At 44.6% G+C, this 72,089-nt stretch overlaps 1 protein-coding gene across 1 annotated transcript; it reads left to right on the top strand.

Annotated features, from left to right (window-relative positions):
• Positions 1–39,624: 39,624 nt before the first annotated feature.
• LOC140720529 (zinc-binding protein A33-like) lies at positions 39,625–54,598 on the top strand. The gene is made up of 6 exons (XM_073035372.1): positions 39,625–39,663; positions 40,728–40,823; positions 41,234–41,467; positions 43,281–43,303; positions 43,391–43,509; positions 53,075–54,598. The coding sequence occupies exons 1-6, from the start codon at positions 39,625–39,627 to the stop codon at positions 53,626–53,628; spliced, it is 1,065 nt and encodes a 354-aa protein (XP_072891473.1). The 3' UTR covers positions 53,629–54,598.
• Positions 54,599–72,089: the final 17,491 nt, after the last annotated feature.

Here is a 72,089-nt window from a genome sequence, read left to right as displayed (position 1 = left end):
ATTTCATCTTTACCATTCTTATCGCTCCTTTAGTTGCCTTTTGTTGGATTTTAAAAGCATGCCAATAATCGAACACCCCACTCAGATTTGCTACTTTATTTGTCATTTCCTTAGGTTTCACACTGTCCTTAACTTCCGTTGTCAGCCACGAATGCCTACCCCTACCATGTGAGAACTTCTTCTGTGGGACATGTCTATCCTATGCGTTGTACAATATTACCAGATACTTCAGACACCTCTGCTCCACCGTCATCCCCTCCAGTATCCTCCTCTAATTCACCTGGGCGAGTTTCTCTCTCATGCCCCAGTAGTTCCCTTTATTTCATTGAGAGACAGATAAATGTGACTGAGGCTTCGTCCTCTCAAATTGCAGTATGAATTGAATTATATTATGATTACTACCTCCTAATGGTTCCTTTACATTAAGCTCCCGAATAAGAACAGGGTTATTACACAGCGCCCGATCGAAGATAGCCCTTCACCGAGTATGCCCAAATACAAGCTGTCCTAAAAAGCCGTCTCGTAAGCATTCAACAATTTCCCTCTCTTGTGATCCGACACCAACCTGATTTTCCCAATCCCCCTGCATATTGATGCCCCACGATACAATTGTGACATTACCCCTAATACATGGCTTTTCCAGCTCAATTATGTGAGTTCACTTAAAGTCACTCCCATAGCTTAATAAAGTGTTTACGTTAAAACTATCAACGCCCAAAGTTTGGAAAGAAGTCTGTATTTGATTTATTTCGACCTTATTTGCTATACACTAAAATAGTATGTGTGTAACCGTTTCATAATTACAAAACATACACGTCGCAGAATGATGTTTTCCAACAAGACATAAAGCGTAATTATGCAGAGGATAGGCAATTCCGCGTCCGTTCCTTGTTTTAACCCCTTCTTCTATTGTCTCAATAGGGTTATCTATTCTGCAAAGGTCTTTGCCATTAAGTCCATTATCTTACAAGTTACAAAATCTTACTGATTTGTTAAGTGGAATGTTTATACCCACAGCTGATTTTTAACAGCTTTTGTTGCTAAACAGTCAACCCCATCATTTCCCTCAACAGCGCGATATGCAGGGCCCATAAGGTGCAGACATATAAACCAAACTTTCAATATGAAATAGTGTTTGATGAGTTTCCAGCAGTAAATCTGACCTACTGCTAGAATGACCTGTTTTAAGTCTCATCAAATCCATAAAGAAATCTGAGCCAATTACAAGTTTGTAAGGACAGATTTTCTCCACCCACTGTAAACCTAAAATGATGGCAAACAATTCTGCTTCAGATACCGAATAATGTCTGGTAAGTTATTTCTTTGCTGTTACCTGCAACTGAGGCAGAAAAATGAGCCACAACAGCATTTCCTATTAAGTTACTTTTTGATCCATGTGTAAAAATGGATAACATATGATAATAATTTCCATTAATATACTGCTGAACAAACAGACTCTCAGGCAGCACAGATGTGTGTTGTCGAATATGGGATTGCACTCGAATCAGCGTATGCCAGCCGGTTTAGATTTACACAAGAATTCCGGGTTGCGTGCGAGTGTTTAATATCGAGTCAGCCGTTTTGTGCACTGTTTGAAAATGATTCTTTCGGATTAGCTAATGTGCATGTGGAGTTTTCAGCGGGTTGGTCTGCAAAATGATTATGGAGTACGCTCCTGTTTAGGGATGCGCGCAGATATGGGGGTGCTCACGGAATTAGTGTTACAGCCAGATTCAGGTACGTCGGCCAGTCTGGAGATGCAAATTAGGTTTCGGTTGCGTAAAGACAGCCATTTTCTGAACTATTTGAACTGATTTTGACTATTCGGTAACCCATTATGCATGTGGGGATGCGCACTGATTTGTGGATTGCGTAGATTTAGGGCAATCTCGGCAAATAGGGGGATGCCCACTGATTTGGTGTTGCTCGTTAATTTAGGAGTGACAGGTTTTTTCGGATTTCGGGGTCTCTCAGAGTTGTGGTGTCTGCGGATTTGGATTTGTGACGTATCTCAAGGTCGTTTCATTTATAGATACTTCCGTTTTCAATGCACTGAATATCTTGCTCAGGAATAATCTAATGTGCACGTCCAGGTGTCAGAGTGTTTGGGACGGACGGATTTGAAGTTGCATGAGAATTTGGGGGAGCACGAGGGGTGGGGAAGTCTATGGATTTGGGTGAACACACTGATTTGCGGGTTGCTTGCGGATTTGGAGGAGTGCTCAGATTTGGAGGTGAACATGGATTTGGGGTGTACATGCGTTTGAGAATGCGTCGGCCAATATGGGATGCACAGATGTACAGAGGGTTAATGGTATGTAGGCCCATATACGGGTTACACACCGATTTCCGGACGTGCGCAGATCAGATGTAGGGGTGTGTTGTCGAATATTGTGGTTCACTTGGATTGGGCGTGCATTCAGAATTGGGTGTGAATGAGCGGGTTGATAGTTTAATTAGAAAAGCTGTTAAAGATTCAACTCTAGATAAAGACCTTCCACTTTGCAAATCAGAACCTGCTTCTGGGTTTGAAGGGTTAAGAATTAGGGGCTTATGGTAAATCTAATGGGACACTGGGCACAAAGGGAGACACATTTGCAGAATATTTCAGGGTGAAGGTAACCAGGTAGATAGAAATCAAATCCAGATTTCATTGCAATCGCTGGGGGCGGATATCTTTCATTTCAGTTGTGGGAATGAGTTTAATTTGATTCTCTCTATTGGGTTTCACTTGGTACAATTTGGAGGATTTTGGGGGGTAATTTAGTTTTCATTAGAACAAAGAAGTAGCGAGAGTTTTATTTCCCAATTCCCTACACCAAATTCCAGTCCAATTAGTGGCGGGAATGCGCATTAAGTTAGAGTGTCAACCACCATGTATCCAAAGCCCGCCCTATTTATATTCACGTTAGCCAATCATTGGAGAAGGCGGAAGGAGAAGGAGAAGGAGAAGGCGGAAACTGGTGCGTATGACATTGGATTATACAACCAGCATCAGACTAGAATTCCCGCTGTCTTGTTGGAAAGTCGGTCTGTGAGGTTGGTGGGCGGGAATAGGGATAGATGGACATATGCACAGACTAATGAGTGGCTGGCATTCCAGAGTAGTTTGTTGACTGACAGCTGGCCAGTCCAGGACAGTGGTTTGCCCCTCCCCAGAAACACACTACCCTAATAACCCAGATCCTCCGGTCGACGGGACAGTCGGCCCCGGAATAATAACTGAGAGATCAGGCGGTGAATGTGAGGAGCTGACGTCCCGATTGGAGACACTGCGGCCGCCTCCGGCTTGTGATCAGGACGCGGCTTTATTAATGAAATGAGGCACCGAGGGGACAGAATATTTCACCGCCCTAATTATCTGTTCCCTGAATTTTGACTGAGTCACAGCGTAAATAAATGTGTTTGTGCAGCAGCTGAAATCACTCAGCAAAATCGCGACGTAGTGAAAGATCAATTCAGAATCATTGAAATCGGATCCTTTTCCTGAGACTTGATAATATATGAAATTTACAACCATTGTCATCCACAGGAGGATGAAGCTGCCGGAGATGGTGAAGAGTAAAACCACAGACCTTCTCCTGCTCTGCATCTCCGGGTCACTGCGGTTCTCCCCCTTGCTCTGACCCTTCAGCCCCTTACGGACCCGACTGGCCACTAAAATGTGACTGACTGTCAGAGCGTTGAGCAGCAGGATCACAGCGAAAGGGAGGAACGGAGTTAAAACCGTATCGAGCCAGTCGTATCCAACCCACCAGGGATCAGTGAAATAACTGTCCTTCAGTTTACAGAGCCACGGTACATTGTCGATTATTACCGTGGGTTCCCATGTGAAGTATCGGGGAACGTTTCTCAGACAGGACAGTACGCCGGTTGTTGTTAGAACCACAGTCGCAGTTTTATCCGTGCAATATTTTGTTTTCAGCTTCTGGCAGCAAATGGCGACAAACCGATCAAAGGTGAAAGTGACGGTGAACCAGACAGAACAGTGTGTGGCTGTGTAGCTCAGTATCTCGGTAACACTGTACACAGGGGTGATGCCCAGAAAACTCCACGGGAAATAATACATAAAAATGACGCTGATGACAATGGTCAGTAGATCCGCCGCTGCCATGGCAACCAGGTAGCGAGTGGTGCAGGTAGAGAGGCCGCACTTTCCCCGGGACAGGATCACAATCGCAACTAAATTCACTGTGTGTTGGGTGAGTGGGGGGGGGGGGGAAGAGGAGGAAGAGGGGGAGGGAGACGGGGAGAGGGGAGGGGAGGGGGAGGGCGATGGGGTGGGGGAGGGGGATCGGGTAGAGAGAGTGAGGGAGAGAGAGATAACAGACAGAGGGCATTACTGAAACAATTCCTCAAGGGATCGGGTTTCAGCAAAAGGTCTGGAGCTCTACAGTCTATGAACAGCTGCTAATTTAATGGGTCACTGTCTCTAACCTGCCTTCTTCAGTGTGGGGATAAGACAATGTGTGGACAATCGTCGACGATAAAAGCGATCTGCATGAACAACAAAGATCGGTGCTGATCCCTATTCCAGTCACTAACGTGACCGGTTTCACTGATTTAACCGTGACTGACCAGGCCCCTGGAAACTCAGCATCTGATGGGGCCGAGAAATGATACGGAGGGAAGCAACACACAAAAAGTACTGGAGGGACTCAGCAGCTCAGGCAGCACCCATGGAATTGAACAAACTTCGGTTTTGGGCCGAGACTTCTCTACAGGACGAAGCGGTGCAATTTACGACGCGTCTCAGAGGGAATGCAGGAACAACTCAGTAACCTGAGGCTGAGCGGCTCCGTTAATGGATTAATCCTACAGCGCAGCTCAATTCGATAACTCTCGTCAGCAGATCCGCGGACACTGGTTCAGATGATCAGACCCAATTATTAACGCGTACAACAAGCTGGAGGAGCTCAGCAAGTCGGACAGCATCCGTGGAAACGCGTCTCGGCCCGAAACGTTGACTGCTCGTTTCCACGGATGCTGTCCGACCTGCTGAGTTCATCCAGCTTGCTGTACGTGTTGCTTTGACCCCAGCTGTGTACTTTGTGTTTACAGACCCAGTTATTGACCGACAGGCAGTGAGATCCGACAGTGACAGATTCCACAAGGAGACATGAAACACAGGACCAGGGTTTCTCTCTGGTCAATAACTCAGAAACAGTGACCTTTACAACGTAAACCGATCCCAGTCCCAGCTTGCGGGAGAGCTGCCTGTCCCCACACTGGGACAACTCCGGACAAGGTGTCATTGAAGGCAAGAACAACGTTCGAGTCAATCCCATGAGTTGGATGAGAGACAGGAGTTTAGCTCCGCTTGTCATTAAATATGAAAAGTCAGAGTGTTGAACTGACAGGATCAATATCTCTGACGGATATTTCTACAATGATCATCAAGTTAGAAGCCTGTCAAATGATCATAAACAGATTCACATGGTTAGCACACAGAAATACCGAACATGAATTGCTCTGCTCACTCACCAGGAACTCCAATGGCGGCAATGAACACGTACAATATTTTCTCCACATTACTGTACCTATCGAACATTGCAGGCATTTTCTCTGTCCAGTGACCTGTACCCACTGTGCTACAGGCGATCTCTCGGAATGAAATGTTAAGGCAGCACATGCCTGCGGTTTTTAATACCATTTAGCGACTCCACAGGGACACATTTCAACAATTTAAAAATAACTGTTTTAAAATTATTTACAAAACAATTATGTCAGGCAGGTGCAATCCCCGTGGTGACAGATTGCGATTAAATAATTAACTAGTGCAATGTTTGGACTGTTTGTGTGAATTAGTTTGTCCCAACAAAGGTGACTGAACCTTCAGTGGTTTCTTATCAATTCAATGTGCTCCCACTGTAAATATGTACATCAATGGAGCCAACTGAGACACACGACATATTGAAGTAAATTATGCTCTTGTAGCTTGTAAAATTGTATTGAATCACCTACTGTTACCATTCCCCTCGAGAGTATAAACACTTGGATTAGTTTGTGTTTGGGGGACTCTAACGAGGGGGTCGCCAAGAAAAGATCTGCTTGTGATGGTGAATAAACACTTTCACATCCACAAAACACGCCAACATCTTCACTGACATAGTCACAGTCAGAACATTTCGGTGCTCGTCCGGGACCCACCCTTAACCCTAATACATGGCCATAAAGTCTAGTAGGGGGTTGAGTGTGTTTCAATCATATCACCACGTATGTGATAAAGAACACGGCGGAGCGCTGGAGAGGCGGATAAGAAAGTGCAGTTCCGTGTAGCGTGTTTCTGTGTCTCTGTGTGGATCGACCCATTGTCTCTGCCTGTCCCTGCCTGACTGTACACTTATCCACAGATCTCGAGTTCAATTTATCCCCTCGGTTCAGTTCCTTCCCATCTGTCCCCGCAAACTGCACATGCTCTCAAATTCTCATTTCAAACACTTCACACAGTGGCTGCCTGAACCATAAAATTCAAGAGCAGAGGTCAAAATTCAGATTGCATTCATGATTAATCTGCGTACAAATTCAAAAACATTGAGATTCGTCAGAGCTCCAAATCAGCAGACACACTTGCACATTGGATCATCTCAGAGCAAAATCATTTCAAATAGTTCACAAAATGGCTGCCTCCGCCTTAGAAAATAGCAAAAACAAACTTCAACACTCAAAAATGCATTTATTGTTAAATTATCTATAAATATAACAAGTTTGATAGTCGTCACACCTCCAAATCTTCAGAACTCTGAAATGCATACACACCCCAAATGTGTGCTCCAAAAACCACCAAACCCCCAAATTCCGTATGCATCCTGAAATCCGCCGACATTCCCAAATCTCTGCACACACTCAAATTTGCACCGAAAAACAAATACGTGTGCGCCCCAAATCCTTGTGCAACTGAGTTAATGTGTGCCCTCAATCCGCATGCATCCCAATATTAGCTGGCAAACACCCATTCCTGTCCACATTCCCAAATCCCTGTTCATCCACCATATTCTCCAAAGCATTCCTAAATCAGTACATATTCTAAAATCCGTCTGCACCCCCGAATCCGCTGCGCACCCGAACCCACTGATTTTCCAACATGCACATTAGATTATCCCAGCGCAAGAATCATTTCAAACAGTTCACAAAAGGGTGGCTTACATTATAAAAAAAGCAAGTACAGAGATCAAAGTTCATATCGCGTTTATCTTTAAAAGAAACAACCTTGTGATTCGACACATCTCCAAATCCAACAGCTCCTCAAAGTCAGCGTTCACCCCCGAATCCGCCAACACACCCAACTCTTCATATACAGTATCTGCAAATCTGTTTACACCCATAAATCTCTGCTGACCGGCAAACTCTCATTCAACTCTCAAATCAGTGTGCACCCCCAAAGCAACTGAGACCCGGATCTGGCTCTGTTGTTCATTGTCATCTGTATGTCGTGTGCATTTCTTCAGGTCTGTCAACAAAGAACCAGAAACACAGAGTGGGTCTGTTCAGAGTCATGCTTACTGCGAGCTGTAATGAGAAGCATCTCCACTCTCCATGGCGAGAGATCGCTTCTGCTTTGCAGCTTACGAAGTTTGCTGTTCAATACAAATTGTCAGTCTGTGCTTTGGCTGTCATCTGTTCTGCCAGTGGCTGCTCCAGTGCATATCAACCTCCTCTCAGTTACACAGTGAACAATGATCAATTACATGGTGCCTGTCAAGTACACACTCAGCATATAGCAAACAACTGTGGGATCTGACAGGTTCCATTCTATTACATGACAAAGGTTCGAATATATTTCCACATTTCCGCCTTTGAGTCAGCACAATCGTCTTTTCCGAGTCCACATCAAAGGGTTCCCATTTACAATACCCTTTCCTTAGTCCTACACAAAAATACAAGATGGTGGCTGCCAATATTATAATACCGGTGGTCTTTCCATAATACAGGGCAGCAGTCCACCATCCCAGACGGCCGACAGCTTCCTGGGGGTTGTAATGATGGAAATGGTCTCCTTCTTCCTTCAGCTTCTCGGTGCCCTCACGGATGTGATCTGTTATGTGAATTATATTCTCCTGATTCATCATGTGCGTACGTGGCCCCTTTCCCCATGAAAACAAAGTCCAAGCCATTCGGATTTGAAATGCCACTTTACGAACCGTCACCGATTTCGCCAACAATTTAGATATTGCTTGTAGGGTTTGTTCGAGAGTCTAAGTAATTTCATTTGCTAACTTTTCCAATGCAGCTGCCATGTTAATGAGCTCCGGAGCTGCCTTGCTGATTTCCTTGGCAAGTGTCACCTTCCCTGTGAGGTTAAGAATGCATTGAGTTCAGGAGCCGAGAGGTAACGGTACAGCTATATAGGACCCTGGGCAGACTCCACTTGGAGCGCTTTGCTCACCTCACCACAGGAATGATGTGGAAACTATAGAAAGGGTGCAGAGGAGATCCACAAGGATGTTGTCTTGGTTAAGGAGCATGGTTTAGAGAATAGGTTGAGTGAACTTGGCCTTTTCTCCTTAGAGCGACAGAGGATGAGAGGTAACCTGATAGATGTGCATAATGTGATGAGAGACATTGATCGTGTGGATAGTCAGAGGCTTTTCCCCAGGGTTGAAATGGCTAACAGGAGAGGCCATAGTTATAAGGTGCTTGGAATTAGGTACGGAGGAGATGTCAGGGGTAAGTTTTTTTTAGGTAGTGACTGGTGAGTAAGTGGAATAAGCTGCCAGCGATGCTGGTGGAGACGGATACAATAGGGTCTTTTAAGAGACTGATGGATAGGTGCATGGAGCTAGGGGTAACCGGGATTAATTTATAAAGTACATGTTCGGCATAGCATTATGGGCCGAAGGGCCTACAATGTGCTGTAGGTTTTCTATATTTCTACGTTTCTATGAAGACAACACTAAGTCTTTTTAACCTTGGTTAACATTGTTGTGTTGGGACATATCATTCACTGCAACACACGTTTTCAAATTTGTATCTTCATCCAGACAAAGTGACATTCTGACTGTACTGATAAGGGAATGAAAGGGATCTATGTTTCCAAGTCCGATCAGCCCAGTGCTAGATACCAAACATATCCTGGACTGAGGACCTGGACCAGTTAAAGTAACAGTTCATCTGTATTTCATTGAAGATCACAGTTAAACGGGACACATCCATTTCTACATGTGCCAGGACACCCATACAGACTCAGCAGCTTGAATGTTTGTGGCGACCACATCCGTCCGGGAAAGGACAAGAGCTAATCCAACCGACACCATTCGGTCTCTCAGTGGTTTTATCTTTTTCCCGTCGTCAGGCACCTTCTTGCAGTGAGAGGCGTGAATCCACGACGGCCTTTCTCTCACCATGATTAGTGACCAGCAATACCGGAAATGGTACTTCAAACCGAGGCTCCAAACACATCTCCCTTTTAAATGTCCGCACCACCACGTAGGCACCGGTTCACTGTGGTAGCATTTGACGGTCTCTACAGTTTGCTGGGCCTCTCTTACCTGTTGATGATATTTAGTGATTTTTAAAGACAATACCATAATTGAACATGCTCTCATCCAAGTGGTGTACACGCACTTGTTTAATTCCTGATGGAGCATCAGACGGCAGTCCCGTTGTGATTTCATGTGGGGACAGCCCAATGGTTCCATTGGCAGTGGCTTCTGTAGTCATCAGAACCAAATGCAGCTCCTATTTCCACTTTAGTCTCATTTCCTCACAAATCTTCCTAAGTGTATTCTTAATGATTCCGTTCATATTTTCGACTCGTACCGCCGACTGTGGATGGGAGCTACAATGGAAATTTTGACCCGCTTGTTAGGCTTTGCATACATCTTCAATGACTTTACCAGTGAAATGAGTACCGTTGTCACTGGATAGTTTCCAGGGGATCCCAGATCGCGGGTTACTTCCTTTAAAAAAACATTTTGTCACTGCAGCTGCATCATTTTTATTTCCACAAACAAATGCTTCAGCCCATCGTGAGAACACATAAATAATGTCTAATACATTCTTTCACCCAAAGTGGGAGATGTCATCAGGATCAACTGAGTAGGTCGCTCGCCTCTGACACCACAAGGGTGGGCCTAACAATACCTGCACAATCTAAAATCCATTGTCTACAATATCAGATATCATTCTTAGAAAGTGTTTCAGTTCTCTGCGAGTCGTTCGCATCCGTCTTTAACAGAAGTCTTAATCGATGACCTTCTGTCCTGGGTACATCCTAGGTAAATAACTTCTGGTTGTAGAAACTAATTTCTGCTTTGATACTTTTTGAACTTTCATAACTGGCTTATGTACCTAGCTTATGGAGCCCTGATCACAAGTTTCCTTTCGGGGGTTTCAACAGGGGGTCATCTACGTACTGTTTAATGTGGTGCCAACCAGAAAACTCTCTACCTTTTTTTTCCGTTTGCAATTTACATGACAAAACATTGATTTCATCAAAACTATTTTCCAAGAAATCACAAATTCAGAATATGTCAAAAGTTTTGACATCTTTTCTGTTCTATAAAAGAACGGTATCTTGTTAGTTGAGCAACTTTTAGGATTGCTCTCAAATTATTCCAATTTAAACAAAATTGTTAATTTCAAATTCCCAAACGTAACGGTACACCAATGAGTAATTTTCTCCTGGAATGTAGACATCTCATATCCGAATACAGATGCACGGATTTCCATCTGCTAAACCAGGATTGCACATTTCCAGTGTGGAATGCGTGTGGTTTTAATATCAATTACATGGAAAACAAATAGGGAAACACAAAGAAACACACACGCGCGCGCGCGTGCGCACAGAGAGAGAGAGAGACAAGACAGCACAAAAATCCATGTTTGTATCATTCTTTCATTTCTTCATTCATGTCATTTCATGTATTATCAGAAAATGTATGCAGTACACAATCCTGTGATTCTTCTTCAGATAGTCGCGAAACCAAGATAAGGAAGAACAGCAACATGATCAACAACTCCTCTTCCGCACCAAATGCACAAAAACAAATAAAAACGGAACAGAAACGTTGTCCCCTGCAGCTGTTTTGCGCCACAAAAATAATTGCAAAACTTAAAATAACCAGCCCATTTTCACACGTTATAAAGAAACAGGGACGGGGACGGGGGGAGGGGGCGGGGTGGTTACTGCTGCGTGAGGCCCTGACACAATAATACATTTTTAACACAAAAGCGAATTCAAGTCAGAATAAAATATTTCTCTTGATCACCTTATTTTTGGTCTTTCGATGCCCAAGATTCATTCGAACTCTCTCTTATTATCGATTGAGCAAACACAGAACAACTTCTCCTCTCCCACGCTCACACCGCTCACACACAGAAACACACACACACACGCACACACGCACACACACACAAACACACACACACCACACACACACACACACACACACACACACACACACACACACACACACACACACACAAACACACACAGAGTTCAGCTGTTCAGCAGTGCGCTTATGACTTACAAGGAGAAAGGCATCTCCACACGCTATTCTGGGTGTCAGCTCCTCTACTTAGCGACTGCAACGCTTTTATTCAAGGCCTCGCAATGGAGAGACCTTACCTGTTACACAATGAACATGCCTCCTGCCACATCCTCACTTAGCATATAGCAAAGCACACTGGTATAATTCAGGGTCCATTTGTGACATTACAAGATTTAATACATAAAAAATCTCAAAGTTTCGAATATATATCAACGGTACTCAACTTCCACACTTATGAATGTCAATTCAATCCATTTACAATAACCGTATCTTGTATTTCCCAATGTGTTGCATTGAACATAGCCATTTTTAGGGTGGTTCGAGACTTTCCTGCATTCCGAAGAAATTTTACGCGTTGTAATCCTACTTTAGTTTCTACAAGGGGTCCAGCTCCAACCATGTGGTGAACGCACATACAATTTGGACTCCCCCTAGGGATAACTCTGGATGCAAGTCGTGGCTTTTCATCAGCATCATGGGCATTGCTTTTTAGATAACGCTGTTGACCTTCCAGGGGGCAATGGGCCATTGTTACATCCTGACAAGTCCCAACCCACTTGGGTTGTGGGCAATCAATGGCAAAATAAACTTCCCGTCCGGAATTGCGTCATTTCTTTGGGGATTCATAACAGTGGGAACGGTACAGTTGGAACAGTTGGAAGTACGATATTCCAACCGCGTGTTCGACTACCTAGTCATTAGGCGGCGCTGTTGAGCTCGGTGGCACCTCATCCTGATCAGCACCCCGTCTCCCTTCATTCTGCCACTGCAAACCTTGTTCTGTGATAGGGTCGTTTTAGAACCCTGTTTCTCCTTACCCTCCTCTGTACCTTTCTCCCTCAATCCCTTTTCCCTCATTCACATCATCCCTCTGAGAGCCCATGCTTCAGCATGTGTGGGATTTGAATTGATCAATCATTTCACACACCCTTCTGCTCTCCTCGGTACTGTGCGATACCAAGTTCCTCGGCCAGTTCCTACTCTGTCACGGAGTCAAATTCTGCGGATCCAAAGTAGGACCAAAAACACTGGAGAAAACCGGCCACAACCTCGTCACAGATATAGAAGGTTCCTCCCTTTCCACTGTCTGCAGTCATGCAAAACTTCCACTGTCACCTCTATTAGTCCAGCAGCTTCTCATGGTGCCTTCTGTACATCACCCCGTGTCCCCTGGGCGGGTGCCTGTTCCTCTGGCAGGGCTGAAGGGAAAGCTGAAGTTAGACAGAGAAGGGTTAGCTTCCCCTCCTCCGTTTCATATAAACCGTGAGTTATCCTGTCTGCTGAATGCACTGGGAAAGTTTCCGAGAATCATCTCTCATTCACCACTCCAGCACTCAATTGGGCCACGTCAAAGGGACAGAATACCGTGTCACACACGCCCCACACCCCCGGTTCTGGTGTGTCCTGCAGTCCCTCCATTACTACAGGCGCCATTGGGGCACTGAGTGTTGAAGGTTCCACCCACTCTCGGAAAAACCTGCTGGGAGGCGGGCCACTTCCCCAATAATCCTGGCTTTGACACTGTTAGTCCCGGAGTGCAGGGTCAAAGGATGGCAGACGTGGCTGTTCCTCATGGAGATCGACTGTAGTGGGTTCCCGGCACGGCCAGCATGGAGGTTGCTGTCTGTGCTGGGCCTTGATGAAAAGAGCAAGAAGCAAGCAGCTGGCAGGATGGGGGAGGAACCAGAAAGAGCCCCTGACTGGGTATGGAGCTGGAGAGAGGGGTTGAGCTGGAGGTCAGGAACAGATGGGCAGTGACTTGGCCCTCACTTCTGATCCACCAGCTGGACAGTGTAGTGGTTAAGGGTTGAAACACTCTGTGAAGGTTGGGCGTTACCTGACCAGATCTGCCCCTGGACAAAGGCTAAGATTTCCTCATCAGTCGACTGAAGAGAGTAACCCGGTGTGTGATATAAGCGTCTCTTCATACGCTAAATCACCCCAATCTGCATCACCATCATCGTCCGTCCTCGCACATATCACTCCTCTCCGAGCTGAGAGTTCACTTTGCAGATTTTCCATCTGTTTTAAACACTTGCGATCAGCGCAGCCTTTCCTCTCAGCTGCCGATTTCTTCATGACATTCACAACAGCCGTAAATCCTGACCCTGACTTTTCCTTTCTCTAATTCTGTATCCGCCTGTTTATACTCCTCTTCAGTTTTCTCATGTTCTCTTGTTAACGCTTCACACTGAGCCTGAAACTGACTCATGTGGATCAAATTCACCTGATCCTGCTCTGTCAGAATTTCTAACTCTTCCCTACACTTACACAATTCCTCTGTCAGTTTCAGTTTTTTCTCTCTTCACTTCAATTAGATCATCCAACAAACATCACATTATAACATTTTTATTCCCTTATAATTTGTTTAATTTATTTTCACTAACTATTTTTCACAATTATTCCTCCGGAATCCCTGACCCTTGGCTCTCAAACTTTCCTAACCACTCTTCATAATCTGACCAGTTCCCTCATAATAAACCATGGAAGTAATCTCTGAAATCCTCTGAATCCCTGGGTTCTTCCTGTCCTTTCCCTTTCACAGTTTAATATCCTAACCTACTGTGTGGTTCAACTCGACACCAGGGTCCCAGACCACTTTTCTGTCTTTTCGAGTGCACCCCAGGGCGCCAAAGTATGTTCACCGTTCATCAACTGAAATCAGTTTGGAAACTCACCAGGCAAATCGTAATTAATCAAAGTTCGCACTTTATTTTTCCTGCATAAACAACAAAGTAACTATGTCGACCCCAGGCTAACAACTTAAATCATGAATTCCACTGCTCCCTCTGTACTAATACACACCCTGACCACTTCTCAAATTCACCACACTGAAACAGGGGATCCCACTGTATCCAAATGATCAATCATTTCTTCTCCGCTCCCTTCCATGGGGGTTCTTCCTTGTGTTAGTTAGTCTCAGGAGTTATCACACCTTTGCATTTGAAACTCTTTACTTGTTTTGAAACAAGTCTTATTTGAAACATTTGAAACAACTCTTATCAGTTCAGAGGACGCATCTCATTCTTGCTGGCTGAAGTCCATCAGGCTGATGACTAACAGATTTCCATTGGATGTAGTCCAAGGGCTACACAGCTTCATGCCAAAGGTAATTTATTTTGTTCTCCTCAACAATGGTTCCAAACAGACAAACTGTGTCGCTCAGTTTCTCAGCAGAAATATCGAGATTCCTTCTGCAGACCTGCCACTGTACGTAATACACACCTTCTCTCAGAGTGACTTCAGGTTCAGAGATAACGAGATTCCTTCTGCAGACCTGCCACTGTACGTAATGCACACCTTCTCTCAGAGTGACTTCAGGTTCAGAGATAACGAGATTCTTTCTGCAGACCTGACAGTCTACATAATACACACCTTATCTCAGAGTGACTTCAGGTTCAGAGATAACGAGATTCCTTCTGCAGACCTGACAGTCTACATAATACACACCTTATCTCAGAGTGACTTCAGGTTCAGAGATAACGAGATTCCTTCTGCAGACCTGCCACTGTACATAACACACACCTTATCTCAGAGTGACTTCAGGTTCAGAGATAACGAGATTCCTTCTGCAGACTTGCCACTGTACATAATACACACCTTATCTCAGAGTGACTTCAGGTTCAGAGATAACGAGATTACTTCTGCAGACCTGCCACTGTACATAATACACACCTTATCTCAGAGTGACTTCAGGTTCAGAGATAACGAGATTCCTTCTGCAGACCTGAGAGTGTACATAATACATGGTTTATGTGAGAGTGATTTCAGGCTTAGAATGGGAATACCTGAAACTTCTTGTGTTCAGTTGATCTGATTAGATTATCCCATAGCAATCAGTTCATCAATCAGTTCACAAAATGGGGGTTACAGAGCGGCTTCACAAAATGGCAGCCTATATTCCTTCGACCTCATGGCAAAAACACAGACAATTGTTCACTCTACTTCCACTGTCGTTGACCCATTCATGTTTGATGTTTTTTTTTTGCATATGTTAATTCCTTCCTGACCCACAGTGGTGTATTTTAGTGCAGAGCAGATGGGATGCTCCTCCGGTCAGATGTGGGAATTCTGGATATCTAACAGTTTCCCTCATGATTATTTGCATGGTGGACCCAATCACAGCGCCTAACGACAGGTTCAGGGAGTTGGATGTACTCAGGATCATTCGGAAGCCTGAAGATACTATCAATGAAACATCTGAAGAGGTGGCCACACCCAGAGTACAAGCTTCGGATAGGAGATGCGTGACCACCAGCAGAGGTAAGGGTCATTAGGAAGACCATTAGGTCATTAGGATGCCCAAATTACAGAATACGAAATTCATAAAGCTATTTTTTTCAATGCAATCTGGTAAGGCTCCGGGACTTTATGGTTATCCTGTAGAATATTATTTAAAAAATTGGAAAATTGCTTTCTCCATATATGTTGGAGATACTTAAAGATTCTTTTGTGAAAAATGATTTACCCTCTACTTTTTATGAGGTTTTTATTTCTTTAATCCTTAAAAAGGATAAAGATCCTACTGACTGTGCCTCATACAGACCTATTTCATTATTGAATGTTGATGGTAAGATCTGTCAAAGATGATGGCCAGTCAGTTGGAGAGTCTATGGGTAAAATCATTTTTAAAGATCAAACAGGCTTTATAAAGGGACGTTATTCTTTTTCAAATGTTTGGAGACTATTTAACATTATATATTCGCCCGCTTCTAAAACTCCACAATGCGTTGTATCTTTGGATGCTGAAAAAAAATTTGATCATGTTGAATGGAAATATTTACTTAATGTCTTAGAAACATTTGGTTTTGTTATTAACTTTAATAATTGGATTTAAATTATATAGAAAGCTTCTATTGCCACTGTTGTCACTAATAACTGTAGGTCTCCTTTTTTCAGCTATCAGGGGATTTTGATGGGATTGGTTCTATTATTCTATCTTTTATTTGGGATAATAAAAGACCAAGAATTAGTCAATGTCATTTACAAAAGTTGAAAAAGGACGGAAGCCTCGCTTTGCCTAATCTAAGAATTTATTATTGGGCTGTTAATTAGCGATATATGTCCTTTTGCTTATATTAGGGTGATAGGAATGATCGGCCAATTTGTGTAAACCTGGAACTGAGAGCTGTGAAACAGTTTTATTTAACTCCGTTATTAGGAGTTGCTCTACCTATACAATTAACTAATGTTGATAATTTAAACCTATATCCTGTGGTTAAGCACACTTTGCAAATTTGGCTCCAGTTCCACAAATTTTTAAATCTTAAAATTTTAAACTTTGTAGTATAATTTATCGTAATCACTTTTTTTAAACCCTCCTGGAGCGATCCATTTTTTTTTTACCTTTGGAAAAATAAAGGTATTACTTCTTTTTTAGATTTATTTAAAGAAGGCAGAATGATGTCTTTTGAACAATTACTCGATAAATATTCTCTCTCATATTCATATTTTTACAATACCTTCAAGATAGATATTGTTTCAAAAATTCAAAAATATTTAAGTAATTTTCCTTACATATTGGAGGCTGTCTTATTAGAGACTAATATGAATAAGAACCCTTCGATGAAAGGTTCTATTGGAAGGATTTATAATTTATTATTACAATGGGATAAGCGTCCTTTTCTTAAGATTAAACAAGATTGGGAGAAGGAACTCAGTTTGACGTTGATATGGGAGGATTGGACACGGATTCTGAAGCTGGTTAACTCTTCTTTGATCTGTGCTAGTCATTCACTGATTCAAATTAAAATTGTACATCGTTACCATTTGTCGAAGGAGAGACTTTCTAAAATATTTCCCAATGTTGACAAGTATCGTAATAGATGTAAAACTGAAATAGATACACTGACACATATGTTCTGGTCATGTTCTATATTAAAACAGTTTTGGAAGTTAGTCTTTTCGACAATTTCTAAAGCACTCAGAATCAACTTACAACCTAATAAATTGACTGTGATTTTTGGAATAATTCCTCAAAATATCCATGGTATTGCTGTGTCTGACCAACATGTTATTGCGTCTGTTACATTGATAGCTAGGAGGGTCATCTTGTTGAAATGGAAGGACATATCAGCTGTTACTTTGTCACAATGGTTCTCTCAAGTGATGCTGTGTCTTAGTTTGGAGAAAATTAGAAGTCGAACCTTTGAAACTTTATTCGATTTTGAGAAGAGATGGGGCTCATTTGCTCGTTATTATCATTTCAGTTGACTGATAAGATTTCCTCCACTATCTAAGTGTAATTGATTTTTGATATATCTTTCTTTCTTGTTGGCGGTTTGATGTTTATTTTTAGAAGCTTTCTGTATGTCGCCTGGCTCCGGGGTTGTACCCCCAATGGGTTTCTTTTTTCTCTCACTTTTCTTGTTTAGTAGGGATTTTTAATTCACAAAAATGTTCAATCTTTAAGATAATTTGTTTTGAGGCATTGTGAGTGTTGTTACTTTAATGTACCTGTTATTTTTGAATAATAATAATAATAATAATAATAATAATAATAATAATAATAATAAGAAGAAGAAGAAGAAGAAGAAGAAGAAGAAGAAGAAGAAGAAGAAGAAGAAGAAGAAGAAGAAGAAGAAGAAGAAGAAGAAGAAGAAGAAGAAGAAGAAGAAGAAGAAGATTTGAAAAGAAACATCTGAAGAGGTGGCCACACCCAGAGTACAAGCTTCGGATAGGAGAAGCATGACCACCAGCAGAGGTAAGGGTCATTAGGAAGACAGTGCAGGGCTGTCCTGTGGGCGTTCTCCTCAGCAGAACACCTTGTTGGATACTGCTGGGTGGGTGGTGGTTGACCCATTGGGGCACGGCAGCTACAGAAAGGCCGGTAGCACTGTCGGCTCTGATGCTCAATAGGGAAGTGTAAATTCAGGCTTTGAGGTAGTTATAGGAGATGATAGTCAGGGGAGAGAAAGGAGATTCTGTCAATGTGGTCAGAGTTTAAATGAGAACTGATTTCTGTGTCACAGATCCAAACCATTAAACTCCAGTCCCATTAAACGGGAACATTAGCCGAGGAAAACCTCCCACGCCCAGTGACCAGAGTGCAGAATTGGGTTTGATAAACAGTAGCAGTAATTACCGAGTTCGGCACCAACATTCACTTTTGAACTTGATTCAGCAACTGTGATGGTGAAATATCCAGCCTGTAGCCTGTCGCCTGTTTAAACAGTTTCCCCAGTGTGAACTCGGTAGTGCGTCACAAGGTGGGATGACTGAGAGAATCTCTTCCCACATTGGGAGCAGGAGAATGGCCTCTCCCCAGTGTGGACTCGTCGGTGTGTCTGTAAGTCGGATGACTGACTGAATCTCTTTCCACATTCAGAGCAGGTTTATGGCCTCTCCCCAGTGTGAATACGCTGATGTATCATCAGTTGAGATGACTAAGTAAATCCCCTTCCACAGTCTGAGCAGGTGAACCGTCTGTCCCCAGTGTGAACTCGCTGATGCACCTTCAGTTGATATGACCGAATAAACCCTTTCCCACAGTCTGAGCAGGTGAATGGCCTCTCCCCAGTGTGAATTCGCTGATGTGTCTTCAGTTCAACTGATCGAATAAAAGACTTCCCACAGTCTGAGCAGGTGAATGGCCTCTCTCCAGTGTGGACTTGCTGGTGCACCTGTAGGTCAGATAAATGAGTGAATCTCTTCCCACATTCAGAGCAGGAAAATGGCCTCTCCCCAGTGTGAATTCGCTGACGTACCATCACTTGAGATGACCGGGTAAATGCCTTCCCACAGTCTGAACAGGTGAACGGCCTCTCTCCAGTATGAACTCGCCGATGGGCCTGTAGCCTGGATGAGTCAGTGAATTTCTTCCCACAGTCTGAGCACGTGAATGGCCTCTCCCCAGTGTGAATTCGCTGATGTACAGATGACTGAGTGAATCCTTTCCCACAGTCTGAGCAGGTGAACGGCCTCTCCCCGGTGTGAATTCGCTGATGTTCCTTCAGTACAGATGACTGAGTGAATCCTTTCCCACAGACTGAGCAGGTAAACGGCCTCTCCCCAGTGTGAATTCGCTGATGTACCTTCAGCTGAGATGACCGAATAAACCCTTTTCCACAGTCTGAACAGGTGAATGGCCTCTCCCCAGTGTGAGTTCGCTGATGTATCTTCAGTTCAGATGACCAAGTGAATCCCTTCCCACAGTCTGAACAGGTGAATGGCTTCTCCCCAGTGTGAACTGACTGGTGTCTATGCAGTTGCGATGACTGAGTGAATCCCTTCCCACAGTCTGAGCAGGTGAACGGCTTCTCACCAGTGTGAACTCGCTGGTGTGTCAGTAGGCTGGATGACCGAGTGAATCCCTTCCCACAATCAGCGCAGGTGAACGACATCTTATCAGTGAGAACTCGCTGGTGTGCATGCAGGTCAAATGAGTGAGTGAAGAGTGAATCCCTTCCCACAGTTCTTTGTCAAGTCATAAGCCAAATGTCAGATGTAGTAAACCCCTTGCACAATCAATGTAGTTGAAGAACTGATCTCCAGTGAACAAATGCTGGTGTGTTCTCAGGTCCCCAGTTCCAGTGGATTTCAGCGAGTTATAACAGAAAACTTCATTTTAGACACAAAGCACTTTTCCAGCTGTGATGACATAATTCTTCATCTCCAAGGATCAACAGTGACACATTGTTAAATATCTAGTAACTCCTTTAATATCTGGGCAGAGACAGCAAACTGACAGGTTGTTCTGTTTAAAATTCCCGCACACAATTTTTGCCATTTTTAACCTGTAAAAAAGATTTACAAAAGACATCAATGAATGAAAGCCATCATTCAGAGAAGTCTATGGTCATCCACTTTGTTAGAAGCAATGAGAGTGCAGACTGTTTTCTCAATGGAGAGGAAATAATGTTGAGGAGTACGAGAATATAAAAGCAAGGATGTGTTGTTGAGTATTTATAAAGTGTGGCCTCACTTGGACTGTTGAGAGCAGATTCAGGCCCCTTAAGCAGAACAGATGTGCTTACATTGCAGAGCGTTCAAAGGAAGTTTACAAAAATATTTCTGTAATTATAAGGTTTGTCAGATGAAGAACATTTGATGGCTTGGGGCCTCTACTCACTGGAGTTCAGAATAATGAAGGGGCCCTCATTGAAATCTATCGAACATTGAAAAGTCTCGATAGAGTGGAGTATGTTTACTAGAGTGGGGGAGTCTGAGACCAGAGGAGACAGCCTCAAAATCGAGCTTTTTTCTTTCAGAATGGAGATGAGGAGGAATTTCTTTAACCGGAGTGTGGTGAATCTGTGGAATTTGTTGTTATGAGTTGCTCTGGAGGCCAAGTAATTGGGCATATTTTAGGGAAGAGGGTGATCGATTCTTGATTAGTCAGGGCAGGAAGGGATATGGGGAGAAGGCAGGAGAGTGGGGCTGAGAGGGAAATGGATCAGCTGTAATGAAATGGTGGAGCAGACTCGATGGGCCAAATGACCTCATTCTGCTCCTGTATCTGATTAATTTTCACAGCCAATATATTATGAGATAATTTTAGTCTCCTTTCTGAGCTCTGACATCACACTGTTACAGCGAGGTTCAACCCAAGTTGGGGGAAGAACTCACCTTCTAACTGTTCATGGTGCCAGCAACTGGTCTGTCCATCGAATTCCCCGACAGTCTTCCTGTCTGTGTGAGAATGGGACATTCAATCTGTGACTTGGCCCAGTCTGATTCCTTCCATTAGTATTATTCTCTGTCCCATATTATTCTGAGCTGCGCAGTAACTGAAATGCTCCCACACAGAGAGCATTTGCTGCTGCACAGCTGGTATTTTGTTGATGCCGTGCTGTTTTCAGGCTGTTTAAACATTTAACTTTCAGACAAATCGTCGGTCCATACGTTGTGAGAAAAATAAACTAGAGAAAACATTGGTATTATTTCAAGTTCTGGTCATGTACGACAGCACTACAAAGAGCAAGTGATGTTACACGGCAAACCCTGGAGAGTTTCAAATTACTCTGCCCCTCTGCACAGGTGATTGACGGTGGAGAGCCCATCAGAGGCAATGCCAATGAACATGATGGGGAGGGCAGTCCTCGTTCACATTGGAGTGTGGCATATTTGTGATGAGAACGCTACAGGTCACTTGTTACCCAGGCCAAAGGTAATTGGTATCATTATGTACCCAAAGCGAATGGTATTAAACATGTTCTCACAGGTAGAAAGGTCCAGATCAAGATGGAACAAAGGTGATTCCCACAATGACTAAAACTGATGTAAGGATTTTGTTTCCTTCTTTTCATGCAGTAAAAATTGACATTTTCATGGACTGGAAGGTAAGCTCCTCAGTGTCCGGTGGTGCCTGAGTGATCCATGTACTCCCCTTCCCTCCCCTTGCGATTCCAAATACGGCCTACGCACTAACGGGGAAAACGCTGGTCCAGTTATCTATGGCTGCTTCTTTACCCAGAAACCACCACGAAGAAGAGACCCATCTATCCGCCGCGGCTCCAGCGCCTTCGTTCATCAGCAGAAAGTTCCCCGGAGCCCTCGTAGAGAGAGAGGGAAAGGACTTCGACTGTCCCGGGGTGCGGACGAAAAGTGTGGCCGGTCGCGGTTCGGACGCCGGTACTGATAATAATCCGCCCAGATCCCCGCTCCTACCTTCCGTCGAATCTCCGAGCCTTTTGTCCACCGTGCGCACGCGCGAAACTCCCCGCAACCCTTACGCATGCGCATGTGATCGTCTGGTCACGGACGGCGATTTCTGGAACTAACAGGAGAAAGTCTGCAAATGCTGGAAATCCAAAGCGACTCACACAAAACGCTGCAGGAACTCAGCGCCTCAGGCAGCATCTATAGAAAATTATAAACAGACGGCGTTTTTTGGCCGAGAGCCTTCTGCAGGGCAGAGAAGCACGGGGGAAGATGCCAGAATAAAAATGTGCTGGGGGAGGGGAAGAGGCGAGCTGGAAGCTGATGCCGGGTGGGTGGGGAAGGTCAGGAAAGGGTGGGCTGGAGAATAAAGAATCTGATAGGACAGGAGAGTGGACCAGAGAGAGGGCAGGAGGAGGGTCCCGGGAGGAGTATAGGCAGGTGAGAAGAAGTACAAGGTCAGAGTGGGGCATAGAGGAGGGTGACGGTAATTTGTTCTCCTGAGTGGAAATCGATGTTCATGCCATCAGATTGAAGGGTATATAATGTGACGGAATATAATGTGTAGCTCCTCCACCCTGGGGGGGGGGGGGAGCTCATCTTGGCACATGAGGAGTCCATGGATCGACACGGCGGAACAGGACTGGGAATGATGAATTAAAATACCTGCTGACTGGTAAGTCACACTTGTGGTGGATGGTGCGAAATTGCTCCTAATTGATGACTGCACCCTCAGGGTGGCGGAGCAACAACTTATATTCTGCCGTGGTGCCTTCAAACGAGATGAACGAGTGCACCAGTCTTGTCTGTTTGAATCCAGAGCACAAGAAAAGTTCTCTTTCGTCTCAGTCGTCTTTGACCCCCTGAAGAACTGCTTCTGAGTGACAGCTAAGATCCACCTGCAATTCCTCGGCCCATTTTCCCAACTGGTCTCGATCCCACTGTAACCTTAGACAACCCTCACCTTCTCCACACACCGGTTTTGGTGACATCCACAACCTCACTAACTGTTTGATCTGCATTCTCCAAATAATTAACACACATCATTGTCCAGTTGTAAGCGGGTGAATTTACTTTCTTTCATCTCCCGGGGGACGAGACTGCCTGGACCCGGGGGGGGGGGGGGGCAGGGAAACACGGGCTTTCTGTGTCTGAGCCGGTGAGGAAGCCGTGAGTGGCCAGTCCACAAGACAAGACAGCAGATCCCCTCGGCAATCAAACCGATCCTCATCAGGCCTGTCCCTCCGTGTCCAATCCCCCTCTCAGTGTGAACTCAATCGCCACTGCCACTCCTTCAATGGGGCGACTGAGTCGTGCAGACGGTGTGAAACCACCTCCTTTGCCTCTGGACCATTTCCATTCCACACATCCTCAGGCAAAGGAGCTGGTTTTAAATTTGTTTTTACATTGGTTTATTTCTGATTTTAAAAGTTGTCATTTCTGTGTACTGATGTCTGTTTGTCATCCTGACCAGTTCTGCCTGAGGTTGTTTGGCCTGATTGTTTCTTGGTGAATTTTGACAATGGCGTCTCCGCGGGTTTGGGCCTTCATGTCCGTATCTCAACAGGAACCGTCCCTGCTCCCACTCCAGGCTCAGTCGAGAGTGACTCTACTGGCACTAGAGACGGCCCAGTCCCTGACATCCCAGACTGCACCGTCGGGTAAACCCCGTTACAACTGGTACCAGGACCTCCCAGAATAAAGGACGAGCTCTTGTCTGGGATCTGCTGTCTCTGAGATATCTCTACCCACCCGTACAAGTACAACACTGCCCCCCTCCCCCCAAGCGCCGACACCTACCGTCAGTGTGTCCATCACCAGGGGCACACATCATGTTCTCCGGTGGCACCAAACCAGCCCGAAGACCCCGGTCTCCAGTTGGCAGCAGCTCATTTGAGGGACCCGCCATTTGGGCTCCAACTCATTCAGGGGCAGACGTTTTGTGGGTGGGGGAAGCTCATTTCACACTCCAGTGACACTCTGAGTGAAGAGGTATCCGCTCATGTGCCCCATAATCTCCCCACCTTTCACCCTTAACCCCCTGTCAAGTATCTCTCTGCTGAGAATCACAGAACACAATCCCAACACTGAGTGTTTCTTCATCAAGCAGCTTTATTCTTTATTACCTGCAGAGGGTAAGTTCACCTCCATTCTCACCAGGGATGGGAGGGGACTTCAAACACAGCGTTTACAAAATATTCCTTCTGTACATAAGAACGAGACGAGGTTACTGTTTCCAGCGAGCTCCGTGTTCCCGATACATTTGTTGTTGCTGCCATCTCCGGTTGAGTCGTCTCTGCTACTTCCTCATTTCTGCACAGCGTTCAGTGTTTGCAGTCACGAGTTCCTTTAGTAAGCACACTTCTTGTCGTTTCCTCCTGTTACTTTAGTCACCTACATATATTGCATTTACCAGCTCAGCACTCCGGGGTTTGTACAGCTCCATTTTGTCTTATCAGATACTCACAATAAAATGCAAAGTTCAGTACATATTTCCCCATTCCCTCCTCTTTGTTGTCCCATGACAACAGACATCCAATATCATCAGAACTTACGAAGTGAATGATGTCTTTAAGGCGAAAATACTTCAGATCTCAGGGCTTTCCTTTCCCTTATATCCCACCGATTACCTATGAGTACCCGGAACCCTAATGTCCCATCGTTTCGGTCACATGGATGAGTAAAAGAATCATAATCTGATTAATATTACTCTGATCGTTATACCACAATGTAAAACGGTATTCTGTCATCCAGATTCCCAAAATGGCTTCCTGAGGGGTTGTAGTGGTCGAATTGCACAATGTAAAACAGTATCCCACCATACTCCCAGATTCCCAAATGTCTACCAGCTTCCTGACGGGTTATGACTGTGGAACTGTACAATGTAAACCAGTATCCCACCATCCTCCCAGAGTCCCAAATGGCCACCGGCTTCCTGAGGGGTTATCATTGTGGAACTGTACAATGTAAACCAGTATCCCACCATCCTCCCAGAGTCCCAAATGGCCACCGGCTTCCTGAGGGGTTATCATTGTGGAACTGTACAATGTAAACCAGTATCCCAGCATCCTCCTAGAGTTCCAAATGGCCACCGGCTTCCTGAGGGGTTATCATTGTGGAACTGTACAATGTAAACCAGTATCCCACCATCCTCCCAGAGTCCCAAATGGCCACCGGCTTCCTGAGGGGTTATCATTGTGGAACTGTACAATGTAAACCAGTATCCCACCGTCCTCTCAGAGTCTCAAATGGCCACTGGGTTCCTGAGGGGTTATCATTCTGGAACTGTACAATGTAAACCAGTGTCCCACCATCCTCCCAGAGTCCCAAATGGCCACCGGCTTCCTGGGGGGTTATCACTGTGGAACTGTACAATGTAAACCAGTATCCCACCATCCTCCCACAGTCCCAAATGGCCACCGGCTTCCTGAGGGGTTATCATTGTGGAACTGTACAATGTAAACCAGTATCCCACCGTCCTCTCAGAGTCTCAAATGGCCACTGGGTTCCTGAGGGGTTATCATTCTGGAACTGTACAATGTAAACCAGTGTCCCACCATCCTCTCAGAGTCCCAAATGGCCACAGGCTTCCTGAGGGGTTATCATTGTGGAACTGTACAATGTAAACCAGTATCCCACAATCCTCCCAGAGTCCCAAATGGTCACCGGCTTCCTGAGGGGTTATCATTGTGGAACTGTACAATGTAAACCAGTATCCCACCATCCTCCCAGAGTCCCAAATGGCCACCGGCTTCCTGAGGGGTTATCATTGTGGAACTGTACAATGTAAACCAGTATCCCACCATCCTCCTAGAGTCCCAAATGGCCACCGGCTTTCTGAGGGGTTATCATTGTGGAACTGCTCTCCCACTTCTCTCATTCTATCTGCTGCCTCTCAAATATAATCCATCAGGTGAGTTACATTTTCAGATTTGTCTGGTGTGTTGGTGCAACGTCCAATTAATGCACACGCACCCCACTTTTTATCTAATATAAAGTCTCGGGTGGCTGGAAAACGATGCTGGAGAGGCAGTGACGAGAGACAAGGAAATGGCAGACAAACTGAATAAGTATGTTGTGTCTGTCTTCACTGAGGAAGACACCAGCATAATGGTGGAACCTCCAGGTGTCAGGAGTCAGAAGTGTGCAAAGTTACCAGAACCAGAGTGAAGGTTCTTGAGAAACTGAAAGGCCAAGTTAGATAAGTCACGTGACCCAGATTGTGTATACCCCAGCGTTCTGAAAGAGGTGGCTAAAAAGATTGTGTACCCATTAGTAATGAACATTCAAGGATCACAAGATTCTGGAATGGTTCATCAAGAATGGAAAATTGCCAATGTCACTCGACTCTTCAAGAAGGGAGAGAGGCAGAAGAAAGGAAACTATAGGCCAGTCAGTCTCTCCTCAGTGATTGGGAAAATGCTGGAGTCGATTATTAATGATAAGGTCTGAGAGTACCGTGTCACAAGATAAAATAGGCCATAGTCAGCATGGTTTCCTGAAGGGAAAATCTTGCCTGACAAACCTGTTGAAATTATTTTAAGAAATAACAAGCAGGATAGACAAAGTAGAATCGATTGATGTTGTTCACCTGGATTTTCATACGGCTTTTGACATGATGCCTGACATGAAGCTGCTTTAACAACCCACGAGCCCATGGTATTGCAGGAAAGATTCCAGCATGGACAGAGCCGTGGCTGATTGAGAGGAAGCAAAGAGTGGGTATAAAGGGAGCCTCCTGACGAGTGGGTTCCACAGTGGTCTGTGTTGGGACTAATACTCTTTATGTTAAGTGTCAGTGATGTGCATGATGAAACTAATGACCTTGCTGCAAAGTTTTCAGACGATATGAAGATGGTTGAGGGTCAGGTCATTTTAAGGAAATAGAGAGGCTATGGAAGGTCTTCAACAGATGAGGAGAATGGGCAAAGAAGTGTCAGATGGAATACAGTGTCAACATGCACTTTGGTAGCAGAAATGACAGGGCTGACTATTTTCTAAATTGTCCCTAAAGGTCAATTTGCAGATCGAGTCTGTGGTGAAGAAGGCAAATGTAATGTCAGCATTCATTTCAAGATGAATGGAATATAAACGCAGGGATGTAATGCTGAAAATTTTGTAAGCACTGGTGAGGCCTCACTGGGAGTACTGTGAGCAGTTTTGGACACCTTATCTTAGAAAAGATGTGCTGAAACTGGAGAGTGTCCAAAGGAGATTCACGTAAATGATTCCCAAATTAAACGTGTTGTCATATGAAGAGTATTTGATGGCTCTGGGCCTGTGTTGATTGGAATTCAAAAGAATGAGAGGAGACCTAATTGAAATATATCAAATAGTGAAAGGATTAATAGAGTGGATATGGAGAGGATGTTTCCTATCTTGGGAGAGTCTAAGACCAAAGGACACAGCCTCAGAATAGAGGGGTGTCCTTAGAATGGAGATGAGGAGGAATTCCTTTAGCCAGAGAGTAATGAATCTATGGACTCTATGGATCATGAATCATTGGCAGATGTGGAGGCCAAATCTTCATGTACATTTAAGGCAGAGGTTGATAGTTTCTTGATTGGTCAGGGCATGCTGGGCTTCCAGGAGAAGGCAGGAGATTGGGGCCAAGAGGGAAATTGGATCAGCTAAAATGAAATGGCGGAGCAGACTCGATGGGCCAAATGGCCTAATTCTGCTCCTATATCGTATGGTCGTAAAGCAACCTCTCATTTAACGTCAGCAAGAGCCAGGAGCTGATTATTGACTTCAGGAGGAGGAAACAGGAGATCCGTGAGCCAGTGCTCATCAGAGATCAAAGGCGGAGAGGGTCAGCAACCTTAAATTCCTCAATGTCATCACTTTCCAGGATCTGTCTTGAGCCCAGCATCGAAGTGCAATTACGAAGAAAGCACAGCAACATCTCCATTTCCTTAGAAGCCTGCAAAGATTCAGCATGACATCTAAAACCTTGCCAAACTTCTACAGATGTGTGTGGAGAATATGTTCAGTGGTTACATCATGGCCTGGTATGGAAACACCAAAGCCCTTGAAAGGAAAATCCTGCAGAAAGTAGTGGATACGGCCCAGTACATCACGGGTAAAACCCTCCCCACCACTGCGCACATTTCTCTGGTGCGCTGTCATAGGAAAGCTACATCTATCATCAAGGAACCCACCAAGTGGCACATGATCTCTTCTCACTGATGCCATCAGGAAGAAAGTGCAGGAGTCTCAGGACCCACACCACCAGGTTCAGGAACTGTCATCACCCTTCAATCATCAAGTTCTTCAACCAGAGAGGATAATCTTACTCAAATTCAATTGCCCCATCACTGAGCTGTTCCTATAACCAATGGAAACTTTCGCAGATTCTTCATCTCCTGTTCATGATAATTATTTCTTACTTATTATTTTCTATTTAATATTTGCACAGTCTGTTGTCTTTTGCACATTGTATTTTATCTACGATGTTGGGTTCGGGTTTTCATTGATTCAATCATGATTCTTGGATTTACTGAGTTTGTCCGAAAAAAACAATCTCAGGATTGAACATGGTGACATGCGTGTACTTCGAGAATAAACTTACTTGGTAAATTTTGAATTCTACAATTAAATCTGTAAATACTCTCTCAAGCACATGGGTGATTTGTGATTTCTAAAGGTTCAGCATTTACAGGCTAAATTATTTGGCTCTGATCAGAATGATCGTCCCATCACTATGGCCCCTCTTCTGAGGTACCCCAGCTACAGGAAAGATTCCTGAATTAAACTGGGATCACTGTTTCAAGCGTGCACGCACACACACACAGACACACAGCATTGATGAAGTGCTTTGAACGTTTGGTCATGTATAGAATCAACTGCCTGTGCATGAACCTGGACCCACTGCAATTTGCCGATTGCCACAATATATCTACAGCAGATGCAATCTCACTCGCTCTCCACTCGGCCTTAGATCACCTGGACAATAGCAATACACAGGTCAGGCTGCTGATTACAGCTCAGCGTTCAATCAGACCCTCAATTGTAATCAACAAGCTCCAAAACCTGGGCCTCTGTATCTGGATCCACACCAGGAAACCTCAGTCTGTGTGGATCAGAAATAACATCTCCTCCTTGCTGACAATCAACACTGGCACACCTCAACGATGCGTGCTCAGCCCACTGCTCTACTCTCTCTACACCCAGGTCTATGTGGCTAGGCTCATCTATAAACTTGCCAATGACACAACAATTGTTGCTGGAATTTCAGACGGTGATGAGGAGGAGTACAGGAGTGAGATAGATCAGCAAGTTGAGTGGTGTCGCAGCAACAACCTTGCACTCAGCATCATGAACACAAAGCAATTGATTGTGGATTCAGGAAGGGGAAGTCGAGGGAACACACACCAGTCCTCATTGTGGGATCAGAAGTGAAAAGGGTGAGCAGTTTCCATTTCCTGCCTGTCAACATCTCTGAGGAACTATCCTGGGCCCAACATATTGATGCAGTTACAATGAAGGCACAACATCGGCTACATTTCATTCGGAGATTGAGGGAAATCGGACTGTCACTAAAGATACTTGCAAATTTCTACAGATGTACTGTGGAGAGCATTCTAACTGGTTTCATCACTGCCTGGTGTGGAGAGGCCACTGCACAGGATCGGAAAATGCTGCAGAAAGTTGTAAACTCAGCCAGCTCCTTCATGGGCACTGGACTCCACAGCATCCAGGACACATTCAAAAGATGATGCCACAAAAAGGTGGCATCCATCATTAAGGACCCCATCACCCAGGGCATGACCTCTTCTCATTGCTACCATCAAGGAGGATGTACAGGACCCTGGAGACACATTCAGCGGTTCAGGAACAGCTTCTTCCCCACTGTCAGATTTCTGAATGGACAAAGAACCCATGAACATCCCCTCAGTATTTTCCGTCTCGTTTTGCACTACATTTTAAATATAATTTTACACATTCTAATTGTAATCTGTAGTTTTTATTACTAAATATTGCAATGCACTGCAGACACAAAGGAACAAATTTCATCACATTTGCCGGTGATATTAAACCTGATTCTGATACACTAACACACACAGCTGGGCTCAGACATACAACACTCCCACATTCCTCCCTTTGTGACACCCTGCTTGCTCCGTGGCCCCCGGTATGAAGCTCAAACTGTTGCAATACCTGCCCTTTAAATTCATGGCTGAGGCTGTGTTGTGTCTGTTCACTGTTTGAGTTCGATATTAAATGAAGAGCATTGAATGGGAAGGAAGGTTTGAATAGAAGAATAAAGATCTCCTCTGAAGGTATATGGGGCCCTGGTGAGAGCGTACATGGAACACTGTGCACAGGTCTGGTCTCCCTCCCGGAGTCAGCCTGTGGGATAAAGGGAATGAAGAGATTTCCCAGATTGATTTAGGAGGTGAGGTAGTGTCCTCGGAGAGATTATACTGACCGGGCCTGTCTCAAAATTAGAGAAATAAAAGGTCGTCTGACAGAGACAGACACAGTCTCACAGGGTATTGACAGGGTAGAGGCAGGAATGATGTTTCCTTTGGCTGTGGTGAGGAATGGGGGTCACAGAATCCGAGTTCACCTCAGCAGAACTGAGATGAGGAGAAATTCCCTCACCCAGAGGGCAGTGAATCTTTGGAATTTTCTCCACAAGGTTTCTAAATTTGAAGGACAAGTTTTGGGGCTCTGCGATACTGGGAAGGTTGCGCGAAAGTGGCGATGAGGTCAAAGATCAGGCATGTTCTGAGCGAAAGGCAGAACAGGCGCAAAGGGCCACTTCGATCCGCCCAGCGTCCCGCCCACTGACACTCTTCAGCCAATGGAGGCAAGAGTCTCTCAGTGGTGTTCTCTGATTGGCTGTGATTGTGTCCGAGGGGAGCCGGAGATGTCAGTCACTGTTTTCAGAATCAAGCAAGTACCCCGAGACTCAAAGTTCAAAGTATTTTTTATTATTTTTTTTTAATTTTTATTAAGCACAAACAAAAACAGAAACACTAAGCATATGCGAACAAAGCCAGGGAATCACACAAAAGCAGCAACGAATATATAACTATTAACTTTAAATATACAAATAAACAAGGAAATCCACTCTAAATACTGTTGGACAGAAGGAACTGTATCTAAGCGGAGTCACAAAACAGGAACATTTACAGAGATAACACAAAACTTTGACAGATTTGTACAGTCTTTACAGCCTTCTGGCGATGGGAAGTTTTCAGAGTATAAACGTATAGTTTGAAGTCTGACGTAAAAATATAAATGAAGGTTTCTTATTGCTGTGATTGCATTTATGGATATAAAATTTGCTGCAAATTAACAAAAGATTTATGATAAAGAAATGATCCCTGTGAGATTTGGTGTTATTAGTAAACCCAAATAAGACATTTTCAAAACAAAAAGTAAAATCCACATTAATATATTGATCTACAAATTGAGAAACATCAACCCAAAATGTTTTAACATATTCACAATCCCAAAACAGATGAAATAAATCCTCTGGATAGAAACCACAAAAAGAACAGTTAGTTTCAATATCAGAATTAACCCTTGTCAAATAAACATTGGTTGGATAATATCTAAGTATAATTTTAAATAAGCCTCCACCTCAGATTCCCCAAGTGACTATTCCAAAAACTAACAGAGTACATATAAGTCGCCACCTACAACTCCTACAAACATACAGAGAAAAGCTACAGAATGGTAACTATATCTGGATCACTGAAAGATCAACCAGAGTGCAGAAGACAGCAAACTTCGCCAATGCAAATAAACAACGAGAAGATGAAATAACCGCAGCGGCTGCCGATAGATGTCCGGTGCTCTCAGCGATCCCCTGTTCAATCTGACAGGACAAGAAACAGTGAGGCGCAAAGGTAAACTCGTGTTTCAGAAAATCAGAAATAGAGAAGGTGTGGCCATTCGGCCCCTTGCACCTCTTCTGCCCTTCAAACAGAACATGCTTGACTTTTGACCTCAGCACCACTTTCCTGCAACTTTCCATCACCGCTGAGCCCCAGGATATGTCCACTCAATTTAGAAACCTTGTGGAGATAATTGCAATGATTCACTGCACTCTGGGTGAGGAAATTTCTCCTCATCTCAGTCCTGCCGAGTTGTCCTCGGATTTTGAGTCTGTGAGCGCTGGTTCCACACCTTATGGGAAACATCATTCCAGCCCTTCCGCTGTAAATATCCTGTGAGATTGTACTTCTCTAATTCTGAGACAGGAATGTGATCTGTCTCAGACAAACCACCTCTTATTTCACTCATTTTGAGACAGTCCCAGTACGATGATTTGCTGAGGGAGCATCTCTATGGACAGCAGGTGAGTGCAGTTATCCTGCGTTGTTCCACAGCCTGATGGCTGAGGTGTAGTAACTGTTCCTGACCCTGGTGGGGCGAGTCCTGAGGCTCTTGCACCTTCTACCTGATTACAGCAGTGAGAAAAGAGCCTGCCTGTGTGGTGAGCCTGATCACAGCCGCCTGTATCACCGTCCCCTCTGGCCTGCCCTGTCCGGGACCAAAGGGATTGTGGAGAGTAAATGTGGTATCCTGTCGAATATTACTGTGATCCGTCCCCTCTGGCCTGCCCTATCCAGGACCAAAGGGATTGTGGAGAATAAATGTGGTACTCTGTCGAATATGACTGTGATCCGTCCCCTCTGGCCTGTCCTATGCGGGACCAAAGGGATTGTGGAGAGTAAATGTGGTACTCTGTCGAGTATCACTGTGATCCGTCCCCTCTAGCCTGCCCTATCCGGGACCAAAGGGATTGTGGAGAGTAAATGTGGTACTCTGTCGATTATTACTGTGATCCGTCCCCTCCGGCCTGCCCTATCTGGGACCAAAGGGATTGTGGAGAGTAAATGTGGTACTCTGTCGAGTATCACTGTCATCCGTCCCCCCTAGCCTGCCCTATCCGGGACCAAAGGGATTGTGGAGAGTAAATGTGGTACTCTGTCGAGTATTACTGTGATCCTGGCTCTCTTCCTGCCCCTTATTATTCTTGTCTGTGATTGCATTGCGACAATCTCTGGCCCAATGTCCCCTCTTTCTACAAACCCCATTTCTGTCCTCAGCCAAGTGTCCTCTTCATCTGCACCATCTGCACGATTCTGCCACCCGTTCTGGGTTCTTCGCCAGGACCCGAACTCCATCTCCTCACTACCGGTTCTCTGTGCACACTCTCGCTTTTCCCCAGTCCCTTTAAAGAGTCAATTGCGCTCCATATTCATCAGAATTTATGGTAAATTGATCTGTGCAGGGGTTTGCCGGCATTGGACTCTCACGTATCATTAAAACGAGCTATAAAGTACGCAAGGGATTCTCCTTTTTTCTGTAGTTATCGGGTAAATTCACCAAATCCGCATGCAGTCGGGCTGTCATTCAAATGGGTTCCCTTACCTCAGTGACCCACCGTGCCATGGCTTGTATTACATCAGCCCCTCTGGTGGCTGCCGGTCACCTTCGGGCGTCTGCCTGGGAAAGGGGAACCCACTCCCTGTCCCCGTCCGAGAGGTTCCATATATAACCCTGAGGAGTGGCACAAGTCCCCGGGCAGGGTCTGGAAAGGGGAACCCACTTCCTTTTTCAATGAATTCAAGGAAAGCCCCTGGTCCGGACGGTTATCCTGCTGAATATTTTAAATCCTTTTCTTTTATATTCGCTCCTTGGCTTTGTAAAATTTTTAAAAATGCGTTAACTGTAGGTAAATAACCACAATCTTTTTATGATGCCTCCATTTCTCCAATTCTTAAAAAAAGATAACGACTCCACTGAATGTGCATCCTATCGGCCAATATCCTTGCTGAATACGGATTCTAAGATTTTTACCAAAATTTTGGCCACTACATTAGAAAATGTATTACCTCAAATTATCTCTGAAGATCAGACTGGATTTATTAAAACCTGTTATTCATCTTTTAACATTAGAAAATTAATTAATATAATTTATACTTCTTCATCTAAAATACCAGAATGTCATTTCCTTAGATGCTGAAAAAGCGTTCAATAGATTTGAATGACTATATTTATTTAATATGTTGCAGAATTTAAATTTTAGCTTAAAATTTATATCATGGATTAAATTAATGTATTATAAACCTTTGGCTTCGGTTCATACCAATAATCAAAGATCTCCTTTTTTTCAGTTGTCCTGTGGTACAATGCAAGGCTGCCCTTTAAGTCCTCTATTATTTGACATTGCTTTGGAACCTTTAGCCGTTGCCATTCGTGAATCACCTAATATTTTTGGTATTACCCGTGGGTAAGGGACTTATAAGTTATCATTATATGCTGATGATTTGTTACTATACATATCTGACCCTGAGAGATCTATTCCTGCTATTTCATCCTTGCTTGCTCAGTTTAGTAGCTTTTCTGGCTACAAACTGAATTTTAATAAGAGTGAATTATTTCCATTAAATATGCAAGTTCCAATTTATAAACACTTACCATTTAAAGTTGTCACAGATCATTTTACTTATTTGGGTATTAAAATTACCAAGAAACATAAGGGTTTATTTAAAGTTAATTTTTTACCTTTAATTGAACAAATCAAGCAACTTGTTACCAGGTGGTCCCCATTATCTCTGTCAGTGGTTGGTCGAATTAATACTATCAAGATGATAGTATTACCCAAATTTTTATATTTATTCCAAGCATTACCAATTGTTATTCCTAAATCTTTTTTTGATATTATTGACTCCAAAATATCCTCCTATGTGTGGCAGAATAAAAATACTAGATTAAGTAAAAAATATTTACAGAAGCCTAAGAAGGAAGGTGGTTTGCTTTGCCAAACCTGAGATTTTACTATTGGGCAGTTAATATTCAGTATTTAATATTTTGGACACAAGAATTGGTCATAGTACCTTGCCCACAATGGGTAAATTTGGAGTGTAAATCTGTACAAGACTTCTCATTGTTTTCTATTTTAGGATCTTTGCTTCCTTTTGCTTTATCTAAACCGAATAAACAAATAACTAATCCTATAGTTAAACATACATTAAGAATATGGTTTCAATTTCGTAAATTCTTTGGCTTGAATAATCAGGCCCTATTATATCTAACTTCTTTTTCCAGCCCTCTTTTATGGACCAAGCCTTTGTGTTATGGAAAACAAAAGGTATAACATGTTTTCGTGATCTATTTTTAGATAACAGTTTTATGTACTTTGAACAGCTATCCAGCCTAAAGCTCATTTTTTTTTGATACTTGCAAGTTAGAAATTTCTTGAATGTTAGTATTTTCTGAAATTATGTCCAATGGACATTACAGAAAAAGTTCTAGCTCTGAATCCTTGCCAGAAGGGTTAAGTAGCTATCATTTATCATATGATCATGAAAATACAGCCAGGAGTATTAGAAATAATGAAGAAGGAATGGGAAAAAGAACTTCACTGTCTTATACCCACAGAGCAGTGGGAGAAAATTTTACAATTAGTCAATTCTTCTATTTGTGCTAAACATGCCTAATACAATTTAAGGTTGTTCATAGGGCTCACATGTCCAAGGATAAACTCGCTCGATTTTATTCTTATGTTAATCCAACCAGTGACAGATGTCATTCTGAAGTCGCTTCATTGACCCACATGTTCTGGACTTGCCCCTGTTTGCAAAATTATTGGAAAGATATTTGTGGTATTATTTCAACAGTTCTGAATATCAAATTGCAACCACATCCTATTACTGCAATTTTCGGTTTACCAATGGTGGATAATAGTCGTTTATACCCCCTCAGCCCGGCGGATGATTGCATTTGTTACATTAATGGCTAGAAGATCTATCCTATTGAACTGGAAAGAAATTAATCCTCCAACTATATTTCAGTGGTTTTCTCAAACTATTTCTTGTTCGAGTTTAGAAAAAATTACAAGTGTTGTCTTTAACCCTTCAGTTAAATATGAAGAAACTTGGAGACCATTTATTCAACATTTGCATATAAGCTAAACTGACTTTTCCTAAACCTTACTTTTATTGTCCTTAATTATTTGGATGGAGGTGCGGAGTTATTGACGCTACTGTGTATAATTGACATAATGCAAAGGCCCATGTTGGTTAGGATTTTTTTCATTTTTTTGGGGGGAGGATTTCTTATTTTCTCCATTTTTTGTAACCACTATGAGTTTCGGAGGTTATTATCATCTATTTGTATTTATACCTTCACCTATTAATTACGTACTCTCAAGCTCTTTGATTTCATGTTTCATTTTTGTGTTTGTTTAAAATCAATAAAAAGATTTAAAAAGGACTATTTTGAGGAAAGGGTGGAATAGGCGCAACGGGCCGAGTGGCCAGGCCTGCTCCTGTTACTTATTTTCTGAAGCACGAGTTTACCTTTGCGCCTTGTTCTCCCTTGGTTTTCAGCCGTTCGGATTGCACAGGGGAGCGGTGAGAGCTCCGGAGATCCATCGGCAGCTGCTGCGGGGCAGCTCCCGTCTCCCAGCAGTAAGGGACGGGTCTGGGGGACAACTCCAGACAACAGGCCCCGATCCTCGGCGAGGAAAGGCCGGGCGCCCTCCGTGTAGCTGAAACATCTCACGGAATCTCCGCCGGTCTCTTCAGCTCTGCCTTCGAAAGGATTCACGACCCGCCGGTGGTGCAGCCGAAACCCGAGGCGCAGCTCCCGGTCTCCGGGGTCACTCGGTCCCGGTTCCAAACTGCGGCCCGGCCGGGCGCTCAGCGTCCCGCCCACTGACACCCCTCAGCCAATGGGAGCATCCCTCTCTCAGTGGTGATCGCTGATTGGCTGTGAGTGTGTCGGAGGACGGGCTGCTGCTGGGAACTGCAGATGTCAATCACAGTTTGTTCCCAGAATTAAAGCAAGTTTCCCGAAACTCAAATTTCAAAATAAATTTTATTTTCAGAGTCCAGATAAGTCACCACATACAACCCCGAGAAGCATTTTCCTGCGGACATACTTAGAAAAAGTATAGAATATTAACCACAACAGAAGCAGGCAGTGAAAGATCAGCCAGAGCGCTGATCTGTGCAAATGCAAATACAAAAATAATGATAAAGAACAAGAACATGAAATAACCGCAGCGGCTGCGGATGGATCTCCGGAGCTCTCACCGCTCCCCTGTGCAGTCCGACAGGCTGAAGGCCAAGGGAGAACAAGGCGCAAAGGTAACCTCGTGATTTAGAAAATAAGAAACAGGAACAAACGTTGCCATTCGGCCCGTTGCGCTGTTCTGACCCTCACTCAGTACATGGCTGATCTTTGCCCTCAGCACCACTTTCCTGCAACGTTCCCAACATCGCCGAGCCCCTAAATATGTCGGTTTAATTTAGAAAACCTGTGGAGAAAACTCCAAATATTCACTGCACTGTGGGTGGGGAAATTTCTCCTCATCTCAGTCCTGCTGAGGTGACCTCGGATTTTGAGTCTGTGATCCCTGGTTCCACTGCCCAGCCAGGAGAAACATCATTCCTGCCCCTACCCTGTAAATACCCTCTGAGACTGTGTCTGTCTCAATCAGGAAGCTTCTCCATGTGAACCTTGTGTTCATGAAATTGGTGACAGTTCTTTCAGACCAGCAGCTTTGACCACAAGAGCACCAGACAGTGGTCAGCACGGAATGTCCTGCAGTTACTACAGGAGAAGGACTGGATGGACACAGTGGAGTGGTTCCCTGAGCAGACAGTCCAGACCATCTGGCAGAATGCCTCATCACCAGATCTCACCAACAGGCACCAAGACCTCACCTGTCTGGCGGCGAGAGGGCCCCTCCCAGTCTGATCCTTGCTGCATGCCCGGAGATCACTCCCACAGCGCGCTGCCCCGAGATTACTGCAGTGGAGACGAGAGGGACCCTCCCAGTCTGATCCTTGCTGCATGCCCGGAGATCACTCCCACAGCGCGCTGCCCCGAGATTACTGCAGTGGAGACGAGACGGTCACTCACCTCTTTGTGGACTGTGGGCTGGCGAAGATATGTGGAGAAAGATGCAAGGGCCTGTGCCACAGCAGCTGCGTGACAAGAGGCTCACTGATCCTCGGGCTGTTCCCAGGTCGCGCAGGAAAACGGACAGCGAGTGCTGCTGGAAGATCATCAACTCGGGGAAAGACGCTCGAAACTTGTTGGCCTGCCATCACATCGAGATGTCCGGAGAGCAGGGGTTCCCAACCTGGGGTCCACGGTTACTGGTTTTGGTCCTTGGCATAAAAATGTTTGGGAATCCCTCTCGTACACTGACACATTCCAGACTACAGGGACATCATTGGAACTACTGGGACACCATTGGGACTACAGGGATTCTCTACACTGGATATGGAGTGGCCGGGTTGGTTGAGGAAGCCTCACAGTTATTGTAGCAGTAAACCACCCCAGGGGGACACATGGCTTCTCCTTTCAGCGCAGGACTTCAATCGTCTTCCAGGGGAAGGTCCTTCCGACCGCAGGGATGAGGCCTTTGGAGATTCAGCTGACGTTTTTGTCGCTCTAGGTTTTTACGAGATGGGGTTGCTGGCCATACGGCCAACCCTCCTCCGCTCGTAGCCGGCTTAGACAGTCCATTGGGCGTTTACTTATCGGTTGCCTGTTTACTGTGTTTTTTATCCCACAATAAACATAGAAACGGTCAGAATTTCCACTGAACACATCCAGCTAAACCATGTTGATTCCCTGAGCAAACACGAGGAAATCTGCTGATGCTGGAAATTCAAACAACACACACAAAATGCTGGTGGAACACAGCAGGCCAGGCAGCATCTATAGGGAGAAGCACTGTCGATGTTTCGGGCCGAGACCCTTCGTCAGGACTAACTGAAAGGAGAGATAGTAAGAGATTTGAAAGTAGTGGGGGGAGGGGGAAATGCGAAATGATAAGAGAAGACCGGAGGGGGTGGGATGAAGCTAAGAGCTGGAAAGGTGATTGGCAAAAGGGATACAGAGCTGGAGAAGGGAAATGATCATGGGACGGGAGGCCTAGGGAGAGAGAAAGGGGGAGGGGAGCACCAGAGGGAGGTGGAGAACAGGCAGAGTGATGGGCAGAGAGAGAGAGAAAGAAAAACAAACAACTAAATACGTCAGGGATGGGGTAAGAAGGGGAAGAGGGGCATTAACGGAAGTGAGAATATTCAATGTTCATGCCATCAGGTTGGAGGCTACCCAGGTGTTGTTCCTCCAACCTGAATGTGGCTTCATCTTGACAGTAGAGGAGTCCATGGATAGACATATCAGAATGGGAATGGGACGTGGAATTAAAATGTGTGGCCACTGGGAGATCCTGCTTTCTCTGGTGTTCAGCGAAATGGTCTCCCAGTCTGCGTCGGGTCTCACCAATATATAAAAGGTCATACCGGGAGGACCGGACACAGTATACCACACCAGCTGTCCTGATGAAGGGTCTCGGCCCGAACCGTCGACAGTGCTTCTCCCTACAGATGCTGCCTGGCCTGCTGTGTTCCACCAGCATTGTGTGTGTGTTGTTTGATTCCCCGAGTCTGCAGCGCGCGTAGTGGACAACCGCGGTACTGCAGGGGATCAGCAGCTCCCGGAACGCGAAAGCATTCTGAATCAGGAAGTGCTGGGAGTTAACATGGCTTCGAAAGGAGAGACCGAGTGTTTGAGCGAGGAGGTAATTTGTCCCGTCTGCTTGGATTTCTTCACCGATCCGGTTATACTGGAGTGCGGACACAACTTCTGTCGCTCTTGTATCACACGGTGTTGGGAAAGGGAGGAGAGAAACTCCTGCCCGGAATGTAGAGAGGAGTTTGCTGACCGCACCCTCAGGGTGAATCGGGCCTTAGCAAATCTGACACAAAAAGTTCGAAATCTAAACCTGAATCCGAAAGGGAAGGAAAGTAAACGTCACTGCGAGGAGCATGAGGAAGAACTGAAGCTGTTTTGTGAAACGGACAAGACACTGATCTGTGTGATCTGTGCAGTAGCGGAGGAACACAGAGAGCACCGCTTCAGGCCGATTAAAGAAGCTGTTAAAAACTATATGGTAAAAACTAACGTTAGTTCAATACTTAAAACATTTCCTTTGTCCTACATATCATCACACGAGCCTTTATAACTAACACATGATTCTCTGCAACTTCCGCCTTCTCCAACGGGATTCTAGCATCTCTCCGTCCCACAGCCCACCTCCGCACCCCGCAACTCTCCGCTCTCTATTCGGATCGTGGTCCACGTCCTGTATCGCCCTGATCCACTCGCTCCTCCCCACTGATCTCCCTCCGGGCACCGACACCTGCAAGCGGGACAAGTGCTACACCTGACCCCTAACCTCCTCCCTCGTCACCATTCAGGGCCGCAAACAGCCCAGTTCCTCCCGTTTCTTCCATGGTCGATTGTCCTCTCGTATTAGATTCCTTCTTCTCCAGCTCTTTACCTGTTCCACCTGTCCCCTCTCAGCTTCTCACTTCATCACCCTCCCCCACGTTCCCCCTCACGTTGTCTCACCCGTCACCTGTCAGCTGGTTCTCAACCCCAACCTTTTTATTCTGGCTTCTGCCCCATTCCTTCCCAGTCCTAATGAAGGGTCTCACCCCGAAACACAGACTGTTTATTTCCCCTGAATAGATGCTGCCTGACTCACTGAGTTCCTCCGGCATTTTGTGTGATAATCGGGTTTGATCACCTGTTTCTTTTGATGCATCTTTGTTTCTATTTCCTTCACTCTCTGACTTCCAGGATCAGCTAAAATCTTCCTTAGACTCTCTCACAAAAAAGAAATCAGACTTCCAGGAAAAGGAGCAACAACTGAAAGAGAAGATTTCCGGAGTTCAGGTGAGGCTTCCTGAGCGGAATTTCTGATATTACTGTCGAGTTTTGCTCCCTTTAATGCAGGATAGTCGAGTATCGCAGCTCCAGTGACCTGGGTTCGATCCTGACCTCTGCTGCTGTCTGTGTGGAGTTTGCATGCTCTCCCTGTGACCACGAGAAATTCCGACACATCTCAAGGACATGCCGGATGAGTGGCTAATTACCGTTAACACTGTAAAGGTGGGGAGGATGTGCGTGAATCAGATGGGAGTTTATGGGTTAATAAGTGAGTATAGGTTTCAGGAAAACGTGAGGGAATGGTGTTGACAGGAATGCTCTCAGAAGTAGCATGGACTCCAATAGACCGAACTGAGCGACAAAGGGAAACAGAGCACAGCAATTCAGTATATTAATCTTCACCATTCCTTCGACAGGAACAGTCACACAGCCTTCAGTCCCACATCACATCCCAGTTTGCTGAACTGCGCCAGATTATCACTGAGAAAGAGAAAAGCTTACTCCGGGATCTCAGGGAAGAAGAGAAGAGGATTCTCAACCCACTGGAGAAAAATCTTCTAGCTTTTCAAGAGAATTTAAGGATTATTCAGGAGGAAATCACAAAGTTAAATGAACAGATGGATCAGAAAGACAGTGTGATGTTTCTCAAGGTGAGGGATTATATTTCAATTTGTTTCTGTCAAAGGGCACTAAATGAACAGTGGTATATTTGTAATAAACACAGCACAGCGGCCAATTCTAACAAATCAATTGTCGCTGCTGGTGACCTCACACAAGCTGTTATACTTGCATGATGCGCCCTCCCATCACTCCAATAATGACATTTCAAAATGTCCAAGATACGCTTTCAGTCCTTCATTAGCAAAATACAATCTTGGAGCGATGAAACTTCAGGGTAATTCATTGTAAAGTAAGCTGCAACACAGCGGTCAAGAACAGAATGACATCCGCCCGTCCCCAGCTCAAAACTGCCCAGAACAAAGTACAGATACGTAACTTTTTCCCTTCGCTTTTACCATGCCTGCACTCACGTGATGAGTTACCATAATAAACACGTAACACAGAATACAATGTAGACAGAAAACAGATGCATTGCTCCTACACACAACATTTACAAATGGCAGTAAACTGTTTCTCACCAGACAATTGATGCATCTATTCAGGGTTGTTGTTGTCCCATAATAATAAGATTATTAAGGGATTGGTCACGCTGGAGGCTGGAAGCATGTTCCCACTGATGGGTGAGTCCAGAACTAGAGGCCACAGTTTAAGAATAAGGGGTAGGGGCCATTTAGAACAGTGATGCGGAAAAACCTTTTCACCCAGAGAGTGGTGGATATGTGGAATGCTCTGCCCAAGAAGGCAGTGGAGGCCAAGTCTCTGGATGCTGTCAAGAGAGAGTTATATAGCGCTCTTATAGATAGCGGGGTCAAAGGATATGGGGAGAGGGCAGGTACGGGGTACCGATTGTGTATGATCAGCCATGATCACGGTGAATGGCAGGGCTAGCTAGAAGGGCCGAATGGCCTACTCCTGCACCTATTGTCTATTGTCCCAAAACTGGGCTTCCACAACTTCTGTACATCCCAGGACAGAATGCAAATCTCTCTGAGATTATTTACTCCGATCATAACACAGAGCTGCTGACTGGTTCCTTAATTACCGCATTAAATATCCTGTAAAACTCCTATTAACACCCAGTTCCAGTCACAGGCTGTGAGTGTGTCTGGTGCAGTGGGTGTGAGGGTCTCTCTGTCAATCAGTGAGAACAAAGAATGTGACCCACACATTAGACTTATCCTCCATATCCGGTTTCCATCAGATTACGGAAACTTTCACTGTCTCTTTAATTTTTGGATATATTTCGCATGGGATTATATCCCATTCTCTATCATAAGCAGGCCATTAGGTCCATCTTCTATCAGTTTCCCTGCTTCACAATCCTCCTGCCACCTACTCACCACAACCAGCAACAGTGCCCCGAAATCCCTGGTCCCTCACGTGTTTACCCAGCCTCCCCATTACAGTCAGTCTCTGCTGTTCCATTTCATCCACTCCTGTGGCACGGAGTTCCACATCCTCCTCACTAAATTTCTTGTTGAATTTGTTAAAATCCATCTGTAATTACATCTCCCCACAAGTCTCCCCATAAATAGAGGTACTTCCTCCACCCGCACACAATCACATACATCACTGATCTTAAATTCCTCCATCCTATCACCTTGCCGTCATATCCAGATGATAATGCACAGCCTGTTCTGTCTTCCCTGTAAGTTTCATCCTCTCAGTAATGGTCTGACATTCAGAAACTTTCCCTGTAAGTTACCCCGTGGTTCTGTATTGTCCGTGTGTCTGAGTGATTGTGGGAGTGGGAATTTTCAACACCTTGTAACGATTCTGATGAAATTCAGGATATGGACAGTAAGTCCAAGTCTAATCGGATTTGTGTTTTATTTATTTCAGGAGGAAGCTCGTCGGAACAGAAGGTAGGACAGGCTCTTTACTGAAACCCTGTATGGATTTATAAAATAGTTCAGAATAGCAATTTATAACCAGCAGTTTAATATTTACAGGATTAATGACGATGTCCTGGAATTGGCAGTGACAGATGAGACCCTACCGGTTGAAAAATTCGATCACGTCTATTTGTTGAAAACAGTGCTGAGAGAAACACTTGATTCTATTAATCGAGGTAAAACTCATAAAGATTCATTTCTCCTTGTTTATGAAGCTCATTTTAGTTCCAATTTGAGGCAAAGATTGTCTGTAAAACTGGGCTGAAGGGGAACTGAAGTTTATTCCACATCAACCCCACCGACTGGGAGGCATCACTGTCACATGGTTAGCTGGAGATGTCAGACCCCTGAACACACCAGCACAGGGTCACAATACAACCAATACACGGGACTGGCAGATGAACCACCCTGTCCTGATCCCAGGCACACTGCACTAACACACCAGGACATGAGTTTGGATCTACCAGAGAAACTGGGAATTTAATACTGACTTGATGATATTGTAGGGAATAAAAGCGGGTATCAGTGTGGTGACGGGGATTGTCAGGAAAATACACAAGTCCTTCATGTGCCCTGTGAGTGCAGACTGTGACTGACACATGTCTTCCCCCTTCCGGATCAGCATCTCTCACTGTTGTTAGAGGCAGAAGAGGGGAGTTGTAGTGATCTGGGACTGAATCATCAGGGGAACAGACAGGAGAATCTATTGATGTGAACGGGACACCCGAATGGTTTGTTGCCTCTTGGGTGCCAGGGTCAGGGATGCCTCGAATCGTGTCCGCAGCATTTTAGAGAGGGAGGGAAAAGAGCCAGATATCTTGGTAAATTTGTGACAATGACATTGGAAGTAAAAGCAAAGAGGTCCTGGAAATAGAATTTGGAGAGCTTGGTAGGAAGTTCAGAAGCAGAACCCCCAGGGTTGTAATTTCTGGATTGCTGCCTGTGCCACGTGCTGGTGAGGGTAGAATCAGGATAATTTGACAGATAAACATGGCTGAGAAGATGGTGCTGGGAACAGGGATTCAGGTTCGTGGATCATTGGGATCTGTTCTGGTGGAGGAATGCCCTGCTCAAAAGGGATGGGTCGCACCTCGACCCGAGCGAGAACAATATTCTCACAGAGAGGTTTGATAGAGCTGTTGGGGAGGGTCTGAACTAATTTGGTGGTGGGGGTGCTCGGGAACTGGAGTGAAGGGATAGACTGATTGTAAAATGCAAGGATAGCGTGCAGTCAGACTGTCAGATAGGGCGGACAGATGCGAGGACAAAATTGCAGCCAGCAGGGTGAGTATCAGTGCATTAGAGATGCAGAATTAAAAAGGGTAGCAGATACAGTACACAAAGTGTTATATCTCAATGCATGGAGTATGAGAAATAAGGTGGATGATCTTGTTGCACTATTACCGATTGTCAGGTATGATGTTGTGGCCATCACGGAATTGTGGCTGAAGGATGGTTGTAGTTGGGATCTGAATGTTCAAGGTTACACAATGTATCGGAGGAAGGAAGGAAGGCTGATGGGGTGGTGTGGCTCTGCTGTTAAATCAGCAGCAAGATGTGACATAGGATTGGAAGATGTTGAATCCTTGTGGGTTGAGGTAACGAACTGCAAAAGTAAAAATGACACTGAGACTAGTCATATACAGGCCTCCCAACAGTCAGTGGGTTGAGGCCCACTGATTACAACTGGAAATAGAAAAGGCTGATGAAAAGGACAATGTTATGATAATCGTGGGAGATTTCAACATGCAGGTCAATTGGGAAAATCAGGTTGGTAAAGGATCTCAAGAGAGTGAGTTTGTTGAATGCAATGTGATGGCTTTCTAGAGCAGTTTGTCGTTGAGCCTACTCGGGGAACAGCTCTACTGGATTGGATGTTATGTATTGAACCAGAGGTGAGTAGTTAAAAGAAACCTTAGGAAGCAGTGCTCACAACATGACTGAGTTCAACTTGAAATCTGATAAGGAGAAAGTAAAGTCTGACATTGTAGTATCTCAGAGAAGTAAAAGAAATTACAGTGGTCCGAGAAAGAAGTTGGCCAAAGCAAATTGGAAAGAGATGCTGGCAAGGATAGGGAAGAGCAGAAATGGTGTCAGTTTCTGGGAGAATGAGAGAGGTGAAGGATAGATGTATCCCAAAAATAAATAAATACTCAAATGGCAAAATAGTAAAACCGTGGCTGACAAGGGAAGACAAGTTATTGTAAAGACAAAAGAGAAAACTTACAACTAAACAAAAATTAGTACACAGACAGAAGATTGGGAAGCTTTTAAATATCTACAGAGAGGAACTAAAAGGTTGATTGGTTGGGAAAAAATAGACAAGAAATTGATTTGAACTAATCAGTCTGATGGCCTGGTTGAAGAACCTGTCCCGGAGCCTGTTGCTCCTGGCTTTTATGCTGCGGTACCGTATCCCGGATGGTAGCAACTGGTACAGTTTGTGGTTGGGGTGACTCTGGTCTCCAATGATCCTTCGGGCCCTTTTTACACACCTGTCTTTGTAAAACAAGTTAGCAAACAATATCAAATTGTTTTTCAAGTATTGTAAACAAATAAAACAGAGATTTTTAAAAATGAGGCTGGATATATAATAACGCGGGATAAAGAGATGGCAGATAAACCAAATATTTTGCACCAGTCTTCACCATGGAAGACACTAGCACTGTGCCCGGTGTTGAAGAGTGTGAGGGAAGAGAAGTGAGTGCAGTTACTGTTACAAGGGAGAAGGTGCTCAAAAAGCTGAAAGACCTAAAGGTACATAAGTCACCCGGACCAGATGAACTGCACCCTAGTGGAGGCATTTCAAATGATCTTTCAAAAATCACTGGACCCTGGCATGGTGCCAGAGGACTGGAAAATGGCAAGTGTCACTTAACTCTTTAAGTAAAGAGGAAGGCAGCAGAAAGGAAATTATTGACCAGTTTGCCTCACCTCTGTGGTTGGGAAGAAATTGGAGTCAATTGTTAAGTGTGAGGCTATGCAATATTTTGTGACACTGGACAAGATAGGACAAGTCAGCTTGGATTCGTTAAGGGAATATCCTGCCTGATAAACCTGTTGGGATTCTTTGAGGAGATTACAAGCAGAATAGATCAAGGGGATTTAGTGGATGTTGTATATTCGGAATGGCAGAAGGCCTTTGACAAGGTGCCACACATGAAGGTGGTAACCAGGTTAAGAGGCCATGGATGATTGGTAGGAAACAGTAATGTTCTATTGAAACAGTATACATATAATTGAAACATTATATTGAAACAGTAAATGAGAGTCAAGGGATCCTTTTCTGGTTGGCTGCCAGTGACTCGTGTTCCACAGGGATCAGCGTTAGGACGCCATCATTTTATGCTGTATATCAAGATCTAGCTGATGGAATAGACCATAAGATATAGGAGCAGAAATAGGTCATTCGGCCCTTCGAGTCTGCTCCACCATTCAGTCATGGGCTGATCCAATTCTTCCGGTCATCCCCACTCCCCTGCTTTCACCCTATACCCTTTGATGCCCTGGCTAATCAAGAACCTATCTATCTCTGCCTTAAATATGACTTGGCCTTAACAGCCATTTGTGGCAACAAATTCCACAGATTTTCCACACACTGATTAAAGTAATTTCTCCACATCTCAGTTCTAAAAGGACGTCCTTCAATCCTGAATTCATACCCTCTTGTACTAGAATAGATGGCTTTGTTTCCACGTTTGCAGATGATACAAAGATTGGTGGAGGGGCTGGTAGTGTTGAGGAAACAGTTGGGCTGCATGAGTACTTGGATGAGGAGAATTGGAAAGAAAGTGGCAAGTGATATACAAAGTTGGAAAATGCACGGCCATGCACTGTGGTCGTCGAAATAATGTGCAGATTTTTTTTTCTATTGGGGAGAAAACCCGAAAAGCTGAGTTGAAAATGGACTTAGCAGTCATTCTGCAGAACACAGTGGAGAGGAAGGCAAATCCAACGTTAGCATTCAATTCAAGGGGTTTAGATAGCATTCAATCCAAGAGCAGGGATGTGATGCTGAGGCTTTATAAGGCACTGGTGAAGCCTCACCTTGAATATTGTGAACAGTTCTGGGCTCCTCATCTAAGAAAAGATGTGCTGGCATTGCAGAAGGTTCATTTCATAAGGATGATTCCAGGAATGAAAGGGTTATCATACAAGGAACTTTTGATAGCTCTGTGTCTGTACTCGCTGGAATTTAGAAAGATGAAGGGGGATCTCATTGAAACCTTTCGAATGTTGAAAGTCCTAGACAGAGTACATGTGGAAAGGATGTTTGCCATGGCGGTGGAGTTTTGCACAAGAGGGCACACCCTCAAGATGGAGGGGCGTCTATTTAAAACAAATGCAGAGAAATTTGTGCCAGCAGCTGGTGAAATTGCGGAACTTGTTGGGTGTATTTAAGGCAGAGCTCGATAGACTCTGGATTGGAAACAGCATCAAAGGTTACGGGGAGGCCAGGGAGTGGGGCTGAGGAGGGAAAAAAAGGATCAGCCATGATTGAATGGCGGAGCAGACTCAATGGGCAAATGGCCTAATTCTGCTCCTATGTCTTATGGTTATCAGACCACTACATTGAAGCATTGTGAGAATAAGCTCGGACACACCAACAAACATTGACATGGGTCAAGATTTCATCTCGGGAGAAGCACACACAGCATAACCGGCCTGGCAAATCTCCCTCACACACATACACAGGAAGGATTGGCAGATTGTAGTCAGAGCCTCAGCAATGTACGTTGTTATTTCCCTCAGTAACCTGGAAACCAATCTCTTCAGAGACAGTCATTTATTCATTTAAACAACTCAATCACGTGTGACACACGGCCACAGAAACAGGCACAAATTCCCATTTAGGATTGAAATCTGCCGTCCTTACCCAGTCTGTCTGTTCTGTGGCACTGAGCTGCCCTCTGACGTGACGTCACATCAACACTTCACAGACAGACTCCGGGGTGAGATTCCTCAGGAGGATGATCTGGGAGGGTTTGATGGATGTTGAACTCACGGCCCACTTCATCAATCTGCAATACTAAGATGTCTTCTTGAGCATGGACCATTTGTGTGTGTTCGCCCCCCCCCCATCCCTCTAACCATTTCCCATCTGTGTACCTGCCCAAATTTATTTTACAATATTTTATTTTTACCTGTTTCTACAGCGTCTGAGGGCAAATTCCATTTACCAACCTCCCTCTCTATGAGAATGTTACCCGATAGACCACTCAGAAAAATTTCCCGTCTCACTTTCAATCCGAGGCCTCTGGTTCTATACTCCCATTTCTTGCAAAAAGAAACGTTATTTAAGCTCCTTATGAATTATTTACTCGATACGGGGTCATACCTGAACATCCTACACTACAACTGAATAGCCCAAGCTTATCCACTCTCTGCTTTTAATCCAAGCCCACAGTCCTGGTAACATCCTCCTGAAGCCTCCTGTCCAGTGTAATGACACCCTCCACATATTCGGGAACCGGAAATGCAGACAATGCTCCAAGTGTGGTCTATCATCGACATCAAAGGCCTTGCTGAATTTCATGTGGACAGTGTGGAATTGGCTGATGAATACAGGACTGAAGGTGTTTTTTAGATTGGGACAAGAAGGGCGGCGTGGGAGCTAAATTCTGAAGGGAGGCAGTTTTTAAAAAAAACTTCGTGTACAAGAACGGCGAGACTGCGCAGGACAGCGCGGAGAGTTTAAAAAGATGACCACCCTATACAGCGGGCAGCGGATTGGCAGCAGATTGTAGGGCTTTGGCTCAACGGGCTTAGGCGGTAACGGGAAGAGGCGAGAGCGAGGCACCGACTCTTTTTCTCCCCTTGGCAAATCAGCCCGACGGACGGGGAAACAGCAGGGCACATTAGCTAACGGTTTAAACAGTTCGTGTGTTTGGCGAAGTAAGTGGGTGAGTAGTTTCTTTGTTTCATTCCTGTAGAATTAGGTAGCATGTCTGCAGGGTTAGTGCTTTGTTCAGGGTGTCAGATGTGGGAATCCTGGGAGACCTCCAGCCTCCCTGATAGACACATCTGCACCAGGTGAACCGAGATGCAGCTCCTCGGAGACCGTGTTAGGGATCTGGAGCTGCAGCTTGATGACCTACTGCTTATTAGAGAAAATGGTGAGGTGATAGACAGGAGCTACAGGGAGGTAGTCATCCCGAGGCTACAGGGGTCAGAAAACTGCGTGACTGTCAGGAGAAGGAAGGGAAATGCCCGGATAGTGGAGAGCACCCCTGTGGCTGCCCCCCTCAGCCTACAAGTATATCGTTTCGGGTGCTGTTGAGGGGGATGACCTGACAGGGGACGGCCACGGTGACCGGGTCTCTGGCACTGAGCCTGGTGCTATTGTGCAGGAGGGAAGGAGGGGAAGAGGAATGCGGTAGTCATAGGGGATTCAATAGTCAGGGGAACAGACAGAATATTCTGTGAGCCTGGTAGAGATACCCGCATGGTGTGTTGCCTCCCAGGTGCCAGGGTACGGGATGTCTCGGATCGGGTCCAGAATATTCTGAAGGGAGAGGGCGAGCAGCCAGCTGTCTTGGTACATGTTGGTACCAATGACATAGAGAGGAAAAGGGAGAAGGTCCTGAAGAGAGATTTCCGGGAGTTAGGAATGAAGCTGAGAAGCAGGACCTCCAGGGTAGTAATCTCAGGATTGCTACCTGTGCCACGTGCTAGCGAGGGCAAGAATAGTAGGATCAGGCAAATGAATGCGTGGCTGAGAGACTGGTGCAGGGGGCAGGGCTTCAGATTCTTTGATCATTGGGATCTCTTTAGGGGGTAGTATTACCTGTTCGAAAAGGACGGGTTACACCTGAACCACAGCGGGAATGTTTAATAGAGCTGTTAGGGAGGGTTTAAACTAATTTGGCAGGGGGATGGTAAATCTGAATGATAGAGTGGAGGAGGGGGAAAACAGAAATAAATCTAAGATAGTGAACAGTAAAGATGTCAGGAAGGACAGGCAGGTGATGGGGCAAATTTGCAGCCACTGGGGTGAGTTGCAGTGCAATCAAAGTACCAAATACTGGACTTAAGGTGTTATACTTAAATACACACAGCATAAGGAATAAGGTGGATGATCTTGTCGTACAGCTACAGATTGGCAGGTATAATTTTGTGGCCATCGCTGAGACGTGGCTAAAGGATGCATGTCTCTGAGAGCTGAACGTCCAAGGATACACGGTGTATCGGAAGGATAGGCAGGTAGGCAGAGGGGGTGGCGTGGCTTTATTGGTAAGAAATTATATTAAATCATTGGAAAGAGGTGACATAGGATCGGAAGAATCTTTCTGGGTTGAGCTAGAAATCGCAGGGGTAAAAGGACCTGATGTCGGTTATATACAGGCCTCCTAACAGCTGCAGTGAGGTGGACTACAAATTACAACAGGAAATAGAAAAGGCTTGCCAGAAGGGCAGTGTTATGATAATTGTGGTGGATTTTAACATGCGAGTGGATTGGGAAAATCAGGTCGACACTGGATCTCAAGAGAGAGAATTTGTGGAATGTCTACGAGATGGCTTTTTAGAACAGTTTGTTGTTGAGCCCACTAGGGGATCAGAGGTACTGGACTGGATATTGTGTAATGACACAGAGGTGATTACAGAGATTGAGGTGAAGGAACCGTTAGGAGGCAGTGATCGTAACATGATTGAGTTCACTGTGAAATCTGACAAAGAGAAGCCGAAATCCGATGTGTCGGTATTGCAGTGGAGTAAAGGAAATTACAGTGGCACGAGAGAGGAACTGGCCAAATTTGACTGGAAAGGGACACTAGCGGGAGGACGGTAGAGCAGCAGTGGCTGGAGTTTATGCGAGAAGTGAGGAAGGTGCAAGACAGATATATTCCAAAAAAGAAGCAATTTTCGAATGGAAAAAGATGCAACCGTAGCTGACAAGAGAAGTGAAAGCTAAAGTAAAAGCAAAGGAGAGGGCATTCAAGGAAACAAAAATTACTGGGAAGACAGAGGATTGGGAAGTTTTTAAAAGCTTACAAAATGAATCTAAGAAGGCCATTAAGAGGGAAAAGATGAACTATGAAAGAAAGCTAGCAAATAATATCAAAGAAGATACTAAATGGGAGAATGGATCAGATCCTGATGAAATGGCGGAGCAGATTCGAAGGGACGGCTTCTGCTGCTTTGTCTTATGGTCTTATTTGAATGCACCAGTAAACGTAATAAGGATCTTGTAGCGCAGGTAGAGTTTGGCAGGTACAAACTTAGCCAGGTACGACTTTGGTCGAAGGAATGAAACGCATAGACAATTCTGTAAACAGGGCGAAATTCAAAAATCAGAGGTGCAAAGGGACATGGGTGTCCTTGTGCAGGATTCCCTGAAGGTTGACTTGCAGTTTGTGTCAGTGGTAAGATTGGCAAACTCAATGTTTGCCTTCATTTCGAGAGGATTAGAGTACAAGAACAAGGATGTAATGCTGTGGTTTTATAAGGTATTGGTCAGACCACACTTGGAGTATTGTGAGCAGTTTCGGGTCCCTTCTATTGGAAAACATGTACTGGCATTGGAGGGGTCCAGAAGATTCACAAGAATGATTCTGGGAATGAAGGAGTTAACATATGAGTAGTGTTTGATGGTTCTGGGCCTGTACTCATGGGAGTTTAGAAGAATGGCTGATTTATTATCCCTCTCAACCCTATTCTCCTGCCTCCTCCCCGTAACTTTTGAGCCTCTGACTGATCAAGAAGTTTTCTTATTAACATCTGCTTTAAAAATCAAACAGGAGAAAATCTGCAGATGCTGGTAATCCAAGCTACACAGGTCCTGATGAAGGGTCTCGCTAGATCTCTCTGACACCTGTCTGGAGAGAGTTGATGTTGGGAGGATGTGGGTGGGTCGAGAACGGTAAGCACAGCCTCCGACTATAGGGATGTCCATTTAGGACAGAGATGAGGAGGAATTATTTTATCCACAGGATAGTAAATCTGCCACAGGCAACTGTGGAGGCCAAATAAATGAGTGTATTTAAAGCAGAGTAACACACACAAATTGTTGGGGGAACAGCAGGCCGGGAAGTTTCTATGGAAAAGAGTAAACAGTCCACGGTTCAGACTGAAACACTTCATCAGGACCTGTGTTGCTTAAGGGTTCCTGCAAATTCATCCTGTGTCCTAATGAGGAGCTGCGGAGAATGGGGTTTTGTGAAATTGCACAAAGTCATTCTCATCTGCCATCTTTGCCCCCTCCAGCTTCTCATTACGTCTACACACACAGTTCACCCACAGGCTTTCCACCCCTCCCCCTCCTGGATCAATCTGCCATTCATCTCTCCCCTACTGGTTCCCATTATCACCTCCTTTACTGTCTCAAACCATCACACTGCCCCACTTCACACTCACAAATGAATGTGAACATTGTATGACAGGCCTGTTCCTGTGCTGTACTGTTCTATGTTCTCTGTTCCCTGTTTCGAAGAATGAGAGATCTCATGGTAACTCAAAATTCTTTCAGGGGTCAACAGGCAGGAGTGAGGGATGATTTTTCCCCTCTCCCCTTGGGGAGACATTAGTTGTCCACCCGCTTTCGTCGGGTCAAACCTCCCCCCGACCCCCGGGGCCCCGCTGCACGAGTCTCCCCCCGATCACCAGGGCCGTGCTCCCCGAGTCCACCCCCCTCCCCGATCCCCGGGGCCGCGCTGCCCGAGACTCCCCCCGATCCCCGGGGCCGTGCTCCCGAGTCTCCCCCCGATCCCCGGGGACTCTCTAATTCTCTGCTTCTCCCCCCAGTCTCTGTCACCCTGGATGTGGAAACGGCGAATCCGTGTCTCGAGGTGTCTGAAGATCGGAAGGGTGTGAGATGGACCTGGACCCGGAGGGATCTCCCTGACACCGGGAAGAGATTCACTGACTGGGCTTGTGTGCTGGGATCGGAGGGATTCACATCGGGGAGACATTACTGGGAGGTGGAGGTGACGGGGAATCGGTTCTGGTGTCTGGGAGTCGCCGCAGAGTCTGTGGAGAGGAAGGGACGGTTCAGTCTGAGTCCGGAGACAGGATTCTGGATCATCAGGCGGTATGGTGACGTGTTATATCTGGATTATGACGTGTTCCATGGTCTCATCTCTCCCGAGTCCCGTCTCCCTGCCGGTCCCATCCCCGGGAGGGTGGGAGTTTATCTCAGTTACGAGTCCGGGACAGTTTCATTTTACAACGCGGAGACCAAGTCCCATCTCCACACCGTCACTGGGATTAAATTCACGGGGAAACTTTATCCTTTCTTCGCGACCTGGGATGAAAACCAGTGGCTGCGAATCTGCTCCGGTTCCGCTCCGGGTCTGTAAACGGGTCGGGTCCCGGGGCCGGCGTCAGGAGTAAAGTCCCTGTAAATATAAATGTGCGGAGAGTGCAGCTAAATACGTGGCTAAGGAGATGGTGCAGGAGGGAGGGCTTCATGTTTCTGGACAATTGGGCTTTGTTCCCGGGAAGGTGGGGCCTGTTCCGACGGGACGGTTTGCCCCTGAACTGGAGGGGAACTAACATCCTTGCGGGTAGATTTACAAGTGCTGCTTCGGGGGGTTTAAACTAGATTTGCAGAGGGAGTGTTAGAGCAAATAGTGATGTGGAGGAGGATAACGATCTTGCGAGGACTGCATGTATAGAAAGAAATGAAAAAAGGTTTATACATGATAGAACTAAGTAGATAAATCCCCCGGGCCTGACTTTATATGTTCTCGGACCTTGAGAGAGACTAGTGTAGAAATTGCAGGGGCCCTGACAGAAATATTTAAAATGTCCTCAGCCACGGGTGCAGTGCCGGAGGATTGGAGGGTAGCTCATGTTATTCCGTTGTTTAAAAAAGGCTCCAATAGTAAACCAGGTAATTACAGGCCAGTGAGCCTGACATCAGTAGTAGGTCAGTTATTGGAAGATGTTCTGAGAGAACGGATATATAAGTATTTGGACAGCCAAGGGCTGATTAAGGATAGTCAGTATGGCTTTGTGCGTGGTGGATCGTGTTTAATGAATCTTGTAGACTTTTTCGAGGAGGTGACCAAGAAAGCAGATGAAGGAAAGGCTGTGGATGTTGTCTGCATGAACTTTAGTAAGGCCTTTGACAAGGTGCTTTAGGGTGAAAGGGGAAAGGTTTAGGGGGAACATGAGGAGGAACTTCTTCACTCAGAGAGTGGTGGGAGTGTGGGACGAGCTGCCATCTGACGTGGTAAATGCGGGCTCACTCTTAAGTTTTAAGAAGAAATTGGATGGATACATGGATGGGAGAGGTTTGGAGGGTTATGGACTGGGTGCATGTCAATGGGGCAAGCGGAATAAAGTTTCCGCACAGACTAGAAGCGCCAAATGGCCTGTTTTCTGTGCTGTAGTGCTCTATGGATTATGGAGTGAAATAAACACGAGATGAGAATTATCAATCGATTAATTTGAACTCGTTCACCGCATCCGTCAACCGAACAGAAACACCGGGGATTCAGCAGCAGCTGTGGGTGGCGGGTCCTGAGCTCCCCCGGGTCCTAAAGTTCACCCGTAATGAGACAGGTTAATTGAGACAAGTAGGGGCGGTGCTGACTGGAAAAGACAGTGAAGATTGTTCATTAAGTTCATCTGCCATTTCTTTGTCCCCCATTACTACTTCACCAGCATCATTTTCCAGTGGTCCAGTTCAACTCTCATCTCCCTTTCACTCTTCATGTAACTGAAAACTAAACTTTTAGTCTCCTGATTTATATTACTGGCCAGTTTGCACTCATGTTTCGTCTTGACCATTCTTATGGCTTTTTTCGTTGCCTTTTGTTGGATTTTAAGAGCATCCCAATAATCCAACATCCCACTCACCTTTGCTACCTTATATGCCATTTCCTTAGGTTTAACACAATTATTACATGCCTTTTCCAGATCAAACTGTGAATTAATTTAAAGTCAGTCCGATAATGTAATAAAATTTTTATCTGAAAACTATCTACCCTCGCAAAGATTGTACTGAAGACTGCATTTGATTTTTCTTCAGCCTTATACGCTTCACATTGAGATAGTATGTGTTTCGATAGTTTCATAATGACAAAATGTACACGACACAGAATGAAGTTTTCCAATTAGATACAAGGCATAATTAAGCAGTGTGGGAATTTCTATGTCATGTCAATATCATTCCTTCCCTTGTTTTAAGTCCTTCTTCTATAAACCCAACAGGTTTATGTATTCTGTAAAGGTGTCTGTCCTTATGTCCATTATCCTACGTCTTGCCATAAGCCCCTAATTCTTAACACTACCAAACCTTTAGCTTCTAATTTGCTAAGTGGAAGGTCTATATCCACAGCTTAACATTTAACAGCTTTTGGTGCTAAACAGTCAATCCCATCATTTCCCTCAACAGTGTGATGTGCAGGGCCCATAATGTGCAGACATATAGATCAAACTTTATATATGAAGTACCGTTTGACAAGTTTCCAACAGTCAATCTGACCTACTGCCAGAATGAACTGTTTAAAAGTCATCAAAACCGAAATGTATTCTGAGCAAATTATAAGGACCAATTTCCTCCACCCACTGTAAGCATAACCTGTTCGCAAAGAATTCTGCTTTCTATGCTGATAAATGGCTATAAGTCATTTCTTTATCATTACCTGCAATTCAGTCACACAAAAACAGCCACACCAACATCCCCAGTTAAATTATCTTTTGGTTCATCTGTAAAAATGGTTACTGTATGATAATAACTTTCATTAATATACTGATGAAACAACGGACTCTCATGCAGAAGTGAATTGAATCATGTAACCTAAGATCAACTGAAGTCATTGGAAAAAACAAGGTGTGGTTACAGAGAAAGTTACAGTGGGACATATTGTACCATCAAATACACCCATATTCCCAGCGTGATAAGAACCCAGCCACTCAGAACAAAAAACACTTTTCTTGTGATGTCCCCAACCGTCCTCTAGCACACCTTTAACAGGATGATCATTTCCTTGCCCCCGCAAATTAATCCAGTATTTTGACATCAACTTGAACCTCTGTTACTTTAAGGGCAATTGTCCCATTGCAATCAGTAAAGCCAAAACAGGAGACGACATTACTGCATCAGAAAACAATCTTAAAGTCTGTAATTGTATCACATACAAACATTTTTAATTTGAAGATGGAGCTGATCCATTAGCCACACAGACATAATCAAGAACAGATCAAATTAAACAAATATAATGGGTCAACAAAGATTTTCATGTTGCATCAAAGAATACCCACATATATGTCTGAGGAGATTTAAAGCTCCTTTACATTTATCAATTATTTTACTGATAGGTGCTTCCATGTCACCTTATTATCCATCCACATACTGAGAAATCTTACCACTGACACTGCTTCAAGATATTAATCATATAATATAAAATCAAGTGCAAGTCTATTAATGCTGTTTGTAAACCATGTAATGTGTTTTAATGACTGAAAGCTTAAAATCCACATCAATTTGCCCACTGTTTGACCTATTAATTGTAAATTGCAATTAATACCTATAATCTATAAAGCTAAATCATCTGTATATTGTGATTTACCCAGGGTATCCCATTTTCCCATCTCAGAGAAAATATCATTAATCATAATATTAATAATGAAGGGCTACAAATACTGTCCTGTGGGATCCCATTCTCTATCTCATAGAAACACAAACATAACATGCCGACCGGTACTTGCACAGTCGGTCCAAATTTAAAAAACTCCGAAAAATTATACAATCTCCCCTCACTCCTAATTTCCATAATTTAACCAAAAGTCCTTCCTTCCATATCATTTCCCTTTTCAGTATCAAGAAATACTGCTATTACAACATCTTTATTTAATTGTGCTTTCCGAATATCATCTTCCAAACCTAAAACTGAATCTAATGTCATTTCACCCTTCCGAAATCCACTCTGATAAAACACTTTATCACCACTCTTTCCAAAATATAACTCAAGCGCTTGATTACCATATATTCCATAAGTTTACATAAATGAGACATTCGCGATATAGGCCCTTAACTAGAAGAATCAAATGGGGATCTGCCAGGTTATAGAATAGGCACTACTATTTCCATTTTCCATGAGGAAAGTAGATGCACAACTCAAACATTTAATATTTTCACAAAAGAGAATTATATACAACTACAATTTCAAATATCACTCTTTCCTGGGGACACTTGACCTGCATTATTAATAGACTTCTTAAATTCATACAAAGAAATCTTTCCATCAGTATTACTGTCATTGCTACAGCTGACTTCCAGCACTTCAGAGTATTCACTGAAAAACATATCCCTACATTGTTTAACTTCTACACTTAAATTACCCTGATTATGAATCTCAGCAAATGACCCAGCCAGTAACACAACCTTCCCTGTTTCAGTAACAATCATTTTGCCCGCATTAATCAACACTGGAATATTATGATCCCCACAAATCACCCCACTTTCTAGATCATATCCCAAACAATTCCAAGTTTGATATCCCTTCCAATATTACCTCCGTATAACCTCCAGTAAATCGGCTACTTACTTTGCCCTTTTATTGTTAATAATGTAACTCGGAGACTGATGCACCATCACATAAAAACTCACATTTCTCCCAATTTGCTTCCTGTCCTGTTATAAATTCAAATCCAAACTCATAAAGACAGGAAGGCTGTCTGACGTTCACATAAACTAATCACCTTCTGAATTCCCATTTGCGCGACAGGCCCGGCAGCCAATGATAGCAGGGGTCAGTGTTAAGTCTGAGCTACGATAGGCTGGAGGAAATCGGCCCATGATCTGCCCCTTCTCTTCCGCTCCATCGCCATGGCGGAGATCAGCGAAGTCGCTTCTGTCGGTGTCAGCGGCCTCGGCGCCCACAAGGACGGGTGTGATTCCCCTTCGCGCCTCGGTGGGTCTGTTTCGGTGACGTCTGTGGTGGCTGACGAAACATGCTTTGACAGGGAGCGAGCGAGGACCAATGACTACTACTCCCAGAAGGCCCCACTGATGACGTTTTGGTGTTGTTTCGGGGTAAGGTATAAAAGCAAAACGGAGGAAAATGTAATGCATTACGTTTTCTGTACTGTGTCGTGCCTTCAATAAAAAAATAAATTAAAAGAGAGATTCCAGCGAGAAATAGATAGAACATAGAACAATACAACACCGTACAGGCCCTTCGGCCCACAATGTTGTGCCGACCCTTAAACTCTGCCTCCCTAAGCTTAAATTCCTCCAGATACCTGTCTCGTCGTCTCTTAAACTTCACTAGTGTATCTGCCTCCACCACTGACTCGGACAGTGCATTCCACGCACCAACCACTCTGAGTATAAAATCTGCCTCTAATATCCCCCTTGAACTTCCACGCCCTTACCTTAAAGCTATGTCCGCTTGTATTGAGCGGTGATGCCCTGGCGCAGAGGCGCTGGCTGTCCACTCTATCTGTTCCCCTTAATATCAACTATAACTCTATCATTTCTCCTCTCATCCTCCTTCTCTCCAGAGAGTAAAGCCCTAGCTCCCTTCATCTCTGATCATAATCCATACTCTCTAAACCAGGCAGCATTCTGGTAAATCTCCTCTGTACCCTTTCCAGTGCTTCCACATCCTTCTTATAGTGAGGTGGCCAGAACTGGGCAGAGTACTCCAAGTGTGGCCCAACCAGAGTTTTATAGAGCTGCATCATTACATTGCGACTCTTAAACTCTATCCCTCGACTTATGAAAGCTAACCTCTCATAAGCTTTCTTAACTACTCTGTTTACCAGTGAGGCAACTTTCAGGGATCTGTGGACATGTAGCCCCAGATCCCTCTGCTTCTCCACACTTCCAAGTATCCTGCCATTTACTTTGTACTCTGCCTTGGAGTTTGTCCTTCCAAAGTGTACCACATCACACCTCTCCAGGTTGAACTCTATCTGCCCATTCTCAGCCCTCTCCTGCATCCTATCCATGTCTCTCTGCAATCTTTGACAATCCTCTGCACTATCCACAACACCACCAACCTTTGTGTCTTCTGCAAACTTGGCAACCCATCCTTCTACCCCCACATCCAGGTCGTTAATAAAAATCACGAAAATTAGGGATCCCAGAATTGATCCTTGTGGGACACCACTAGTCACAACCCTCCAATCCTAATGTACTCCCTCCACCGCAACTCTCTGCTTTCTGCAGGCAAGCCCACTCTGAATCCACCTGGTCAAACATCCCTGGATCCCATGCCTTCTGACTTTCTGAATAAGCCTACCGTGTGGAACCTTATCAAATGCATTACTAAAATACATGTAGATCGCATCCACTGCACTACCCTCATCTATATGGCTGGTCACCTCTTAAAAGAACTCCATCAGGCTTGTTAGACACGATCCGCCCTTCAGAAAGCCATGCTGACTGTCACTGACCAGACCATGATTCTGTAAATGCGAATAGATCCTATCTTTGTGAATCTTTTCCAACAGCTTTCCCACCACAGATGTAAGGCTCAATGGTCTATAATTATCCGGACTATCCCTAATACCCTTTTTGAACAAGGGGACAGCATTCACCTCTCTCCAATCCTCTGGTACCATTCCCGTGGACAATGAGGACATAATGATCCTCGCCAGAGGCTCAGCAATCTATTTCCTCGCCTCGGATGCAGAACTGGGAAGTGGCAGATGGAGTTCAACACAGATGAAGAGATTCATTTCTGCAGGTCAAATTTGAACACAGAATATAATATTAATGGTAAGCCTCTTGGCAGTGTGGAGGGTCAGACAGACCTTGGGGTCCATGTCCATACGACACTCAAAGCTGCTGTGGAAGTTGGCAGTGTTCTTAGGAAGGCGTCTGGTGTGATCGTCTTCATCAACCGTGGGATTGAGTTCAAGAGCTGTGAGTTGATGTTGAAGCTATATTTCTACTAACCTGTACATAAGTAATTGTACCCCAACACGGCAGGGCTGTGGGCTTAGTTGGACCCCACTTGGGAGTCCTGTGTTCAGTTCTGGTGGCCTCACTACAGGAAGGATGTGGATACTATAGATAGTGCAGAGTAGATTTACAAGGATGTTGCTTTTGGATTGGAGAGCATGCCTTATGAGAATAGATTGAGTGAACTTGGCCTTTCCTTCTTGGAGCGACGGAGGATGAGAGGTGACCTGATAGAGGTGTATAAGATGATGAGAGGCTTTGACCATGTGGATAGCCAGAGGCACTTTCCCAGGCTTGAAGTGACTAACACGAGGGGACGTAGTTTTAAGCTGCTTGGAAGTCGGTACCGAGGGAATGTGCGGCCTGACTCGTGTCTTATAAAGCCTCAGCATTATCTCTTTGCTATTATATTCATGGGGCGAGATTGGACTGTGTTGATCTACAGAGAGATCTTGGAATCCGAGTTCATAACTCCCAGATAGTGGTTCCATTGTCAGGCAGTTATGTTGCAGTTGTATAAATCTCTAGTTTAACCACATCTGGAGAATTACATTCGAAGACAGGAATAATACGGAGGTTTTGGATGGTGAGTGGAAGAGGCTTAACCGGATGCTGCCTGGATAAAGTGAGACCGGACAATCTCGGGTAATTTTCTCCGGAGTGGCAGAGGCTGAGGGAGGTGTGACAGACGTTTACAGGAATGTGAGAGACACAGACAGAGTGGACAGCCGGGATTTTTTCTCTAAGGAGGAAATGTCCAATGCCAGTGGGCATGCACTTCAGGAGGAAGGGGGAACACATCCTCATTGGTCCTTTTTACACTATTGAAGTATTTTGTAATTTAGTGTAATTTTGTATCTTTTCTCTGCATAGCTGCTGTTAAACAAAAACAATTAGAAAACACAATGATGTTAAAAACCTGACTCAGAATGTTTAAAGGAGATTTGCGTTTCAAGTTTTGTTTTTCATTCCAATAGTGATGGGTGTCTGGAGTGAATGTCAGGGGTGGTGGTGGAGGCAGATGTGATAGAGGCTATTAGATCCCACGTGAATGTGAGGAGAATGGATGGATGTGTTCCTTGTGTAGGCGGAAGGGATTGGTTTAGTAAGGCATGAAGTGACCAGTTCAATTGGTTCAGAACAACACAGTGAGCAAAAGGGCCTATTCAAGGACAAGTACAGCAAGCAGAGCAGGTAAACTGGATAAAGTGATCCCACTCAGAGAACAAACTGTGACGTCAGTGGATATATGCCGGTATCACAGTGCTCTCACCAAAGATACTTCACTGCTGGATAAAATGAAGTTTGTGATGTTTATAACCAATGTGGTGAATTGTACTGATCAGGCATCTCATCCTACCGAGTTAATTAAAATTATTGTGAAAGCTGCAGAAAGGTATCTTGGTGTAACTGGTGTTTTGTGGGAAGCTTTAAATGAAGATTTGTTGGGTGGGGTATCTGTATCCCAGTCTACTTGTCAACATACATAATAGGATTAAAATATTGCAATGAAATGCGAGTACACTGATTTATAATGGACAAGACTTTAAGAAGTTCATTTCTGATTTTCCGATTCTCCGGATGTTATATCTGTTCAGGAAACCAGCACATTTTAGGTTTTTTTTCCTGTGCAGGATTATATTGTCGTTAGGCTTGACCGGTTAGTTGGTAGAGGGGTGGTGTTGTCAGTTTTATAAGGAAAGGGGCAGAGTATAGAGTTGTGAATGGGAATAAAATGTACGACAAACTTGCAGTAGAAATTCTTGATTCCACAGGTATGTATGTAATTTTCTTTTGTGAAAATATTAACTTTTTGAATTGTATTTGGAGCTTTAGCCATCCACTTTTCTCCTGGAAAATGGTTGTAGTAGTGCCCATTCTAAAACCTGGAGCTCCCCGTCTGATGCTCCTTGTTATAGGCCAATACCATTAACGTCTCATTTATGTAAACTTGTAGAATGTATGGTAATCGAGCGTTTGAATTACATTTTTAATAAAAGAGCTGATTTCATGTTTTATCAGAGGGGAATTCAGAAGGGTAGAAAACATTCGAAACAGTTTTGGGTTTGAAAGATCATATTAAGAAAGCACAGTTAAATAAAACATGTTGTAATAGCAATATTTTGTGATATTGAAAAGGCAAATGAAATTTATTGCAGGACGGACTTCTGATTAATTTTTGGAAATGCAATTGAGGGGACTATTGTACAATTTTTTTCTGATTATTTTTATTTGGATGTCTTGTAAATGTATCAAGTAAGACATTGAATTTATTTTTATGTTTGGAAGATGATATTAGCAAAGCACAGTTAAATATAGATGTTGTAACAGCAGTATTTTTACTATTCAAAAGGCAAATGGTATTTTGGAAGGAAATAATCTTTATGAAATTGTGGAAATACAAGTGGAGAGGCGATTATATAATTTTTTCTGAGTTGTTTTTATTGGACGTCTGATGTCAGGTATGGGTGGGCAAGTTGTATTCGGGTTGTTATGAGATAGAGATTGGGATCCCACAAGGCAGTATTTATTATTTCATATTATAATTAACAATATTTTTCTCTGAAGTAGGTGGTGGATTGTGTAAATCACTATATGCAGATGATAGAAGTTTATGGATTAGAGGTAGAAATTTCAATTTTACTGTATATAGGATGCATTAGCAATTAGTGAGGTCAAACAGTCGGCAAACAGATGGGACAAGTTATGTGTTTTACAGACAAGATTAATGGACCTGCACTCGAATTGAAATGATATGGTCAAACTCCTTAAAAGGTGTCAGTGGTAAGATTTCCAGGCATGTGGACGGATAATAAGCTGATATGGAAGCACCGGACAAAAATAATTGATAAAATATGAAGGAACATTAAATATTCCCAGTTATCTCTGTGGATATTCTAGGGTATGACATGAAAATATTTGTTGACCAATTTCATTTGTTTAATTGGATCTGTTCTTGATTATGGTTGTGGTTTACCGATCAGCTTCATCTTCAACTTTATTTTGTTTGGTTGTGATACAAGCACAGGCTTTGAGATTGTGTTGTGGTGCAGTCATGTCTGTTTCGGCTTTACTGGTTGAAATTGTGGAGTTTGAATTTAATGTTAGCATACTGGATTAATTTAAGGGGAAAGAAATGTTCATGCTGTTCAAGGTGTGTTGGAGAACTGTTGCGAAATTCACAAGAAGAGTGTTTTTAGTTTTCGGTGCCTGGGTTCTTATCACACTTGAAATATGTGTTTGTTGGGTTGTGCAAAATGTCCCGCAGTCACATTCTCGGTAACCCCACCTTGTTTCTTTCAATGCCTTTATTTGATTATAGGATACAGGATTTAATGAAGTCTAATAATTCTGTTATGCCTGAGAATTTGTTGGTTTAGGATATATTAAGGAAACTGTTGAGATAGTTTAACCATTTTTCCAGAAGGATCGAAATATAATTTAACTGGGAATGTTGGTGTTGCTGTGGTATGTGTGAATTATAGATAACAATAAAGAAACGACCTACCAACCATTTATCAGGATTTCCAACAGAATCGCTTGCCATTATTTCATGCTTACAGTGGGTGCAGGAAAATTGTCCATGTAAAGTTGTAATTTGTTCAGATTCCCTTTCGATTTTCAAGAGTCTTAAAACAGGTCATACTCGCAGCAGGTCAGATTTACTGCTGGAAACTCATCAAACATTGTTTCGTATTCAAAGGACTGGATTCGGGGTGTGCACTAATTTGGGGTGCATGAAGACACGGTGAGCAGTCGGGTCCTGAGGAGTCGGTGGACCAGAGGGATCCGGGAACACAGATTCATAACTACTTGAAAGTGCCGTCACAGGTAGACAGCGTCGAAATAAGAGCTTTTGGCACATTGGATTTCATAAATCAAAGTACTGAGTACAGGAGATGGGATGTTATGTTGAAGTTGTATAAGACGTTGGTGAGGCCTAATCTGGAGTATTGTGTGTAGTTTTTGTTACCTGCCTGAAGGAAAATTATGAACAAAATTGAAAGAGTGCAGAGAAATTTACAATGCGTTTGCTGGGACTTGAGGACTCGAGCTTTAGAAAAAGGTAAGGACTTTATTCCCTTTAGTGTTGGAAAATGAAGGGGATTTTGCAGATTTATACAAAATTATGAGTGTTGTTGGTTGACAGGGTAAATGGAGGCAGGCTTTTTCCTCTGAATTTGGGTGAGATGGAAACTGGAGGTCGTAATTTAAGGGTGAAAGGTGAAATATTTATGAGGAACCTGAGTGGGAATTCCTTCACTCAGAGGGTGGTGAGGGTGTGGGAAGAGCTGCCAGTGGAAGTTATGGATTTCATTGCAGAGAAGTTTGGATCAGTACATGGACGGGAGGGGTATTGAGGGCCATGGTCCAGCTGCGGTTATGGGACTCGGCAGAATAACAATTCAGTACGGACTAAATGGGAAAAAGGGTTTGTTTGTTTGTTATAGTGCCCTCTGACTCCAATTAAAGTGTCGATGAAGGGGAATTGGTTGGGCCTGTTGTCGGGAAGCAAACGATGTGTTTTAAGGCTTTCCTGCTGGGGACAGAAGTGAATTGATACTGGACATCCATGGTCAAAGTGAGGAGATCAGAGCTGGGGATTTTAAAGTTGTTGAGGAGCAAACAGACACAGACACCCACATGCACACAGGTAGATAGACACACACACACACACACACACACACACACACACACACACACACACACACACACACACACACACACACACTCCATATTCCCATTGCCCTTCACCCTGCTTCCCAAAAATTGCTCTTTCCTCCTCTTTGCCTCAAACTCTCCCCACTCTCCTGCCCCCATTTTCACCCCTTCCCACTCTCTCCACCTACTCTTCCCTGATCCCTCAGCGTCTCTTTCTCTCCATCTCTTGTCTCCCACTCCCTCATCCTTTCTCTTCCTCCACTCACCTATTTTCCTCTCTCCCACACTCTCTCTTTCTCTCTCTCTTCATCCGTTCCCTTCCCCAGTGCCACACTCTTTTCTCCACACATTCCTCCCTACCCTACCCCCTCACTCCTCCCCTTCTTTCCCTTATTGTCTCTTTCTCCCTTTCTACCCAACGCTTCCCCTGCCTCTCACACTCTCCCCAATTCCTCCTTTACTGCAGCTCGTTTTCCCGGCCACCCTCCCGTCCCCACATCCCCCTCCCCGCACTGTGATGACGGTTGACTCGCACAGTGAATTGTCTGATGTTGTGCAATTCTTCGTTTTTTGGGCATCGACAATGTTCTCTCGGGAAATGAAGGCTTGTGGTTTCCGGAAGAGGCCTGTTTGTTCCCTTTCTGTGCGCTACAGAATAGGCGGGGGAGGGGATGTGGAGGAGCCGGGATAGCCGAGTGTTCTCAGTAGCTACGCCGTCACGACAAAGACCGAGCGCTGTCTGCGAGCTGGTCTCTGACACAAACACACACAGACACACACACACGAAAAGACGGACAGACACATACGGGGACGCATATGAACACACAGATTCAGACATACAGAGATATTTTTAAATGAGTGCAGTTTGCATTTTGAACTTTTTTAAGATGGAGACAGCTATTTTGTGAACTGTTTGAAATGATTCTTTCTCTGGGATAATCTAGTGTGCTTGTGGGGATGTCGGCGGGTTTGGGGATGCACATGGAAATGGGTCTGCACATTGATTTGCGGATGTGCGACGGTTTCAGAGTATATTGGTGAATATGGATTTTGGAGTGTCGGTGAATTTGGGGGTGCACACTGCTTTGGGCGTTTGAGGGTGCACAGAGATTTAGGAGTATTTATGCCTGCGCAGAGATTTGGGGGTGCACACGGATTTGGGGAGTCCGTGGATTTCGGGGTGCAATCAATACCAAGGCTGGTTCATTTAAGAACAAATGCACTTCAAAATTTGAACTTTGTTCTTGCCATTAGATTTGAGGTGGAGGCCAAAAATCTTGTGAAGTTTTTGAAATGATTCTTGCTCTGGGATCATCTAATGTGCATGTTAGCAGGTTTGGGGTGCGCACGGATCTGGGTATGTGGGTGGATTTGGGAGTGTCGGCAGGTTTGGTGTGCGCACGGATCTGGGTATGTGGAGGGATTTGGGAGTGTCGGCAGGTTTGGGGTGCGCATGGATTGCGGGATGCACACATTGGGGGATTAACTCTGGGTTGGGAGTTTGCGTGCGGGGTTGCGGAAGTGCACAGATTTGGGAGTGCACACAGATTTGCACAGATGGGAATTCCGGGTTTTGAAGTGTTTTGAATCTGGAGGTTGTTTCATTGATACACAGTTTAATAATAAATGCAACCTGAACTTCGACATCTGTTCTTGCTCTATTTTGATGTTGGAGGCAGATATTTTGAGAACTGGTTGAAATGATTCTTGATTTGGGATAATCTAATGTAGATGTGGAGGAGCCAGCGGGTTTGGAGTTCGCACAAGTCGGGCTACGTTGGTAAATTTGTGCCTGTTGGCAGGTTCGGGCTGAGTACGGATTTGGGGGTGCACACAGATTTGAGGATTGCACTGATTGCAATGTTTTGGAGAATATGGCGGTGCACAGGGATTTGCGCAGACATAGGGGTTAGTCAGCGAATATGGGGGTTTTGGTGGATTTGCGGGCACCCACTGACATCAAGGTGGGGATGGTTTGGGGAGTTGTGTAGATTTAAGGGGATGTCATCTAGAATATGGGGACTATGCATGTGGACGTGTGTTTGAAATTTAAACTTTGTTCTTGCTACTTTTCAGGAGGAGGTAGCTGTTTTGTGAACACAGTTCTTAAATATTCTCTCTTCGGTTGTCACTCAGAAACAAGCTCCGCCTTTCTTGACGTCACTCAGTCCAGACTCTTAAAGTGACACTCAGAGTTCAGGAAACAAGAGCTGGTAACAGATGTGTCGGTTGCTTTGGGGTGCACACTGACTGGAGGGCTGAATGTGGGTTTTTCGGTGAGCACAGATTTGTGGGTGCACACCGATTTGCAGATATGTGAAGAGTGGGTGTGTTGGCGGATTCGGGGCTGAACACTGACTTGGGGGAACCGGTGTATTTCGAGGTTCTCATGGTTTTTCCCTTTATACAGACTTCAATAATAAATGCAATATGAACTTTGACCTCTGTTTTTGTTTTTTTTAATGGAGATAGCCATTCCCTGAAATGATTCTTGCACTTAATGTGTATGTGGGGCTGTGTGCAGATTTGGAGCTGTGACGAGTCTCAAGGCAGATTTACACTGGCAGCATATTCAATTGATCCCAACCTTTGTTGAGACAGCTGACTCCCACATATGGTTAAATATTAATTCATTAATATAATCACAATCTGTCACCGTGGGGATTGCGCCGGTCAGACGTTATCAGGTGATGAGCCGGTGAAATATCCGGTCACCTCGGGGCTTCATTTCATTAATAAAGCCGCGTCCTGAGCACACGGCAGAGGCGGCCGCAGTGTCTCCGGTCCGGGCTCCAGCTCCTCACATTCACCGCCTGATCTCCAAGGTGTTATTCCCGGGCGGATTGTCCCTTTGACCAGCAGCGGCGGGACTTTGGGATAGTGTGGGTGGCGGGGGTGAGCAGTGTAATTGCATCGTCCTGGTGTGTCGATACCTCACTGGGTCCGTCAGATGTCAGTCAAACAACTACTCCAGATGCCCCTCGCTCATTGGTCTGTGCATATGTCTATCTATTCCTATTCCCGCCCACCAAACTCGCAGCCTGACGTTCCCACAAAATGGCGACGGTCTAGTCAGATGCTGGTTGGCTAATCCACTGTCAATTACACGAGTCTCCGCCTTCCCCTTGAATGATTGGCTAACGTGAAGAACGCGGTCCGGGTTTGTATAAACGACGGTTGACACACCACTAACTGTACTGGAGTGCGGTGTAGAGAATTGGGACATAAATCCCTCACTGCTTCCTTTTTCAAATGAAACTTAAATAACCCCTCAAAAGTCCTATAGTTTGGACGTAACGAAACACAATACCGTGAATTAAATTAAAATTACTGCCATTACTTCTGAAAACTTTTAAATGAAAACTAAACGACGCAGAGTAATGTTTTCCAACACGAACGAAGGAATAATGAAGCATAGTGTGCCAAATTCTAAGTCGAGTCAATGTAATTCCTTATCTTCCTGTTTCACCCCCGATCTCCCGTAAACCCAACAGGTATGTATTCTGTAAAGGTGTCTCCTTTGATGTCCTTTATCCACCAGTCTCGATATAATTCTTAACCTACCAACCCCATAGCTTCTGATATGCTAGTTGAAATTTTAACAGCTTTTGTAACTGAACCGCTGTGTGCAGGGACCCATAGGAATTGGACAAATAAACCAATACACTGCGTATGAAATAATGTTTGATGAATAAATCTGTCCTCCTGCAAAATTACCTTTTTTAAGACTCAACAAACCCGAACAGTCATCTGAACAAATTATAACTTTACATGAACAAATTTCCACCGGCCACTGTAAGCCTAAATTGAGGGAAACAAATTCTACTATATATACTGATAAATGGTAGGTAAATTGTTTCTTTATCTTTAACTGTAATTCATGCACAGAAACAATCCCAGTTAAGTTATCTTTTGATTCCTCTGCAGCAATGTTTAACATATCATTATAATTTTCCACATTATACTGACGAATCAACATTCTCAAGCAGAACAGAATCCTTCCACTTCATTAAATCGTGTATCCTAAAAAGAATTGAGAAAATCAATGTGGGTTTACCAAGAACGCGACAGTGGGACATATTACATAATCCAACGAACCCATATTCCCAGCGTGATTAGAATCCAGTCCATGGACAACAAGCTGTGTGAACTGACAGCCGAAATCTCTCACCAGCGGAAAACAAAATAATGTAACGTTTTGTGCTTCGTGGAGACCTGGTTGACGGAGGAGACACCGGACCACGCCATCGAACCCTCTGGGTTCTCCCTGTTCCCTGGGGACAGGTGGACACCCCTCACTGGGAAGAGTAAAGGAGGTGGGGTATGCTTCATTGTCAACAATGCTTGGTGCAACCCCCAGTATATGCATGTGCTCCAATCCTTTGTTGCCCAGATGTGGAGCAGCTGTTTAGACCCTACTGGCTGCCCAGGGTGTTCACGGTGTTATCATCACTGGAGGGAACAGCATCAACATTGAGGGGAGATGTTTTTGAACAGAGGTAAGGAGGAATATTTTTAGACAAAGAGTAGTGAACCGGTGGAATACCCTGCCACGGGCTGCGGTGGAAGCTGTCTGTGGGTATGTTTATGGCGGAAGATGATCATTTCCTGATCGATCAGGCTATCAAATGATATGGGGAGAAGGCAGGTGTATGGGGTTGAGTGGGATCCGGGATCTGCGATGATAGAATAGCGGAGCAGAATCGATGGGCTGAACAGCCACATTCTGCTCTTATGTCTTACGGTCTTTCCAAGATTCAACATGACCTCCCTTTTCCAGTCAGTACAGCCCCCATCTCAAGTCCAGAAGAAAGGATGAAGTTTCCCCGTGAATTTATTCTCACTGAAGGTGCGGAGATGGGACCTGGTCACCGCGTTGTAAAATGAAACTGTCCCGTACTCATAACTGAGATAAACTCCCACCCCCCCCCCCCCCCCCCGGGGTTGGGACCGGCAGGGAGACGGGGGTCAGGGGAGGTGGCAACACTGAACAAATCATAATTCAAGTCATAACCCTGTCCGATGACCCAGATCAGCGAGATCCTGGCGTCTGTGTCCACAGGACACTCGAAGCTGCTGCGGTGTTGTTAAGAAGGCGTATGGCGTAATGGGCTTCATCAACTGTGGGATTGATTTCAAGAGCTGTGAGGTGATGTTACAGAAAAACAACGCCTTAGTTAGACCCCACCTGGAGTACTGTGTCCAATTCTGGTTACCTCACGTAGGGTAGGTCTTGACAGTTTCTGGAGTATGTGACATAGTCAGCACATCATTGTGGGCCGAAAGACCTGTAATGTGCTGTAGAAACTTTGTTCACTGCCAACGGCAAGATGCCGAACAGTGTTGCGGAGAGAGAGATCTTGGGATGCAAGTTCACAGCTCGTTGGGTGTGGCGAAACAGGTCGATTAGGTGGTGAAGAAGGCTCACAGAATACCGGCATTTATTCGTGAAGCACTGAGTTCAAAAGCCAGGAGGTTATGTTGTAATTTATAACACTCTGGTCAGACCATGTCCGGAGTATTTATCTGCGGCTTCTGTGGTGCATATCTGGACAGTTAGGACGCAACATCCATGGCCGACCCTCTCCGACGGAGGCCTCACACACTCACATTGAGAAATATACAAACAACCAATGTCCCAGCACCCGACCCTGCGGTACACCACTTGTTCCAAACTTCCCTCACAACAGAGATGAGGAGGAATTTATTCAGAGTGGGGTGGTGAATGTGAGGCATTAATTGCCCTAATTCCTATTATCGGTGGTTGCCGGCCTCTACGTCCACAACGACAGGCGTGGTTCTCCTCCGACGTTACGGTGAATCTGTTCCAACAGATGTTTGTGATGGCTGAGGAATAGTGTTGAAGCAGGGAGCGAGTGAGAAGCTGAGACATTTGGACTACAACTGCCAGATGGCTCCGCGGCCCCGCATATTCGGCAGCTGAAGCTGACTGAGCGCGGTGCCCGATGGGAGCTGTAGTTCCGGTGAAAAGCGGGTGTTTGTGACTTATGTGCAACCATTCTATCATTGAACAATTTGTGTCATTTGTCACTCTTTATGTAACCCGACAATTACAGCGTGACAATGGGGCCTGTGGTGGCGGAGGGGAGAATCGGTGGTGCATCATGCTCAGTTTTGGGGTCAGTGCACAGTAACAATCGAGCCTCCTTTTGACTCCCGTTCTCCCCGGCCGGCAACGAAAGTCGTGAATCTTTACTGCGAAATCCCGGTTAATCACGTCCTTTCTGAGGCGGCCGACCATAGTTGCACAGTTCTCCAGCCGTGGTCTCACCGACATAGAACAATGACAGCAGGGGAACAGGCCCTTCTGCTCACTGTGTTGTTCTGGACCAATTGAACCGGTCATTTTATGTCTCACTAATCCAGTCCCCTCTGCCTACACAAGGTCCACATCCCTCCATTCTCCAACCATTCACGTGGTATCTAATAGCCTCTACCACATCTGCCTCCACCACCTCCCCTGGAATTCCTTCCAGACACCATCACTATGAGTCCGAAAAAAAAACAAAAGTTGCAACACACATCTACTTTAAACATTCAGGGTCAAGTTGACCATTACAGTCTAATATAAGGTATTTGTTTTACAGCAGCAGTGTCATGAAAAGAGAGAAAAATGCACTAAATTACAAAATACATAAACATGGCAAAAAGGACCAGTGAAGTACTGTTCCCCGTTTCTGCTGAAGTGCGTGTCGTCTGGTAGTAGACATTTCCTACTTGGAGACACAATACCGGCTGTCCACTCTGTCTGTGCTTCTCAGGTACCCATAAACTTCTGTAGGGCTTCCCACAGCCTCTCCCGTACAGAGCAAATTCCCCTGAATTGTCCAGTCTTACTTTATCCAGGCAGCATCTTGTTAAGCGTCCTCTAATTACCAGCCAAAGCTTCTGCATTATTCCAACATTAAAATGCAATTCTCCAGATGCGGTTAAAATGGAGATTTATAGAGTTGCAACATAACTGCCTGACACTGGAACCACTATCCGGGAGTTATGAGCTCGGATTCCCTCTGTAGATCAGCCCATGAATACAGAAGCAAAGGGATAGCGTTGAGCCTTTATCAGACACTAGTCATGCTGTACTTGGAGTATCGTCAACATTTTTGTGCCCCGTATCTCAGAAAGGAAGTGTTGTCCTCGGAGAGAGTTCAGAGGAATTTCACCAGGATGGCGGCATTGCGCCTGTACTTACTGGAATTCAGAACAATGCAA

Source organism: Hemitrygon akajei, unplaced genomic scaffold, assembly GCF_048418815.1.
Source record: "Hemitrygon akajei unplaced genomic scaffold, sHemAka1.3 Scf000044, whole genome shotgun sequence".
Classification (NCBI taxonomy): domain Eukaryota; kingdom Metazoa; phylum Chordata; class Chondrichthyes; order Myliobatiformes; family Dasyatidae; genus Hemitrygon; species Hemitrygon akajei.
The sequence above is the reverse complement of the archived record's forward strand: the minus strand, read 5'-3'. Positions and strand labels throughout refer to the sequence as shown.

Excerpts from the sequence above, each read along its gene's own strand:
- LOC140720529 (XM_073035372.1), top strand. The coding sequence starts at position 39,625 with ATGGCTTCGAAAGGAGAGACCGAGTGTTTGAGCGAGGAG. Across the intron at positions 41,468-43,280 it reads ACAGTGTGATGTTTCTCAAG|GAGGAAGCTCGTCGGAACAG; the intron begins GTGAGGGATTAT and ends TATTTATTTCAG. Across the intron at positions 43,510-53,074 it reads ACTTGATTCTATTAATCGAG|TCTCTGTCACCCTGGATGTG; the intron begins GTAAAACTCATA and ends TTCTCCCCCCAG.